Source organism: Silene latifolia, chromosome X (assembly GCF_048544455.1).
Source record: "Silene latifolia isolate original U9 population chromosome X, ASM4854445v1, whole genome shotgun sequence".
In the NCBI taxonomy this organism is placed as follows: domain Eukaryota; kingdom Viridiplantae; phylum Streptophyta; class Magnoliopsida; order Caryophyllales; family Caryophyllaceae; genus Silene; species Silene latifolia.
Genome location: NC_133537.1, coordinates 68,935,533 through 69,007,621, shown reverse-complemented (window position 1 = coordinate 69,007,621; position 72,089 = coordinate 68,935,533). Strand labels below are relative to the sequence as shown.

Sequence of the window (72,089 nt, the reverse complement as noted above, 5' to 3'; positions counted from 1 at the left end):
TTAAACCTCTTCATATTACTAAACACTCATCATTATTAACATTTTCCTATTTAATTCATTGTTTTTAAAAATTTTGTAATAAAATCTGTTAATAAATTAATTAAACCTCTTCATATTACTGAACACCCACCATTATTAACCTTTTCCTATTTAATTTTTGTTTTTAATTAAACATGGTAATAAATTGATTAAAACTTTCCATAATACTTAACACACACCAAATTAATTAAAAGTTTTTCCTATTTAATTAATTTTTGTAATATAGTATGTTAATAATTTTATTAAAACTCCTTATATTACTCAACACCCATAATTTTCATTAACATTTTGTCCTATTAAATTCATCTCTTGAGGTCCTCGGCAATCAATTATCTAATTTAATAATACCACAAAATAAATTAAAAATTAAATTAAAATATGGGAATTTATGGTTGTGAAATGACTATAAAACCTACAATACTTATAATAGTTTCTATTCACTTTATTTATTTAAAATATGCCCATTTGTCATGAGTTTCTAAGTTGTGGATTGTATTTTATGGTTTAATTTATTTATTTGATTATATTGATTATATTGAGTATATTGAGTATTATTGTGGAGTATTGTTGTTGTTGTTGTTGTTGTTGCTGTTGTGTCTAATAAAGTATATTTTAATTTATTATGTTGTTGGTTTTATGAATCGTTTGTTTTATAATTGAATTCATGTTTTCCAGTTGGTTTAATTTAAGTGACTTACATGTGACAATGTTTTGATTCGTTTGTCAAGTTTTTGTCAGGTTGATGTTTTATCTTTTAGTCAATGTATTTTTTATATAACTTTAAAGTACCATAAAACGTATGTGAATGCAGATAAGGCAAATCATCACGTGGGTAATCTGAAGAGGGAAGAAATACAAATGACACGAAACTGAGGTAAAATTAAAGGTAAAAAAATGTAAGGTATAAACTGATAAGTAATGGATGATTGTTGATCTCAAAATAGAAATCTTATAATATTTCTTTTAATTTGTTATTAAACGTATATTGTGGTGTAATTTTACTATTATACTTTCCTGATCAACCTATTTGAATTTGTATTTTTGTATTCACAAGTGTAATCATCTCTAACATATATTTTTCTTTTTTCATTTTATATGAACTATTGTCAAGGCATGTAATAAAAGGAAGCGAAAATGAACATTCGGGTAAATATTGAATAGTATGATTTCTAAATTCTACTTCGTATCGTATGTTTTTAAGTTTATGTGTTTTTTTTGTCAAAACAGGAATAATACATAAAACTTACTCTCATAATTTCCTAAAAAGAACCTACTCTCATAATTAATGGTAAATAAATAAGTACAAATAATTGAATAAAAAATCTTTAAAATTTCAATATTTACTTTTTGAACCATCATGACAATAATTAATCATTTTAATTATGTCATTTCCTCTTCCAATTTAAGTTTTCTCCAACTCCCACCTTTTGATTGTTTTTCTATAAAATTTACTTTACTTTTTTAAGTGGTTTATGCTTTTTTAACCATTATAAGATGATCGTTGATCTCAAAATGGAGATCTTATAATATTTCTTTAAATTTGTTATTAAGCTTATATTGTTGTGTAATTTTACTATTATGCTTTCCCGATCAACCTATTTGAATTTGTATTTTTGTATTCATGAGTATAATCATCTCTAACATATATTTTTCTTCTTCATTTCATATGAACTATTATCAAGGCATGTACTAAAAGGAAGCGTACTAAAAGGAAGTGAAAGTGAACCTTCAGATAAATATTAAATAGTATGGTTTCTAAATTCTAATCCGTATATTTTTAAGTTTATGTGTTTTTGTTTTTTCAAAATCGGAATAGATTATTTTATAGTCTTTAATACTATTTTTATTTTTATATAGGATCGTGGACATAAGTATAACAAGAGATGGATCAAATTCTAGAAATAGTAATAAGGAACTTAAAAGAATTTATGAACCTTTTGGAATTCGAATTTAGGGAATATAGTTTTTTAGATTATTGAGCAATTGAAATGAAAATTTAATTCGTAATACATGGAGTAGATACCGACCATACCGTTGAATCGTATCTAATATTTTTCTATCGATATAATAAATATTTTTCGGATGTAATAATATTTGAAGCATGCACGTGGTGCTAAGACTTCAAAGATATTTCTATGGGAGGGTTAATGGAGAGGTCTGGAAATAATTTGGAGATGACTATACTGAGGTATTGAGTTTACAACCTTACTAGGTTTGGTGCCCGGCTTCGCCCGGGCTACCTCTATTTACCGTTAAATTTTATTTTCAATGAAATAAACTATGTTGGAGTTGTCTAACTCACACGTTTACTATTTGTAATATTTTTTTCTACGACATATCTTGTAATTATGATGAAATGTAAAATTTATTTTCAAATTATGAGACACGTTCACTACCCCGCTATTAATATTATTACTTTCACGACATTCTTTCTTAATATTATTACGTTCACTACTCTCGTGGTTACTATTGTTTCTTTTACTAATTCCTCTATTTTTTTTCTGTTAAATTCATTATTCCCGTTAATTTTTCCGGCCTATATTTAAATAAATAAACTATTTCCTTGAGTCGATTGGTTATTTAATTGTTCATACTTTTTCTCATTGTTACCACTCTTACTTTCACTACATTCGTAGTTATTTTCACTACTCTCACTATCATTATTATAACTCTCACTACTCCCACATTAATACCGCTAATTTTATTAATCTCGTTGTTGCTACTATTACTTTTACTACATTTAATTTAATGTATAATTCTATAATGATACTAATTAATTCCATAAGTGGGGCATGTTAATTTTAAGGAAAATCACTATATTTTTGTGTTCTCTAAATTTAATTACTTTAATTTAATGTAATTTCCATAAATATTCTTTATCAAGACATCTTTATATTATACTTTAAACCAAAACTATATAATATTTAAATTAAGGTCACTTTATCAGGTCCATCACACGGCGCTATCGATTTAAACTATATAGTATAATTAATTTGTATAGATTTCTTTAATTACATTGAAGTCCCTTGATTTCTGGAATTAATATATAGTATTGATAAGGCGTCATTGAAGATTTTTCCATACAAAATTTATTATATACGGATGGTTTCAACTTTTAATATTTAAAAAAACTCACTTTATACTGCGGAGTAAAACACACGTATATATAATGAGTCGTCTTTGTCATTGCTACGTTGTCAAGTTTCTCAAAATTAGTAGCTACCACATTGTGACTTGCAGAATTTGATTTAAAAAAATAAACCAAAGTTGTCAAAGAAATAAGGTATTAATTAACTAATTTCTATGTATTTCAAGATTGTATATTTTTAAATTGATCAACAACTAATTGCTCGAAAAAATATTAACAATACGATAAAAATATCAAAACTAAAACAGATAAACCCGTGAATTTCACGGGTCACAAACCTAGTTTAAGTTAATATTGCAACTATAGAAGTCCGAGGATATAATTATCTATAAGATCATTAATTTATAATTTGCAATTAGTTATCACTCAATTATATTTACAATATTTTTGTATAAGACTTGTACAAGTATTTAAGTTATTATTATGACTACAAGAAATGAATACCCCTTTAATAGTCCATTCCAGGGCCGGCCCATAGGGGGAGCAATTCGGTTCCTTAAACCAGGGCCCAAAGAGGAAAGGGGGTTTGATATATATATATATATATATATATATATATATATATATATATATATATATATATATATATTCAAGACTAAATTGTAACAATAAGATATAGTGTCTGTGTTCGAATCTTCTAGCAGGCATTTTTTTGGCTTTGAATGTAGGCATTTTAGTGGGGTTGCTTCTTTCTATACTAAATTCTAAAAAGTAACTCTAGCTAGGGGTCGATCCTTGCACCAAGGAGTAACCAAGAGTTTATTGAACCCTTCAAAGACCACTAGACCAATAGATATTTGTTGCACATGTTGTAAAGAAATGTTTATTTGATATAAATTAGTCTATTAGTATTTTATACATATTAATCATTATTTTAAACCCTTTTGGAGAACCTAGATTTAAATTTTTCATAAATAAAAGTTAGGATTAAGATAATATATGACAATTCTTTAAATTGTAAAAGCAAAAATATAATAAAATCAATATGGTAAAAATAAATAACAAGTTAAACTAATATTTTTTTTTCCGCAATCATATTATTTGGGGCCTCTAAATAAAATTAAGAACAGGGCCTTCAAATCATTGGTCACCCCTGGTCCATTCTTAGTACTAAAATTATTATTATTAACATTTAGCATTTTAGTATAAATTTCGTTGTTGCTATCTCAAAAATGCAACCGTACAAGATTTGCTGAAGTACAACAAGCGTGTTTGAATATGCTACTAATTACGGAGTACTTCTATACGTACGTAGTACGATACGTACGTACAACAATGATGTTTGAATATGCCAAGGGAAAATGTAATCAACATGAGATACATAAGCAATCAAAAGGTCAAAATTGCCTCTAAGTTCAACTCCCAAATATGTGTGTATTTAAGTAGTTCTTTTTGTAGAGGCATGCTGACTTGAAACAACTTAAGACAAAAAAGAAATCTTAAATTCTTGTGCAGTTTCTTAAAGTATTGTGCACTACAACTGTACAAGAGTCCCCAAAAGAACCAACAACTAGTGGGGAAGCACCTGCATAACACAAAAGCAATAATACCAAATAGATCAACCTAGGGATAATGAATTAATGATAGAGTTGATAAAAACAAATACATCATCATTGTCTAACATAGGTACCCATACTTTTTATTTAAGAACACAATTAATTCTACGTGTTACGGTAACTTACAAAATATGTGTTTAAACATAACAAAGCGTGTTATTATTAGATGGGGATATCCGTTTATAGCTATAGACGGACCAAATATACATCCACTTTAAGCAAAACGGGCCAAATGTCACCACCTTAACTCCAAATGTCAGCAGTACCATTTCCATGTGTTAAGTAACTGTTGTAGATTAGAAAATGACACTGGTGACATTTGGAGTTAAGGTGGTGACATTTAGGCCATTTTACTTAAAGTGGATGGATATTTGGTCAGTCTATAGCAATAGACATATATGCGCCGTCTAATAATGAGAATTCGTGTAAACATAAATACGAAGTACATGTTATACAATTAGAGTGACATAGTTAAACCAATTAAGTAACAGATAAATTTCAATACACTTTCACCATAAATTACCTCTTCAACCATATTTACTTCTCTTTAAATTCTGTTAACGACTCTTCAACCATAATACTTACTTCTTTTTAAGTAGTTTCAACACTCTCTCTTCATCTTCATCTTCAACACAAAACAATACTGTCAAAAAAATGGCGGAAAGTTCACCATTTTTAATTTTCTTCTGTTTTGCGAATTTTCTTAGCTTTTCCTTATCCCTTGCTAATATATCAAAGCCGGGATGTCCATACAAGTGTGGAAACTTGACTATTCCATATCCGTTTGGACTCAACGAAAAGTGCGCCTACCGTCGTGATTTCATAGTACCTTGTTATGCTAATGCAACCTTCATTCCTTATCTCCAAGATGATATATTTTTAAATATAAGTTCAACCCAAGTGATACTAGCGGCGGGTAACTCGCAACTTATTTCGAAATGTGGAACTGATACAGCTAGCGGTTCAACTTCCATCATTGGAGGCCCCTTATCTTTATCGCGAACCGACAATCGATTTACAATCATCGGCTGTAATCAATACGGATTTATCCAAGCGATTGATTTTTTGGAACCTCGTCAAACTCGTGGATGCTTGAGTATATGCACGATAAAAAGTAACCTGTATGACGGAACATGCGCAGGAAATGGTTGTTGTCAAACTCCTTTGCCGAGAGGTTTAAGAAGCTCAGTAACTACCTTAAGGGATGCACCATATACACAAGCAATATCCTCGGGTAATTGTAGTTATGCATTTATTGTGCAAAAATCAAGCTTCAAGTTTGGGGGAGCCGTTGAGTTACAGCGTGATCATTACATAGACCGACTTTATTCTTTACCAGTTGTATATGACTGGTTCATTACAGCCAATTCGTGTACATCCGCGCGTCGGGACTCGATCTCTTATGCGTGTAAACAAAATTCAAAGTGCATATATCTTCTTAAGCCATTGAAGATAAAAGGATATCGATGTGCTTGTCTCCCGGGTTACGAGGGAAATCCGTATCTCGGTTGTTCAGGTTTGTGTTCTAACTTGCAATGATGTTGTTTTAGTATTTAGTAAGATATACTCGTATTTTAATAACATATATAAAACAATTCAAGCGAGTGCTACAAAGGATTTTGAGTACAGAATAGAATTAAGAGACGTTTATTAAGTTTATCTTTGTGTAACCAGTGTATGTAGTCCGTATTAGCTAACTCTATTTACAATTATTAATAATTTACGACAGAAGTAATTAAGTTATAGGTTTGGATCAACTTTTTTTGTTCAGATGTCAATGAATGTGCGGCCAATAATTCCTGCGTCCATCGCTGTGCCAACTCTCCTGGAGGATATCATTGTAGTTGCCGAAGCGGGTATCGCGGCGACGGAAGAAGAGATGGCTCAGGATGCATTGCAACGAACTTAAAATTGCTATCATTCTAGGTACGTAATTTCAGAGTTTAATATGCTTTCTTTGCAAAAGTATGGCTTCAATTATGGGTGTAAGACTTTAGGTGTTCATGCCATGTTTTTTGTTCTGCAAATATGCAGTGTTGGTAGTTTTTTTACTTTATCTTTGAGAGTTATACATATCTTGGCTTTTTTCATGAATTTAATGAGAAGGTCAAGATATATAAATGGTACATGCTGATGAATACTTGAGTTATGTGAGTAGTCAAGATATATAAATGGTACACGCACAATGCAATCTTAGAGCTACAATCAGTCCAAATGTTTTGTTTGGGCAATAGACTATTGAATTTTGTATGTCTATCTGTGAAAGGAGACAATATCCGCAAATCAAAACGCAATATCAAACCTATTTAAAATTTATCTTCAATAAAAGAGTTTTCAAAAGCCCAAATGATAAACGTGACGGAGTATAACCTAATTACATACAGATATTAATACTTATGGTATTTTATTTATTTTCTAAGCTTAGTCATTTAGTGAAGCCAAATTATATTATTGAGATAGGTGTTCTATTTACATGATAAGATTGATAAGTATTACTCTGACTGATAATTGAGTATTTTGGTACAATCCAGAATTGCGGAATAAAAATAAATGTATATGCAAAAAATGAAAGTAACAACAAATCAATTGAAATTAACTTAACTACTTTTTGGAGAATAATATGTTATTGTATTGTGAATTTACAAACTTATTTTCCGTCAAACAAAGGCTACAAGTCAAATTTGCACGTTTTATAATGAGACAAATATCTTCATATTATGTGCTAAATTTTTTTGCCTATTATACTCGCGGAAAATAGCGGTCAAAGTTGACTTTGAAAGTTAAAGAGTAAATGTAAACAAGGTTGAGGGGTACACTGATTCAGCTAGCTATTTTCTGAACCTAAACTAAACGAAATATGAGACGTAGTGCCTTGTGAATCTCAAAAGCCAGGGAACCTGGGGAAACTATCTCCATGTAGGTAGCTGTGCCAACCATGAGTGCTGCGGTGGCGCCTTAGACCACCACCCGATCTCTTAATCAGCTTCTATCCCAGCTTTGAGTCATCTTACCTCAAGCTTATTAATCCCGCTGCTAGAACTCCAGCAGTTCACCATTTCAATAAGTTGCGTGGAGGATATAATGTTAGCAGTGTCATTTAACTGTCTTACTTAAGCTGAATTATGTTATTACGATTACTATATAGTCCTCCATTGAAGCTATATATAATAATGAAGAAAAGAGGAAGTGCAGAGAAGATTTACTTACCTCGCATCATGACTGAGTTAAGGCCATATCCAACCAAGAACTGAACTTTGCTGCTTCATCAAGCAAGAACTTGTGTTATCCACCAAAAGATCAAGAAGCCACATAAATTTCTTATACAATAAACCTATTTGTATGAGCTAAATTTGAATAAATATGTGCAGATTTGCTTGCTAGAAAGAACAGTGTAATGAATTCCTCCTTCCAACCTTAGTGGGTACTGTTATTATTCTATCCTAATACAACTTCAGCAAAAAAATAGTTGTTTAGGAGACAAATTTGAGATGGAGGTAGAGGTTAAGTAACTAATAATCATCGGAAGTAAATAGTTTGTGGCCAGAAAAGCACCATTAGGGTTTGATGCATTGGACTGTCTACCAGTATCCAGGTTTGCATTTGCATCATTCTCAAATCTCAATGTCAGGACCTGAAAAGTTAAACACTCATTTGCACTAATTTACTGTCTATGATGCACTACACAACAAAATATGAATGACAAACTCAGCTTAACTCTACCTGTTTCTTCTCGAGTAACAAAATTCTCTTTCAAGCCCTCCTTCTAATGTCTGAATCATAGACAATAATTTATTGAGTAGAAGCCCAAAACGCAGCACTTGGATATGATATCACTGTAACAGTAACTTTACTAAGGTAGAATAGGAAGAGCATTGTTTTTTTGGTTGATTTCTTGGCTTTTGTTTTGTTAAATTGAGATATTATTAGAGGAGTCATTGGGTTTTATTTTGTTAAATTGATCTCTAATAAAGTTCACACACTATTCACAGGAACTAGTATTGGCTTGGGCTCCATACTCCTTTTCATTGTGGGCTATTGGGGTTATCTTACTGCTATTAGATGGAAATTAAATCAGCAGAAAGCCAGTAACTTCAAAAGAAATGGAGGCTTATTATTAAAGAAGCGTAACTCTTCTGAACATGGCATGACAGAGAACAACCTCCTCTTCACGGCGGATGAATTAGATAAAGCGACCGACCATTTCAACGAAAACAGAATTCTTGGTCGGGGCGGTCAAGGCACCGTCTTTAAGGGCATGATGACTGATGGGAGCTTGGTTGCAATAAAAATGCATAAACTAGGTGACCAAACCCAATTAGAAGAATTCATAAACGAGATTGCTATTCTTTCCGGTATTAATCATAGGAACATAGTCCGTCTCTTGGGATGTTGTCTAGAAACGGATGTTCCTCTTCTCATTTATGAATTCATCGTCAATGGTGCCCTATCAAAATACCTCCACCACCCACAAAATGACTACCCAATTACCTGGCATATGCGATTGCAAATTGCCTTGGACGTGGCAAGTGCAATCTATCATCTCCATTCTACCTCCTCATCCCCAATATTTCACAAAGACATCAAGACTGATAACATCTTATTGGATGAAAAATATAGAGCCAAATTGTCGGATTTTGGGACTTCAAGGTCCATATCTATCGACAAATCTCACCTAACCACCCAAGTGAAGGGTACCTTTGGATATTTAGACCTTGAGTATCACCGAACCGGACAGTACAATGAGAAGAGTGATGTGTTCAGTTTCGGGGTAGTCATTATTGAGCTTTTGACGGGAAAGAAAGCGGTTTATCAAACCGAATCCGGAGGTAGGGAGAACTTAGTATTATCTTTTCAAGAAGCAACGGAAAACTCTGCTTTCCAAGACATGTTGGCGCCCGAGGTTGTGAATGAGGCGTCGGTAGAGACAATTGCTGCCATAACAAATCTGGCATCACAGTGCTTAGACCCGGATAGGACTCTAATAATATCTCAATTTAACTCACACGTTTACTATTTGTAATATATTTTTCTACGACATATCTTGTAATTATGATGAAATGTAAAATTTATTTTCAAATTATGAGACACGTTCACTACCCCGCTATTAATATTATTACTTTCACGCCGTTCTTTCTTAATATTATTACGTTCACTACTCCCGTGGTTACTATTGTTTCTTTTACTAATTCCTCTATTTTTTTTCTGTTAAATTCATTATTCCCGTTAATTTTTCCGGCCTATATTTAAATAAATAAACTATTTCCTTGAGTCGATTGGTTATTTAATTGTTCATACTTTTTCTCATTGTTACCACTCTTACTTTCACTACATTCGTAATCTTTTTTCTAAAATAGGGTTTAAAACCAAAGAAATTAACAAAATAAGGCTTTGTTGAAACTTATTACCCAAAATGGGTCCACGTCACACCCGAAGCTAGGCTCGTATTCAAGTCGCTTTCCCGCTAAGCGACTATATCTCGCATGACATGAAAATATAGTTGTTTGAAATTTCAGCCCAAGTCGCTTGGGGGGTCAGCGTGTTGAGCCCAAGTCGCTCAGTGGGCCAGCGATTTAAGCCCAACTACGGTATTTTAACCAAAAAAAAAAATTACCTTGGCAAGAATCGAACCTTGAGCAATGAGATTGTTAGTAATACTCTTAACCACTATGCCAAGCGATACAATACAATTTAATTAAACAGAAATTTAAATCTTATTTATATCCGAAGAGCTGAATTAGCATTTAGAATACTTAAATTTCCGTGCCCATTTAAAATCAAAACACTGCATTTCGTACAGTGGTTTCCAGAGGAAGTATGAAACTGCGCCACCAGGGTTCAAATCCTACAACATACATATTTGTTGGTTTTTTTTCTACAAAAAGTACGCAGTCGCTGGCCCAGTGAGCGACTTGGGCTCAACTCGCTGACCGCCAGAGCGACTTGGGCTGAAATTTCAAACAAGTATATTTCCATGTCACATGAGATATAGTCGCTTAGCGGGAAAGCGATTTGAATACGAGCCTAGCTTCGGGTGTGACGTGGACCCATTTTGGGTAATAAGTTTCAACAAAGGCCTATTTTTTTAATTTCTTTGATTTTAAACCCTATTTTAGAAAAAAATTCGTTATTTTCACTACTCTCACTATCATTATTATAACTCTCACTACTCCCACATTAATACCGCTAATTTTATTAATCTCGTTGTTGCTACTATTACTTTTACTACATTTAATTTAATGTATAATTCTATAATGATACTAATTAATTCCATAAGTGGGGCATGTTAATTTTAAGGAAAATCACTATATTTTTGTGTTCTCTAAATTTAATTACTTTAATTTAATGTAATTTCCATAAATATTCTTTATCAAGACATCTTTATATTATACTTTAAACCAAAACTATATAATATTTAAATTAAGGTCACTTTATCAGGTCCATCACACGGCGCTATCGATTTAAACTATATAGTATAATTAATTTGTATAGATTTCTTTAATTACATTGAAGTCCCTTGATTTCTGGAATTAATATATAGTATTGATAAGGCGTCATTGAAGATTTTTCCATACAAAATTTATTATATACGGATGGTTTCAACTTTTAATATTTAAAAAACTCACTTTATACTGCGGAGTAAAACACACGTATATATAATGAGTCGTCTTTGTCATTGCTACGTTGTCAAGTTTCTCAAAATTAGTAGCTACCACATTGTGACTTGCAGAATTTGATTTAAAAAAATAAACCAAAGTTGTCAAAGAAATAAGGTATTAATTAACTAATTTCTATGTATTTCAAGATTGTATATTTTTAAATTGATCAACAACTAATTGCTCGAAAAAATATTAACAATACGATAAAAATATCAAAACTAAAACAGATAAACCCGTGAATTTCACGGGTCACAAACCTAGTTTAAGTTAATATTGCAACTATAGAAGTCCGAGGATATAATTATCTATAAGATCATTAATTTATAATTTGCAATTAGTTATCACTCAATTATATTTACAATATTTTTGTATAAGACTTGTACAAGTATTTAAGTTATTATTATGACTACAAGAAATGAATACCCCTTTAATAGTCCATTCCAGGGCCGGCCCATAGGGGGAGCAATTCGGTTCCTTAAACCAGGGCCCAAAGAGGAAAGGGGCTGATATATATATATATATATATATATATATATATATATATATATATATATATATATATATATATATATATATATATATATATATTCAAGACTAAATTGTAACAATAAGATATAGTGTCTCGTGTTCGAATCTTCTAGCAGGCATTTTTTTGGCTTTGAATGTAGGCATTTTAGTGGGGTTGCTTCTTTCTATACTAAATTCTAAAAAGTAACTCTAGCTAGGGGTCGATCCTTGCACCAAGGAGTAACCAAGAGTTTATTGAACCCTTCAAAGACCACTAGACCAATAGATATTTGTTGCACATGTTGTAAAGAAATGTTTATTTGATATAAATTAGTCTATTAGTATTTTATACATATTAATCATTATTTTAAACCCTTTTGGAGAACCTAGATTTACATTTTTCATAAATAAAAGTTAGGATGAAGATAATATATGACAATTCTTTAAATTGTAAAAGCAAAAATATAATAAAATCAATATGGTAAAAATAAATAACAAGTTAAACTAATATTTTTTTTCCGCAATCATATTATTTGGGGCCTCTAAATAAAATTAAGAACAGGGCCTTCAAATCATTGGTCACCCCTGGTCCATTCTTAGTACTAAAATTATTATTATTAACATTTAGCATTTTAGTATAAATTTCGTTGTTGCTATCTCAAAAATGCAACCGCACAAGATTTGCTGAAGTACAACAAGCGTGTTTGAATATGCTACTAATTACGGAGTACTTCTATACGTACGTAGTACGATACGTACGTACAACAATGATGTTTGAATATGCCAAGGGAAAATGTAATCAACATGAGATACATAAGCAATCAAAAGGTCAAAATTGCCTCTAAGTTCAACTCCCAAATATGTGTGTATTTAAGTAGTTCTTTTTGTAGAGGCATGCTGACTTGAAACAACTTAAGACAAAAAAGAAATCTTAAATTCTTGTGCAGTTTCTTAAAGTATTGTGCACTACAACTGTACAAGAGTCCCCAAAAGAACCAACAACTAGTGGGGAAGCACCTGCATAACACAAAAGCAATAATACCAAATAGATCAACCTAGGGATAATGAATTAATGATAGAGTTGATAAAAACAAATACATCATCATTGTCTAACATAGGTACCCATACTTTTTATTTAAGAACACAATTAATTCTACGTGTTACGGTAACTTACAAAATATGTGTTTAAACATAACAAAGCGTGTTATTGTTAGATGGGGATATCCGTTTATAGCTATAGACGGACCAAATATACATCCACTTTAAGCAAAACGGGCCAAATGTCACCACCTTAACTCCAAATGTCAGCAGTACCATTTCCATGTGTTAAGTAACTGTTGTAGATTAGAAAATGACACTGGTGACATTTGGAGTTAAGGTGGTGACATTTAGGCCATTTTACTTAAAGTGGATGGATATTTGGCCAGTCTATAGCTATAGACAGATATGCGCCGTCTAATAATGAGAATTCGTGTAACACTACGGATTTCCTTTGGAGCCTACTCGACCGAGTAGAGCCTACTCGGCCGAGTAGTGCTCTTTGTGTGAGTTATTTCGGTTCTGCCGAGGAACACTCGGCCGAGTATAGTGAATACTCGACCGAGTGTAGGCCACTCGGCCGAGTGTCGTCACACTCGACCGAGTGTTCGGTTTGGCGAAGTTATATTTCGACGGTTTGATTAAGGAATGATTAGGGTATTTTATAATTCCGCGTCAGTTTCTAATATCACTTTTCACAGCGTTAACATTTCTACGTACCCTAATCCTACCCAAATCATTCCCTAATCATCCCTTTGAGCATTTCGTAGCATCTTTGTGGCGATAATTTGCGGTGATTCTTGCGTAAAGGTTCTTGTTGCACTGTTGGTAAGTACATCTTTGTAATTATTGCATCGTTTCGGGTTGCTATACATTTATATGGAAGGGGATGTTGGGAATTGTTCAAAGTGTAATTGTGTTGTATGATCTTTGTATAGGAGAAGACTTCGTAGAAGAGCCTTTTGATTGTCCGTGTTGCTTCTCTGTGATTGCTAAGGTAGGGTTTCCTACTCGATTCTTTGCTTTACATGACATATTGTTGTATTTATCGTTGTCTATTGATCATCGTAATATGGAGATTGTTATGACAGTGTTGGTGTGAGGGGATTGAGATGACAGTGATGTCATGTGATTGTGATTGTGGTGGAGTCACTTGCGGGAGTGGCTTCACACCCTAGTTCGCCCTCCGTGGAACCCGCCACGGGAGGGGATGTGCACATTAAGGGACAGGGATTATTGTCGCTCGTTGAGGAGCTGGACTAGGTGGGATCGGCTGCGGTCACCCACTGGCGGCGAGGATTACCTGTTGCGATGGGTAATCTGGCAGGGCTACACACTTTAGTGTGTAGTCAGTTACTATGTGAGACAGGGTGATTGGGAGTTGACGATGATCAGACGAGTATTGCATTTGTTTGTCTTGTGTGTTGCATAATACTGACCCCGTTGTTGTTTGTGGAATCTGCGGTGATCCATTCGGGGATGGTGAGCAGGCTTGACAGGTTTTGCTAGTGAGAGCTTGGGGATTATCTTGGGAGATTTGCCACCACGAGTCATAGCATCACTGTCTAAGTCTTAGCGAGTTTTCTTTTATTATTAAGACTTTGAAGTTGTATTTCTTTAGACAGGATTTGGTTTTGGATATTGTAAACTTTGCATTTTACATTACTTTAATAAATGTGCTCAGTTCAGACGCTTTTGATATGTACTAACCTCGGGTAACCGAGATGGTAACGCACTTTCATGGTAGGGTGGTCCTGGTAAGGCACCTTGGTATGAGGGGGTGTTACAAAGTGGTATCAGAGCCGAAGATTCCGGCACCTAAACAAATGAATTTAATGAACCTAGGGAGTCTAACCAAAATGAACCCGGGGAGAGTAGTTTGGAGCTACCGCAAAGACTCGGGAGACGTCCCGGAGTCGCATAATGGCCCTTACTAACTCGAGCCGGTAACTTGGGGAAAGTGTGATGAGGACTAGGCCTTGTATGTGCCCGTATGTGAAGATGCATGTTAGTAAAAGTCGATAATTGTATATATGTGTGATGAAATTCTTAACTGTTGTGATGGGAGAAGTAATTGATGAAACGGTTGTGATTTCAACGTTGGATTTAGCATATGTGCAAATTGGATGTTGATATGTTTACAATATGGTGTTAAAGTTTTAATATATGTATCGCATGCTGAGGTGTTTATAACATGGCTTTTGAGTTCTTACGTAATTGTTATGAGAATACTGAACATGTTAGAGGAATCGTAAACTGTTAACCTGTAAATAGTGTTACTCGGCCGAGCATGATAGGCACTCGACCGAGTATTGAGTACTCGGCCGAGCATACAGGAACTCGACCGAGTGTTGTTTGAAGGAAAGTAGCAATCGCTACTGTTTATGGTAACTCGATCGAGCATGGCGGTACACTCGACCGAGTATGGTCCACTCGGCCGAGTGTTGCTATACTCGACCGAGTGCTTCTTTTTGTGCTTTGACGTTTGTCTCTGGAGTCGATACTCGACCGAGTATTTGAGAGTTCACTCGACCGAGTGATCTTTACTCGACCGAGTATTATTTATACTCGGCCGAGTGTTCTTATGGCGGAGGGATGTCAAATTTTGAGCATTTGTTTACGTTTCTTTCTTTCTTATCAGCTCAAAATGCCGCCCAAAAGAACTCCCGCGCAGATCCAAGCTTCGGAGATGTCTGTTGATGAGGTTGCTCGCATGATTGAGCAACAAGAGGCTCTCCTTGAAGCTCTCAAAAATGTGGGAAAAGGAAACGAGAGAAATGTGGATGCAACCCAGCTTAGCATCAACATCGCTCGTTTCCACCCTCCCACATATGACGGGGTAGGCGAACCAAAGCTGCTCGAGAAGTGGCACCGTGAGATTGAAGCTCTCATGGAAATGGTTAAGTGCCCCGAGGATATGATTGTTGAACAGGTTGTATACTACCTAAGAGGAGAAGCTGCAGTTTGGTGGCAGAACGTCAAGGATGATGCTAGAGCTTACTACCAGGAGGAAGGGGCCATTCCATGGTCTGGGTTGAAGAGTGCTATGAGGGAACAGTTTATGCCGGAGCATATCCGACACAAGATGAGATCTGACTTTGAATCTTTCACTATGTCTGAGGAGATGACGGTCACTGATTACTATCATCGGTTTATGGAGCTATCTCGTTATGTGGAAGATTTGCAGCTCGGACAGAGAGGTTTGGCTCTCCGATTTGAGAGGGGTTTGTCTGCTAAGATCGTGAGTCGTATGCTGGCTGGGGTTGCTACGACCTCAAGGAAGTGTATCCGAGAGCGGGTCAAGCGAGTGAATGGTGGATCTCTCGAGGAGATTGAGGAGAGGATCACTACCGAAAAGAGGAAGGCTGATAGTGGGAACAACAATCAACCAACCAACAAGAAAGGGAATTTCAATCATGCCAAGGCTTTCTCTAGTGGAGCTGGTTTCTCGGGAGGTTCTCGTGGTTGGGGGAAAGAACGGAGGTCGGGCCGTGAGTGACAACACCAACCTTACGTGTTTCAACTTGTGGTGGTATAGGCCACAAAGGCGGGAATGCACGAGCTACAAGCCCGGAATGGTTCAGAGCTCGATCGGAAATTTCTCTCGGGGCCGACTCGAGCTTTGCTAGTAACCGACCGGGAGGTTCATGGGGCAACAGAGGTGGACGGGGTAACCAGGGCGGTTACAACCGCGGTGGTGGTGGATCTTATCGGCGTCGGAATAACAAAGGTGTCACCCGAGATTCGGCAGCTAAGCCTAGTACCTCCAATGCTTCATTCGGGGTGGAGGACGGAAGAATAGTGGAAAGCTCTTCATGATGGATAAGCAGGAAGCACATGATGATGCTCATGTAGTTACCGGTACCTTTCTTGTTAATAATGTACCGTCTTTTGTTTTGTTTGATTAAGGGCTACACATTCTTTTGTGTCTAAGAGTCATGCTGTGTCTATGGGTTTGGGCAAGTTTGAGGTTGTAAAAGATGATGTGTTCATACCTTCCGGGGAGTCTGTGTCGTGTCTCAAGTTATATAAGGGTATACCTATGGTGATTGGAGGGGTAGATTTACCAAGAAACTTGTTAGAGTTTCCTAAGGATGGGTTTGAGGTGATCGTTGGGATGGACTGGCTAGGTAGGTATGATGCCAGGATAGATTGTAGACAGAAGAGAGTGTCTTTAAAGAGTCCCAAGGGTGTTAAAGTGTCCTATAGAGGGTTTGTGGTAAAGCCTAAGTGTAGGTTTATAGCGATTATGACTTTAAAGTCATGTTTAAGGAAGAAGTGTCCCTTAATCCTTTGTCATGTGAGAGATCATCGAGTAGAGCCGCCGACAACTTCTGAGATTTCCGTGGTGAAGGAATTTGAAGATGTATTTCCTGAGGAGATACCGAGTTTGCCTCCCAAGAGGGATGTCGATTTCAGCGTGGAGCTTAAGCCGGGAACGGGTCCTATATCTAAAGCACCTTATCGTATGGCACCTAAAGAGTTGGCTGAGTTGAAGAAGCAGTTACATGAGTTGTTAGACAAGGGTTATATCAGGCCTAGCGTGTCACCGTGGGGAGCTCCAGTTCTTTTTGTAAAGAAGAAAGATGGGAGTATGAGATTGTGCATTGACTACGAGAGAGCTCAATCGGGTTACAAAGAAGAACAAGTATCCGTTGCGAGGATTGATGATTTGTTCGATCGGCTTAGTGGAGCCGGTGTGTTCTCTAAGATTGATCCGAGGTCGGGGTATCATCACCGAGGATAGCAGACGAAGATATTCCTAAAACAGCGTTCCGATCTCGCTATGGTCACTACGAGTATGTAGTGATGCCTTTTGGGTTGACCAATGCGCCAGCAGCTTTTATGGATTTGATGAACCGGATCTTCACACCGTTTTTGGATAAGTTTGTGGTTGTTTTCATCGACGATATCCTAGTATATTCCAAGACTAAAGAAGAGCACGAAGAGCACTTGAGAATAGTTTTGCAGACTTTGAGAGAAAATCAGCTCTATGCCAAGTTATCCAAGTGTGAGTTCTGGTTAGAGGAAGTGGCTTTTCTAGGCCATGTAATATCCAAGAAGGGGGTATCTGTGGATCCTAGTAAGATTGAGGCCGTTACCAAGTGGGAATCGCCAAGAATGTTGCTTGAGATTCGGAGTTTCTTAGGTCTTGCACGGCTACTACGGAGATTTGTGAAGGATTTCTCTACCATAGCACGGCCTATGACATCCTTGATGAGGAAAGAAGTCGATTTGTTTGGGATGAGAGTTGTGAAACGGCGTTTCGGACCTTAAAAGAACGCTTGACCACGCTCCCTATCCTAGCCTTGCCTGAGGGTTGTGAGAACTTTGAGGTTTATACCGACGCTTCAAAGAACGGTTTGGGTTGTGTCTTGATGCGGGGAGGAAGAGTGATAGCCTATGCTTCGAGGCAACAAGCAATATGAGGAAAACTACCCTACTCATGATTTGGAGTCTGGTGCGATTGTTTTCGCACTTAAGATTTGGAGGCACTACCTTTATGGCGCAACTTTTAAGGTGTTCTCCGATCATAAGAGTCTAAAGTATATCTACACTCAGAAGGAGCTTAACATGCGACAGAGGCGGTGGATGGAGCTGATTGGAGATTATGATATGGAGATCATCTATCACGAGGGTAAAGCTAATGTTGTCGCAGATGCTTTGAGTAGGAAGAGCGTTCATTCGCTATGCACAGCTATGTCCTTGCTGAAGTTGAGAGATGAGATGTCTAGATTGGGGATCTTTATGATTCGAGAGGGGAATACCATAGGGGATTTGACGATCGAGCCAGAGTTGTATGAAAACATCAAAGGTAAGCAAGAACTTGATCCTAAAATCCAGGAGTGGAAGTCAACGGTAGAGAGCGGAGCAAAGATCTAGGTTCTCTATACATCCAGATGGGAGTGTTCGTTTTGATGGGAGATGGTGTGTTCCCCGACGATGCGAGTTAAGGAGAATGATCTTGTCTGAGGCTCATTGCACTCCTTATTCAGTTCACCCGGGTGGTGACAAGCTTTACAGAGACCTTAAGAAGACTTTTTGGTGGCCGAACATGAAGAGGGGGGTAGCTGAGTTTGTGGCTAGATGTTTGACTTGCCAAAGGGTCAAAGGTGAACAAAGGAGACCTCAAGGTAAGATTCAGTCCCTGACAGTGCCCGAGTGGAAATGGGAGTCGATCTCTATGGACTTCATTGTGGGGTTACCTAGGTCACAACAAGGTAACAACATGATTTGGGTGATTGTTGACCGGCTAACCAAGTCAGCCCATTTTGTTCCAATGAAAGATACTTGGTCTAAGATGCAGCTGGCGTTGGGTTACAGAAAGCATGTGGTTCGGTTACATGGAATTCCGAAAGATATTGTTTCCGATCGTGATGCGAGGTTCATATCAAAGTTTTGGCAAGAACTGCAAGAGTTGATGGGCACAACGCTGAAGATGAGTACAGCTTTTCATCCGCAAACCGATGGTCGAGACAGAACGGACCATCAAGACCTTAGAAGACATGCTAAGGGCATGTGTTATGGACTTTGGAGGCGATTGGGAAGACAGACTTGATTTGATCGAGTTTTCATACAATAATAGCTATCATACAAGCATTGGGATGGCACCTTTTGAAGCTTTGTATGGCCGGAAATGCCAAGTCCGGTTTGTTGGGATGATGATTCCGAGGCGGTGGTTTTAGGGCCACAATTGGTTCAAGATATGGTTGAGCGAGATCCGTTGATTCGCCAAAAGATGAGAGCAGCTCAAGATCGCCAGAAGAGCTACGCCGACCTACACCGCAGTGACATTGAGTTCGCGGTAGGGGACAAAGTACTTTTGAAAGTGTCACCTATGCGAGGTGTTATGAGGTTTGGGAAAAAGGGTAAGCTAAGCCAGAAGTTTATAGGCCCTTATGAGATTCTGGACCGTATTGGCGAGGTAGCCTACAGGTTAGCTTTACCACCAGCTTTGGATAGAGTGCACAATGTTTTTCATGTGTCTCAACTCCGGAAATATGTGAGTGACCCGTCACACATTCTCGAAATGGAGAACATCGAACTTGATGAATCCTTGTCATATGCCGAAATTCCAAAAGAGATTCTTGATCGCAAGGTTCGTAAGACCCGGACGGGTGAGACGGTCTTACTCAAAGTTCTGTGGTCTAATCATAATGTGGAGGAAGCCACATGGGAACCCGAGGAAGCTATGCGAGACCGCTTTCCTAACCTTTTTGATCAGGTATGTTTGGTTACGGGGACGTAACCGTTGTCTTTTAAGGGGGTAGGAGATGGTCGCGATAGTGTTTTGTGTTTTCTTTGCTTCGTGTCGGGAGATGTGTTTGGGGTAACTTGTTGTGATGCTTGTGTAGTTCCTTGGAGTTGTCTCATGTGTTTGTTAGAGTCTTGTGTCGTGGTGTTGTGTTTGTGTGTAGTTGAGTGTGAACTTCGGGACGAAGTTCTTTTTAGGGGGAAAGATTGTAACACTACGGATTTCCTTTGGAGCCTACTCGACCGAGTAGAGCCTACTCGGCCGAGTAGTGCTCTTTGTGTGAGTTATTTCGGTTCTGCCGAGGAACACTCGGCCGAGTATAGTGAATACTCGACCGAGTGTAGGCCACTCGGCCGAGTGTCGTCACACTCGACCGAGTGTCCGGTTTGGCGAAGTTATATTTCGACGGTTTGATTAAGGAATGATTAGGGTATTTTATAATTCCGCGTCAGTTTCTAATATCACTTTTCACAGCGTTAACATTTCTACGTACCCTAATCCTACCCAAATCATTCCCTAATCATCCCTTTGAGCATTTCGTAGCATCTTTGTGGCGATAATGTGCGGTGATTCTTGCGTAAAGGTTCTTGTTGCACTGTTGGTAAGTACATCTTTGTAATTATTGCATCGTTTCGGGTTGCTATACATTTATATGGAAGGGGATGTTGGGAATTGTTCAAAGTGTAATTGTGTTGTATGATCTTTGTATAGGAGAAGACTTCGTAGAGGAGCCTTTTTGATTGTCCGTGTTGCTTACTGCTGTGATTGCTAAGGTAGGGTTTCCCTACTCAGTTGATGTGCTTTACATGACATATTGTTGTATTTATCGTTGTCTATTGATCATCGTAATATGGAGATTGTTATGACAGTGTTGGTGTGAGGGGATTGAGATGACAGTGATGTCATGTGATTGTGATTGTGGTGGAGTCACTTGCGGGAGTGGCTTCACACCCTAGTTCGCCCTCCGTGGAACCCGCCACGGGAGGGGATGTGCACATTAAGGGACAGGGATTATTGTCGCTCGTTGAGGAGCCGGACTAGGTGGGATCGGCCGCGTCACACCCATCGGCGGCGAGGATTACCTGTTGCGATGGGTAATCTGGCGGGGCTACACACTTTAGTGTGTAGTCGATTCTTATGTGAGACAGGGTGATTGGGAGTTGACGATGATCAGACGAGTATTGCATTTGTTTGTCTTGTGTGTTGCATAATACTGACCCCGTTGTTGTTTGTGGAATCTGCGGTGATCCATTCGGGGATGGTGAGCAGGCTTGACAGGTTTTGCTAGTGAGAGCTTGGGGATTATCTTGGGAGATTTGCCACCACGAGTCATAGCATCACTGTCTAAGTCTTAGCGAGTTTTCTTTTATTATTAAGACTTTGAAGTTGTATTTCTTTAGACAGGATTTGGTTTTGGATATTGTAAACTTTGCATTTTACATTACTTTAATAAATGTGCTCAGTTCAGACGCTTTTGATATGTACTAACCTCGGGTAACCGAGATGGTAACGCACTTTCATGGTAGGGTGGTCCTGGTAAGGCACCTTGGTATGAGGGGGTGTTACAATTCGTGTAAACATAAATACGAAGTACATGTTATACAATTAGAGTGACATAGTTAAACCAATAAAGTAACAGATAAATTTCAATATACTTTCACCATAAATTACCTCTTCAACCATATTTACTTCTCTTTAAATTCTGTTAACGACTCTTCAACCATAATACTTACTTCTTTTTAAGTAGTTTCAACACTCTCTCTTCATCTTCATCTTCAACACACAACAATACTGTCAAAAAAATGGCGGAAAGTTCACCATTTTTAATTTTCTTCTGTTTTGCGAATTTTCTTAGCTTTTCCTTATCCCTTGCTAATATATCAAAGCCGGGATGTCCATACAAGTGTGGAAACTTGACTATTCCATATCCGTTTGGACTCAACGAAAAGTGCGCCTACCGTCGTGATTTCATAGTACCTTGTTATGCTAATGCAACCTTCATTCCTTATCTCCAAGATGATATATTTTTAAATATAAGTTCAACCCAAGTGATACTAGCGGCAGGTAACTCGCAACTTATTTCGAAATGTGGAACTGATACAGCTAGCGGTTCAACTTCCATCATTGGAGGCCCCTTATCTTTATCGCGAACCGACAATCGATTTACAGTCATCGGCTGTAATCAATACGGATTTATCCAAGCGATTGATTTTTTGGGACCTCGTCAAACTCGTGGATGCTTGAGTATATGCACGGTAAAAAGTAACCTGTATGACGGAACATGCACAGGAAATGGTTGTTGTCAAACTCCTTTGCCGTGAGGTTTAAGAAGCTCAGTAACTACCTTAAGGGATGCACCATATACACAAGCAATATTCTTTACCAGTTGTATATGACTGGTTCATTACAGCCAATTCGTGTACATCCGCGCGTCGGGACTCGATCTCTTATGCGTGTAAACAAAATTCAAAGTGCATATATCTTCTTAAGCCATTGAAGATAAGAGGATATTGATGTGCTTGTCTCCCGGGTTACGAGGGAAATCCGTATCTCGGTTGTTCAGGTTTGTGTTCTAACTTGCAATGATGTTGTTTTAGTATTTAGTAAGATATACTCGTATTTTAATAACATATATAAAACAATTCAAGCGAGTGTTCTACAAAGGATTTTGAGTACAGAATAGAATTAAGAGACGTTTATTAAGTTTATCTTTGTGTAACCAGTGTATGTAGTCCGTATTAGCTAGCTCTATTTACAATTATTAATAATTTGCGACAGAAGTAATTAAGTTATAGGTTTGGATCAACTTTTTTTGTTCAGATGTCAATGAATGTGCGGCCAATAATCCCTGCGTCCATCGTTGTGCCAACTCTCCTGGAGGATATCATTGTAGTTGCCGAAGCGGGTATCGCGGCGACGGAAGAAGAGATGGCTCAGGATGCATTGCAACGAACTTAAAAATTGTTATCATTCTAGGTACGTAATTTCAGAGTTTAATATGCTTTCTTTGCAAAAGTATGGCTTCAATTATGGGTGTAAGACTTTAGGTGTTCATGCCATGTTTTTTGTTCTGCAAATATGCAGTGTTGGTAGTTTTTTTACTTTATCTTTGAGAGTTATACATATCTTGGCTTTTTTCATGAATTTAATGAGAAGGTCAAGATATATAAATGGTACATGCTGATGAATACTTGAGTTATGTGAGTAGTCAAGATATATAAATGGTACACGCACAATGCAATCTTAGAGCTACAATCAGTCCAAATGTTTTGTTTGGGCAATAGACTATTGAATTTTGTATGACTATCTGTGAAAGGAGACAATATCCGCAAATCAAAACGCAATATCAAACCTATTTAAAATTTATCTTCAATAAAAGAGTTTTCAAAAGCCCAAATGATAAACGTGACGGAGTATAACCTAATTACATACAGATATTAATACTTATGGTATTTTATTTATTTTCTAAGCTTAGTCATTTAGTGAAGCCAAATTACATTATTGAGATAGGTGTTCTATTTACATGATAAGATTGATAAGTATTACTCTGACTGATAATTGAGTATTTTGGTACAATCCAGAATTGCGGAATAAAAATAAATGTATATGCAAAAAATGAAAGTAACAACAAATCAATTGAAATTAACTTAACTACTTTTTGGAGAATAATATGTTATTGTATTGTGAATTTACAAACTTATTTTCCGTCAAACAAAGGCTACAAGTCAAATTTGCACGTTTTATAATGAGACAAATATCTTCATATTATGTGCTAAATTTTTTTGCCTATTATACTCGCGGAAAATAGCGGTCAAAGTTGACTTTGAAAGTTAAAGAGTAAATGTAAACAAGGTTGAGGGGTACACTGATTCAGCTAGCTATTTTCTGAACCTAAACTAAACGAAATATGAGACGTAGTGCCTTGTGAATCTCAAAAGCCAGGGAACCTGGGGAAACTATCTCCATGTAGGTAGCTGTGCCAACCATGAGTGCTGCGGTGGCGCCTTAGACCACCACCCGATCTCTTAATCAGCTTCTATCCCAGCTTTGAGTCACCTTACCTCAAGCTTATTAATCCCGCTGCTAGAACTCCAGCAGTTCACCATTTCAATAAGTTGCGTGGAGGATATAATGTTAGCAGTGTCATTTAACTGTCTTACTTAAGCTGCATTATGTTATTACGATTACTATATAGTCCGCCATTGAAGCTATATATAATAATGAAGAAAAGAGGAAGTGCAGAGAAGATTTACTTACCTCGCATCATGACTGAGTTAAGGCCATATCCAACCAAGAACTGAACTTTGCTGCTTCATCAAGCAAGAACTTGTGTTATCCACCAAAAGATCAAGAAGCCACATAAATTTCTTATACAATAAACCTATTTGTATGAGCTAAATTTGAATAAATATGTGCAGATTTGCTTGCTAGAAAGAACAGTGTAATGAATTCCTCCTTCCAACCTTAGTGGGTACTGTTATTATTCTATCCTAATACAACTTCAGCAAAAAAATAGTTGTTTAGGAGACAAATTTGAGATGGAGGTAGAGGTTAAGTAACTAATAATCATCGGAAGTAAATAGTTTGTGGCCAGAAAAGCACCATTAGGGTTTGATGCATTGGACTGTCTACCAGTATCCAGGTTTGCATTTGCATCATTCTCAAATCTCAATGTCAGGACCTGAAAAGTTAAACACTCATTTGCACTAATTTACTGTCTATGATGCACTACACAACAAAATATGAATGACAAACTCAGCTTAACTCTACTGTTTCTTCTCGAGTAACAAAATTCTCTTTCAAGCCCTCCTTCTAATGTCCGAATCATAGACAAGTAATTTATTGAGTAGAAGCCCAAAACGCAAAGCACTTGGATATGATATCACTGTAACAGTAACTTTACTAAGGTAGAATAGGAAGAGCATTGTTTTTTTGGTTGATTTCTTGGCTTTTGTTTTGTTAAATTGAGATATTATTAGAGGAGTTATTGGGTTTTATTTTGTTAAATTGATCTCTAATAAAGTTCACACACTATTCACAAGAACTAGTATTGGCTTGGGCTCCATACTCCTTTTCATTGTGGGCTATTGGGGTTATCTTACTGCTATTAGATGGAAATTAAATCAGCAGAAAGCCAGTAACTTCAAAAGAAATGGAGGCTTATTATTAAAGAAGCGTAACTCTTCTGAACATGGCATGACAGAGAACAACCTCCTCTTCACGGCGGATGAATTAGATAAAGCGACCGACCATTTCAACGAAAACAGAATTCTTGGTCGGGGCGGTCAAGGCACCGTCTTTAAAGGCATGATGACTGATGGGAGCTTGGTTGCAATAAAAATGCATAAACTAGGTGACCAAACCCAATTAGAAGAATTCATAAACGAGATTGCTATTCTTTCCGGTATTAATCATAGGAACATAGTCCGTCTCTTGGGATGTTGTCTAGAGACGGATGTTCCTCTTCTCGTTTATGAATTCATCGTCAATGGTGCCCTATCAAAATACCTCCACCACCCACAAAATGACTACCCAATTACCTGGCATATGCGATTGCAAATTGCCTTGGACGTGGCAAGTGCAATCTATCATCTCCGTTCTACCTCCTCATCCCCAATATTTCACAAAGACATCAAGACTGATAACATCTTATTGGATGAAAAATATAGAGCCAAATTGTCGGATTTTGGGACTTCAAGGTCCATATCTATCGACAAATCTCACCTAACCACCCAAGTGAAGGGTACCTTTGGGTATTTAGACCTTGAGTATCACCGAACCGGACAGTACAATGAGAAGAGTGATGTGTTCAGTTTCGGGGTAGTCATCATTGAGCTTTTGACGGGAAAGAAAGCGGTTTATCAAACCGAATCCGGAGGTAGGGAGAACTTAGTATTATCTTTTCAAGAAGCAACGGAAAACTCTGCTTTCCAAGACATGTTGGCGCCCGAGGTTGTGAATGAGGCGTCGGTAGAGACAATTGCTGCCACAGTGCTTAGACCCGGATAGGACTCGAAGGCCGACAATGAGGGAGGTACACCTCGAATTAGAAGCCATCAGTCGTCATCAGGGCACTGCTGTGTCCTTTCTCAGAGCCTTGCCAGCGATCGCCGAGGGAACATCATCGGAGAATGATGATGTGCCATTCCCCAGAACCTTGCCAGCGATCGCCGAGGGAACATCATCATCGTGGGAGAGTGCTGATGCAACCGATGATGATAATTCTGATGAGATCCGCCCTTGCACCTGATTAGTTGCCTGCAGAAAAAGAGCTGAAGTGAAAACTTGTAATGCAGTAGTAGGTTATGCGTTCCTTAAGTATGCAGTTGAATATCTTAGTAATGTGAACATCATCAGTAGTATTAAGTTGGTTATTTCGGAAGTATTTATTGGTAGATTTCAGTCCATTAGTATTCTAATTTCGGAAGTATTTATCGGTAGATTTCTGACCATTAGTATCCTAATTGTAGTTCTTCATTCAGACCATCTTGTACACTGCTGAATGCTGATGATCGATGAACGAGAAGTAATAGAGTATTATCTAATCGTTTGTTTGTTAATCTCTTTCTTTCAGCATTTGATTTGATGTTTCTTTTGTTTACATTGTAAACTTTAGCTGTTGTTCCAACTTGTGTGTTTCTGCTAAAGGATGAAAAGGGGAAATATTCAGCCTGAGTAGGTGATATACTACTTGGGGTTGGTAAGAAAACCCGATATCTAAGCCGTGGCAAGCTAAGTACTTTGTCAGGCAGTCAGTATGTTCTTATCTTTACAGCTATTGTTAGGGTTATATGTTACAGGAAGTTACTGAAATGTTATCATAGAAAATGGGTACATCTGTCTTTCTTAAACTTCAGGATGTTATTTGCCAATATAATAAATTGGCCTGGGGTTTTCTCATACTTAGGCGCGACGAAGAGATGGGATGCCGGAAAATATTTTAGGTAAGATGGTGAGCCCAGAAGGTGTTTGTTGATATGCCTCTGTGAAAATGAACTATCAGTACTGTGCATGTGAAAAAACCGGAAGATAAATATGGGAAATGCTCTGCATCGGTCAGGGACGATTCTGACCAATTTTATGTGAATGAACAAACATTTAATCATGAAACAGTTGAGAATTTGAATTGAACTTCTGATATTGCAAGAATGCTTTGATGGGATCGTACTAATGATAGTCGAATATGAATCGTTAAGTATCTACTGAACAATGATTTGTTAGGTAATCTTAGCACCATATAACCATAATCATAATTATTACTACAGAAAAAGATGGTTTGTGTAACTTTTAAGGTAAGTAAAAGCCATAATGATCATTATATATGAAATTTTTAAGTAGCTTTCAAGAGAAGTAAAATTAGAGGAAAAATGAAGATGTAGGCCACCCATGATTACTCTTGTTTGATAGGTACCATCATACTCCACAACAGCTGACTAATTTAAGTAGACATGGGCCGTTGTGCTTTTAATGCACCAGTTCATCTTGGCTGCCTAATTCATAGCCATAGGCTGTTGCTTCACTTTCTTTTCTATTTTCTGTTTCTGTTTCTTTTTTTGACGGACAAGTAATGGCGGCAACGCTTCGAGAGTTGTTGCTGTGCCTGGTGTGCTTTGCAGGATTGGAGCTGATTTCGTCGCTCACTGATCCACGAGATGGTATGCTATCAAAGCCTTCTTGCATTTTTTTCATTAGCATAATAACTACATTACTGTTTCTAATGGAATGGAGTTTGCTAAACGAATTAACAATTTTGGGAAAGTTTGGTAAAACACCAACACACATCCCTGTCATTTACTTTATCTCCATTTGGGTTTATTAGTCAATTGATCTCGACTTTGACCAGTATTTTCTCATATATACAACTTTTGGACTTTTTAAAAGTACGGAAATAAAAATAATTGTTTGGTTGATCAAAACCTGATAAATTTTACCTTGGATGTCTAAATAATTTTGGGTGATTAATGGTCAAAGTTGATCTCAGTGACCATTATAGTCAAATTGGGAAGATACATTTGAGATAGATATAGTATCTAAAAAGGGCGGAGCAGTTCAGTTTCATACTACTAAACAGCAGCGTAAATGACATTGTTGAAGTTGTTCTCTTCCACGTCTCCTCTAGCGGATATGGACATGAATCCTTGTCTATGACAGATTTAGCATTCAATGTATCAGTCATTAATTTCACATAATTCGTATGGATGGTGCAGCTGCAGTGCTTCAATCACTAAAAGCTCAGTGGCGGAACACACCGCCTAGCTGGAGGAAGTCAGATGATCCCTGTGGAGCTTCATGGGAAGGCGTAACATGCAACAATTCAAGAGTGACTGCATTGTGAGCAAATTTTGTTTCACAGCAGGCACATTTTGTTTGTATAAAGACAGAACTTATATACGGGTTTTAATTCAGCTAATTCATGCTATCAGGGGGCTATCTACAATGGGACTTGAAGGGAAACTGAGCGGTGATATCGGCGGCCTAACAGAACTGAGATCACTGTGAGTATCTTTAAGATTTTTATATTAAATGGGTGTGGCTTGCAGGTTCTGTTCCATATTTGGGTGGTAGGACAATCAGAGTACAACCTAAGAAAACGTGATATGATTTGGTGACTACTAACAATATATGAATATACCGTATGATTGAGCTGAACTTTTCGAAAAACAAAAAGCTATTTTGAAATTGTAACTGGAGCTGAGTGAGGCTTAATTTATAGTGTGTTTCAACTTTCACATACTTAACAAGGCTTTGCGATTCAAAATTATGATTGAAACCTGGATATCCTACAGTTCTTGTGGAGGAAACTACAGACACTTATCTTTTGTGTTGCGTTTTTTCTTTTCTTTTTAATCGTCATCTTTCATGCTGTTTTTGTAGCAAACTAATAAAGTAGTAAAAGATGACAGAAATGAATAGACATGTCTGTAAATGTGTTGTGCAAATGAAGTTCGTTAGGATTTGGGACCTATTTTAATGGTTATTTTTTTATTTTACTCTTAGTCAACTTAACGAGCAGTCAATCCACTGAGACAGGTCGTGTCTCATGAATATTCTCTTAACTCGCATACTTCATCGATACTTGTTCGGTTGTGCGGTTTGCTTCAAATGCTTTCATTAGCCAAATACTTACAGAGAAGAACATAACTCAATGACCTTTTGTAGACAGACTTGAGTCAGCATGCTAAATCTTTGTAGCTCAAGAAACTGTAATGATTTATGGTGTCATTTGTGGATATCATGATATGCATGTTTGTTATCCCTGGGGGGCTTAATGTTTCTTATGCTTGATCTGTATAATATTATAATATATTTTGTTAATGTCTATTGTCAACTGTCTGCTGCAGCGATCTTTCTTTCAATCGCGGTCTAACTGGTTCTCTATCTCCGAGTTTGGGAGATCTGCCAAAACTAGTGATTTTGTAAGATTTAATATACTACTACGTATATCTGCTCTTAAAGTTGAGGAAACGTTAGAATAGCAATATGACAACAATGTTAAAGCATTCTAATAGTTTCATGCTGTTTGCAGGATCTTGGCAGGCTGTGGTTTCAGTGGGGCAATTCCAGCTGAATTAGGCAACCTTCCGGAACTATCATTCTTGTATGAAAAATAAAAAATGTTAAATGCTAATTACTAATGTCATAATTTTGAATATCGACTTGGATAAATATTCACAACGGAAACCAACGATTTGGTGGGTTTCCCACCAGTATTAAGGCCGAATTAGCTGTTTTTATAACACAGTGATCTAGATCTGGCTTCAGTGATCTCAAACTGAGATTTTCTCTGTTCACAGGGCCTTGAATTCCAACAACTTTACTGGTGAAATACCAAACTCTTTGGGTAATCTTTCCAGACTATACTGGCTGGACCTTGCAGACAACCAGTTATCGGGATCTATACCTGTCTCAACTCCTAGCAGTCCAGGGTTGGATCGCTTGTTGAAGGCAAAACATTTGTGAGTGTTTGCACATCCTTTATTTTTCCGAATAGATAAACAAGAGAACAAGTCTTTTCTCACTCATGCTGTTAAGTCTAAAAGTCTATAAATTATCATATCTTATTTTGCAGCCACTTCAACAAAAACAAGCTTTCAGGGAAAATCCCACCTCAGCTTTTCAGTTCTGATATGATACTTATCCACGTGTAAGGTTTCTATATATGTGTGTGCCGCCGGTAAATGTAACGTTCAGGTTTCAAAAAATGATCTCAATGAATAATATCCATTCTACAGATTATTTGATAGCAATCAATTGACTGGAACCATTCCATCCACTCTGGGACTTGTTCAGTCTCTCGAAGTTCTGTGAGTATATGTTTTTCTCCCGAGATGAATTCATCTTCAGGTTCTTGTTCATAATTTGATGAACAAGTTGTTAGGAATGGCACCTTAAATTTGGATTTTGCTTTTTTTTTTTTTTTTTTTTTTTTTTTTGTCTCTACAGACGGCTTGATCGCAACTCTTTGTCGGGGGAAGTGCCATCCAATCTCAATAATCTTACCAGTATTGTTGAACTGTAGGTAGATTCTTATGTTGAACAATGATGTCTTTTTCCGTTTCCTTCCTCTGCATCACCTCCCCTTCCCTTGCCTCCTAAATCTCTATCCCAACACACCTTACATTTCTGCACATGGCTATTAAACTCTAACACCATTTTCCTTCATGAATAATTCAGGAATTTGGGGCACAACAGATTTACAGGTCCATTTCCAAATTTAGCAGGGATGGATTCACTCAGCTACGTGTAAGAGGGATCTGGGAAGATCATAGCAATTTGCAAAGATTTCATACATATGCATTTATAAGTAGTTACTTGACAAATTTTTAAACTTCCGTTTGTGGATCTCATCATCAGGGACTTGAGCAGCAACATGTTCGATGAGTCAGAAGCTCCAAAGTGGTTCTCTTCCTTGTCGTCCCTTACTACCCTGTAAGTCTTTATTAGTGATTGGTTAACATGGTATATGATTGTGAGGCACATTATCATCTCCATTGCACCTTCACGTATGTCTTGGCAGTTACTGAGTTTTAACATTATCCTAATGCTTTAAGGGCTTCTGCAAATGCTGGGGTGAGTGGGCCATATTAAGTATCCTTCCTTTGTGTTAACAAAACAAACTCTGATGAAAATTGCATCAAGAATAACATTAAATGACAGCTACTTCAGGATGAAAAGAACCATCTCCAATTTAGTGATCCATCCTGCAAGTTTTTTAGTGCATTCTGAATGCAAGTTTTATGTCCTCTCAATTCTGGTTGTCCTTTTATGCGTCTGTTATATAGTAGTACATTAGGTGTGACACTGTCCAGCATTCAAACACTTCTGCAGCAATGCAGTGATTGGAGTGATTACTCATAATTTTCAGTTCCATGTATTTGTTTCTAGTAATGAATCTTTATGCATATCTTCATCTCTTACCTTATTTGACCCTTTGACATATCTTTCCAATACATTGTCTGATGAACTGGTTGAACTTGAGAACTAAAGAAGTACGAAGTAACTTGTTAATTTTGTCAATGCTTCATAAATTATAGGATGGCGGAGTTTGGTTCGCTTCAAGGGGCTGTGCCTCAAAAGTTATTCAGTGCCCCACAGATTCAACAAGTGTAAGCCTAGCAAACTGTAAGTTCTGGTGTAGTGACTATTTCTCGGCACACACATATTTTAAAATATGTTCACTGTAACAGGAAATTGAGAAATAACTCATTCAATGGAACGTTGGATTTGGGGGATAGCATTAGCCAACAGTTGGAACTTGTAGATTTTGAGAACAACCAAATTTCCGCTGTGACACTTGGCTCCAAGTACACGAATACATTAACGTGAGAGTCTTGTTTTACTCTATCAAACTCAATACTTACTCTTGTCCATGAATAAACTTTCTAAGATGTTTTGAGCAAAAGTTAAGAACATAATAGCATGTGATTGAAATGCAAGCTGATGAAAAATTGTGGCATCACAAACCAAAACGACCATAAATAACATACAAAAACAAAAAAAGAGATTTTGTTGCAGAGGGAGTTTATTCGTGGACAATCTAAAAGGATATTAGAAAATTAATTTATGAACAGATGAATACTTTTTCTGTTAGAATTTAATGGAAGTTTGATAAATGGGTGGATGATATTGCAGATTGATAGGAAACCCGGTTTGCTCTACTCCACTCTCTAGTACAGATTACTGCCAGTTGCAGCAGCGAACAAGAAAACCTTACTCTACAAGTGTTGCTAATTGTGGCAGCAAAGTATGTCCGCAAGATCAGAAGCTCAGTCCTCAGAGTTGCGAGTGTTCCTATCCTTACGAAGGAACCATGTATTTTCGGGGACCTTCTTTCAGAGAATTGACCAATGCTAACGCCTTCCATAGTTTGGAAATGAGCTTATGGGTGAAACTTGGCTTGACGCCTGGCTCTGTTTCTCTTCAGAACCCTTTTTTCAACACTGACGACTATCTTCAAGTGCACGTAGATCTTTTCCCTACAGTGGATAAGTACTTTAATAGATCTGTAGTACAAAAAATCGGTTTTGATCTAAGTAATCAGACTTTTAAGCCACCCAAAGAGTTTGGACCCTACTATTTTATTGCATCACCTTATGTTTTCCCAGGTAATGTGTTGACATCTTCAGTTTTCCTCCGTTGTTGTTGTCCCCATTTGACATTGATGGGCAACTGACATCAACTATGTTTGTTTGACAACTATTTTTAGCATTATTATTTTTAAAACGCTGCACTTTCTGTATATTTGTGATAATTTTATAGTATTATGTCATCTACCGCCTCTTATTTTATCAGTTAATATGTTTGCTAGCTGGAAGCGGAAGACCTTCTGTGGGCTTAATTGCGGGTGTAGCTGCTGGTTGTGCGTTTCTCATATTTGTAGTCGTGGGGGTCGGTATATATGCTGTATATCAAAAAAGGCGTGCTGAGAGGGCCATTGGTTTGAGTAGACCATTTGGTAAGTATGTATATTATTTCGGGAATTAGTCATCATGATTTCGAAATTCGAGTTTACCATCTTTAATGTTTGTTGGCTTTGTTTCAGTTTCTTGGGGTTCAAGTGGAAAAGATAGTGGAGTTACTCCTCAGTTGAAGGGAGCAAGATGGTTTGCGTATGACGAACTAAAGAAGTGCAGCAATAATTTCTCAGAGCGTAATGAGATAGGCTCGGGAGGGTATGGCAAGGTTGGAATGATATTATCCATTAAGTATACTATTTGTTTTGTGTCAAAGAATAATGGTGTTTGGGAGGTTGATTAATCAATCAATCATACAAATGATTATCAGGTATATAAAGGAGTGGTAGCTAATGGGCAGCAAGTGGCAGTAAAACGAGCTCAACAAGGGTCTATGCAGGGTGGGATGGAATTCAAGACCGAGATTGAGATGCTTTCACGAGTTCACCACAAAAACTTGGTTGGTTTGTTGGGTTTCTGTTTTGAGCAAGGCGAACAAATGTTGGTTTATGAATTTATGCCTAATGGATCCCTTAGAGATAGCTTGTCTGGTGAGTCCTGTGTTATATCTATGATTTTTTGTGCAAAATTGTTTGTCCTTGTATCCTCAAGTCGTTACTTTCATTAAAATCCAAAGACTACAAGCCATAATGTTGTTTTTGTATGTATGTATGTATTCCGTGGAGCAGGAAAATCTGGCATTCTTCTTGATTGGAAAAGAAGACTGCGTGCTGCCTTGGGTGCCGCAAGGGGATTAGCGTATCTTCATGATCATGCAAATCCTCCCATAATCCACAGAGATGTTAAGTCCACCAATATACTGCTGGATGAAAACATGACAGCAAAGGTCTCGGATTTCGGCTTGTGTAAGTTGGTTTCTGATGGTGCCAAAGGTCATGTCTCTACCCAAGTCAAAGGAACCATGGTATGTTTATGTTTGTTTGGGCCCTTCATATAAAATATGTTGCGTCTTATTTTAGTATGCTGACACTATAAATCGGATATAATTGCAGGGTTATCTTGATCCAGAGTACTACATGACACAACAGTTGACTGAGAAGAGTGACGTTTACAGTTTTGGTGTACTTATGCTTGAACTACTCACAGCTAAACAACCTATTGTGAAGGGGAAGTACATTGTTCGAGAGGTTAAAATCAAGATGGACGAGAATAACGATGAATTATGCGGTCTAAAGGACATGATTGATCCAGTCCTTAAGAGTATCCCACATTTGGTTGGTTTCAAAAGGTTTGTTGAGTTAGCAATGCAATGTGTGGAAGAAAACGCTTCAGACCGTCCTACAATGAACGAGGTGGTTAAGGAGTTAGAAATTATCTTGCAGAGTGACGACGGCATTAGTTCAAGCTCAACATCAGTATCTTCCTCAATAACAGATTTTGGAGCCGGAAAAGGAGTCCCCAAGCATCCCTATGATACCTTGATAAAGCGGGAGACCACTGATAATGACGCCTTTGACTACAGCGGCGGATATACTCTTCCTGCCAAAGTAGAGCCTAAGTAGGCTAGGCTATTTTTGAGATGTCCAGTCCAAGATGTTGAAATTTTATTTGTTCTATAGTGTGTTTATAGCTATGATAGGGGGGCAACTTGTTTGAAATTGGAAACAAATTATTATTGTGCAGAATGGAAAGGTCCTACCTAAAACCTAAGTTGATTATAACAAAATTAAAGTAACATTGGAAACCCTAATTGAATCGAGCCTATTGTCAAAAAAATCGAGATTTGACTATTGTCCAATTCAGTGACTTCATCTGTTTTTCTTTTAATAGAAAAAAAGAAAAATATAAAACTAGGACATGACCTGCCAACTAATTTGGATTTTCCCTAAACAAAAAACACTATGAAATACTTCCTCCATCTCATTTATATTGTCCTACTTTCTATTTTGGGTGGATTTAAGAAAAGCTAATAAAATGGGAATTGAAAATGCAATAACAGCAACGCAACGTGAATGTTGACAGGAAAGACAAACATTGCAGATTTAAGTTCCAGAAAACAAAACTCGAAAATCCAATACAAATTATCAAACCCCATTCACTCTATTGGCAATACTGTCAACAAAAAAACTGAAAGAGCAGCAACAGTTTTACAGTTCCAATGAACACACAGGATGTATAAATTCCAGAAGAATGGCAATATATCATGCTTCAGTACACATCAAGTCTACATACACTTTCTCACGAACTCGTCCACACGCCACAAAAAAGAAACCAAAAAAAAAAAAAAGAGCAAAACTCCATCATTGAATGTCAAAATAAAATCAAAGATACCCGTTTATGTTGAGCTAACAGGCATTAATTTATAGGTATGGAGGCCATCTACGAAAATCTGCATAAAAATAAAAAATACCAAGGGAGTCAAATGTCCAACTCTTCATCACATAGATCAACATAAAGTGCAATGTTTTCAATGACATAAGATCAGCCACAAGAACTAGCAATCAAGACTAATTCTTTGAAACAGTCATCATCTAACACAAGAATACACGTCAATAAGTTTCAGGCATTCAGAATAAACGTCACAGTTCATTTAATCCAAATAATTACTCCGATCTCCATACTATATATACCATACGGACTACTTCACAATTCATAACCTACTTCAAATGGCTGCCATATACCTAATGAAAGATTTTGCGAAAGATATACTATTTATGATGGAAGAATTCAAAAAACTCAATTTCAAATCGTAAAAGTCAGGAGTTAGTCTACAAAGCAGTGAATTTTATGAAGATGTTCAAATCTACATTCAAAGAACCAGAAGGAAATCATGTGAAGTCCAGTTTAAGACAGCTGCAAGCCGACGACTATTCCATTCATTTAGGGATCTGATCCTACACCGCCGCTCAATACCTTAGTGGATTGACTCTATTACATAACTAAATTCCTCGGTTATATGTATCTGATGTCGGCATAAATAAGCATTTCTTTTGAAAACATGGAGCCTTAGGAATGAATGAACAAAAAACCCTGAAGTAGCGTAACCTCCGCTTGAAGGGTTTTATTAGAGGCACGGAAAGTGCAGGCACAGGTAGAGGGAACACCATTGTTTTGTTTATCCTTTCCCTTTTCTGAAAAAACGCATAACAAAGACAAAGAACTGAACTGGTGGAAAGCCACTCTTTCATGGCTGTGTGTTTATTGTCGATTTATTATTTTCATTTTTTTACAAAGAAAAATGGCAATGAGGTATACACTAGTGACAGTACAGTACAGACATGACAGCAGAACCAGGTATTATCTCACTTTGAATAGGCATGGGTAAAAAGGAAAAATAGCAATTGAGATGCACAATCTTTGTTCACTCAATTGGCCATATGCCCGGGGTCCGTCGGACCCAACAGTTCACTTACAAGACCGGACACGACACAGCACTTAAAATACTTTTCTTAAGGCTTACAGCTTGAAAATCAAAAATTCTAACACAAAAGTCACGTTGACACTCTGACAAGCACTGAGTCCGACAATTGAAGAGAGTCTGAGTAACATTCGAACATACTTCAGTAACCTCACACATAGCTTTTGTAGCATATTTCGACAAAAATGAAGCATAGCTGAGATAAAGATCACAAGGATGTTGAAAGAAAATTGGTTTTTCCGAATCTTAAGCATGACAAGTTTGCTGTGAGAAGACACATGCTCTCCACACAGCATAAGTTATCATCCCAAGGGTTTTATTAGAGGCACAGAAAGGGTTTTATTAAAGGGTTTATTATCTCAAGTTAAACAGTCAGTTTTGCAAGTATAGAAACTGCAGCTATCAAAAAATTTCAAATACATTTTTTATCAGCCCCATAGAGACACAAAACATAACAGACATAAGCAAAAGAAATCAAACCAAGAAGCTGGAAATACTCAATTACAGATCTTTATTTTTAAAAAAACCAAAAGATCTTTTATGACACCCTAAAATGCAGTGCTTAGAAGGTATAAATATCAGTACAGCATTGTTACATTGCATCAAATCTCAAGTGAGCAAAACAAACCTGGCAAAGAAAATTCTGGCATTACATACATTGAAGCAGTGTCCATTCTCTCAATCTTCCACACGCGTCGTAAAAAAAATCTTCACAATGTACGAATTTTAAAGAACAGAGCCAAATCACTGCTACTTTGCCAATCCTAGAAAATGCAGGCTTTGCATTTTGAAGGTGAGCAGACTAACACTCTGGGACTATTGTCCAGAGACGGACACAACCATCCTCTCCGGAACTAAGAATGCTGCACTCATCAGAGAAATCCACATCATATACTCCACCTAAGTGAGCAGACTTAATGGTTCTCCTAGCGGAAGCAGGCTTTCCAAGTTCATAGATTATGACGCATGTATCAAGGGAGCCAGTTGCAACCAAAGTGCTGTCAGGGGACCATGCCAAGCAGTTTATACGGGCAGTATGGTACAGCATGTTGTTAAGTTTTACCTGATAAAATAAGCAATTATTGAAGTTAATTCTGACATACAGCTCAATAGCTCATAATATTCTACCCACCACATACAGCTGACAAGAAAGATAAGCAGAGAGTTCCACAGTGTTTCATGGTTGGGTGTTCGATTAAGTTTAGAACGTGTTCAAATTTGTAGAATGCTTCTGGGTTCGAATTTGAAGAACTCCGGCAATCTAGTTTGCAAACAAACTCCGTTCTAGTACATACAATTCAGTTCAAGGATTGAATAACCGAACACTGAACCACACAACTGTGGAATTCCAATGGAAGACGGCTCACCACTCCAAAAGCACTGCATAAAACTAGGATTGCGCATCTAATTGTTCCTTCAGCAGATATAAGCCTAACATATTATTATGCCTAGGTTTAACCTGTCCCTTTCCCCATGACCCCACCCCACCACATAACCACTCCCCAATAAAAGGAGCACAAAGTATTATGAGAGACAACCATCAGTTTTGCACTTTGCATCAACATACCTCTCTGGTGGAACGATCCCAAACAACAGCCTCACGGTTGGCATCACCTGACGCAAACATAGAGACATCTGGAGAATAACGTATTACAGTTATTGCACCACGATGCTTCTCAAGAACTGCCTCTTCTGACAAAGTATCGCCGGAAATAGAAAATATGCGCAATTTACCATCTTGCCCACCCAATATTGCTTCCGACCCATCAGGAGAAATAGCAGATGCTGTCACAGCAAATCCAAGGTTAATGCTTGACAAAATTTTCAAACCACTAAGCATTACAGCTCCAGTGTCAGTAGCAACTAAGACAATTTGAGGGTTGTGAAGAGCAACACTCAAGTCCTTTGGTTGATATCCAACATCCACATGTTCCGCGGCTGCACATTCACCAGCATGAAAAGGAGCTCTCCAAACCTGATAAATGAAATTTATTTTAATTGTCAAGGACTCCTAACATAACTTTCTGATAATGATTAGATTCCACTACTTTCTGATAATGATTAGGAGAGACATTTGGCTACTAAACAAAAGAATGCTAAAAGGAATCTCATATCGAGATTTTCTGATCAGATTTAAAACAGATTGTCATATCTAGACCTTGCAAAACTGACCTGACCAGAAAACCGCACCTGAACGGAGAACCCAAGTTTGACCCTGTAACCCAAATTGACCCGATCCTATCCGACCCGACCAGAATGTTTATTGTCGCGTACTGACCATTAATTCTAAATAACTTTATTAGAGAATATTAGGAATATTCTTCCTAATCTGATAAAATCCCTAATAACAACTTACCAGAAAATGACCCGACCCGGCTCAATCCGACCCAAATCCTTGCAAACCCAAAATGACCGGACCCAATTGACCCATTTGCCAGGTAATGACAGTAAAAATTCACTGAAACATAGGAGTGGATATACGGCACTATAGCTTACATATAAGAAGAGTAAAAGACAACACGGATGCACTCTCCCAGTTCATTATAACTGCAAGGGTAGGATATAATAACAATATTTCACTCTCAAAATACTGATATACTCAGTTAGCAATGTGCATTTATTAGTGCTAGAAATATGCACTTGCCTGCAACTTCTGGAGCCCAGAGAAACGCAGTTCAAACTAAAAGAATGTACAGGATTTATAAAGCTAAAGCCAGATAAACAGGCAATGGAACAAATTTCTGATTATGTAGCTAATTTTTACTAATAACCTCCCTATTGTTGTCAATTAAGGTCTTAGAAGTATGGCAAGAAGTATCGAAACTTAGATTCAGATATGTCAACGGCATCAAGGCATGGATTATGGCATAGAATGCTGATAAATAGATTATCCTTAAGAGAATCTGTTTTTACCCTTGGTAGTCACTGAAGTAAGTCCTAAAGAAGTGTAATATATTGCGGTGAAATATGTACCGAAAGAATATCAGTGACTCATACCTTATTATCAAACCCAGATAAGATGATCTCGCCTTCCACGGCAGCAAAACATTTTATTGGTGCATGATGCTTCATATTAATTTTGCCAGAATATCCAACACCGCGAATCCATTTAGCAATTACACCATCATAGCTGCAGGATAGCACCGTGTTTTCATCATTCTTCAGCACACTCAAGGAAGAGACATTCTTAATATGTCCAGAGAGCGTAACAGGGTCCTTCTCCAAGTCACTTGCAGAAAATATGTTTATGGAACCGCCAAGTGAAACAGTAACTAAGCTGTCATTCTGCCAAAGACATCCAACCAACATGTCGTCTATACCACCAGATTCAGAGCAGGTTAGTGTTTTTATGATCGTCCCATGGCCTTCTTGTAAAATTTCCCACACTTTAGCAGATTTATCAGCAGATACAGTAAGGACCTAAAATGGAATGCTCATTACAACATTCTTAACACAAGAGAAATTAATGAAAAAGAAAAACATGGGCAAACATGCAAAAGAAAGTAAAGTAAACACTAAACTGACATGCCAAAAAAACTGCACGTGAGAAATTTATGATACAATAGAATTTAGCGGTACAGTACTACAGTCATTTCAGTTTCAGGTGGCGGATCTTTAACATTTTTTAAACGTGGGCCAGTTCAAATAGGAAATAACTACTACAAAGTACTCCCTCTGTCCCGGTCATTTGTTTACCTTTGGTTTTGGCACAACTATTAAGGAAATGGGAGGGGACCACTTGTGGTTAGTGTTATTGAATGACAAGTGGATCATTATGGGCATGGATGATCAAAATACTCATAAAAAACACCCCAATATAGGTAGGTAAGCAAATGAATGAGACACCCTAAAATGGAAATGGTAAATAAATGACCGGGACGGAGGGAGTACTATTTTTCCAAAATGATAACTTTATCTTTATGACTTTATTTAGTACTGTCTCGATTTCATACTTTGTTCAAAATACTACGTTAGATAAAAAAACTGGAATATCTTATGTGAGGGATACAATTTAATTTCATAACCATATGACATATAAAATATAATTTTATTCAGTTTATTTCCCGTTGTTAAAAATCATAATCGACGGTTTTGCAAATTTTATAACTAATCACAATGAGCTAGAATCTTAAAGTACGAAAAAAGACAAATTATTAAAGCGAAATGAGAAAGGAAGATGACTCGCATGTGTAAACAAATTAAATAGATGGCCTATGGCAAACTTATACACAAACTCTCATTCACGACGGATATAAAGACTGGTCGAGTAGTTAGAATAAGACAAAAACAGATTGCATAGGGAAAAGCAATAGATTTGCCTTCTATGCAGAAGTGGAATGATACTTGACCTGTTTTAATGTTATGCCGGACTTAAGGGAGACTAATCGAAGCTTATCAGCCATCTATTGTCATCTAAATGCTAATATGGAATCTATGATGTCCCACACCAAGCTCGCAGTGTTATCTGTGCGGTCCACAGGACTCCACACACCTGCTATAATTAAATATTTAAGACTTTCTAGAATCAAAAATCTGATGAAAACTAATTTAGGCCAATATCATGCTCTGATGTGTTGTGCAAAACCACAAGGTGAATCCAGATTTCAAAGATGACTACTAATAACATCCAAGATGATCTCCCTACAAAAACGCACAGAAAATTTGGATGTTATTCCAAAATTACGCACATCCAAGATGATCTCCCTACAACCACAATTACGCACAAGGTGAAGTATTCCTCTGTAGTTCTAATTTCTTTCAACTCCTTCCTTAGTCTATCAACACAATAGCATCTGCAAACATCATACACCAAGGAATGCCGTCTGACATACAAAATATCATGTACAACATCACACATTTCATGGTACTGTAGAAGTACAAAATAAGCTGCACGCCTTACTCTAGGTCCCAAAGTATCGTATGTGATGAGTTTGGTCTATGGGTGTTTGCTACTTTGCTAGATAGGAAGGCTTTATTCTATGTGTGTTTGCTACTTTGCTAGACAGGAAGGCTAACCACGCTGGCATACAGTGATATGTGGCTGGTTTCTTGTTTACAGGCACTCCTTTTTTCTATGCTTGCATTATACAACTGCCTACCAACAAAAGTGAGCTACAGCATTTAGTGTTACAGGTTTGGCAGAACTTGGTTGCATTCAACCTAATGTGTCGTTCATAAAGCAGCCAGTGACTGAGTTGGCCAAAATAGGCATTATGTACTGTCGTACTTGTGCATTCAATCAAACTACCTTAGTTCTTTCTTTTTCTTCTACTTTCAGAGGACAGTAATTTTCTCTCAGCTAAATTCACTTCTTTCTTAAATAACGCCTCTATTCATTTTCATCATGGGTAAGACATGACAACTGACGTACACACTAAAACACTCCCACATGAGTGTCTGCCCAATTGCCCATTCTTCTCTCAAACATTGTTCATCTCCAACGACTTTGGTCCAAAAGCCAACGGTAGCGAACAAAAGTGACTAGAGTATACAAGATGAGGAGAAACAAGTTACTAACATGCCGCTCAACCGACTCAACATTGTATATTAGATTCATACGTAAACAAGATTGTAAATTGGTATAGCTCATGTAAGAAGCCACCAAAATAATATATAGCACACAACCAGGTAAGACTCAAAGAAGAACTGTACTGCCCACCTTTTTACTATCTGGGCTCCAGCTCACAGCGTAAACACTTCCTTGATGACCATCCTCTGAGGACAGCTCTCCCATTTTGTCTCCTGTTTTTCCTTCATAAACTATACCTTTTTTATCTGAACTAACGGTGATGAACTTGCTTCCATCTGGTGAGAACCTCACACAGTTGACAAAGTTTGAGTGCTCCCTATACATTACACGATTTTGAGATTAGAGAGCAAATAAAAATTATACAGTGATGTGCAAACACTTTTGTTGCTCTCTAGTCCAGCATATAACTAATGACAACTCTTAAAAAATTAAAAAATAAAAAACAATTTCAACTTTCAAGTCCTTAACCCTTCAGCTGAATATATATAGTTTACAAAAGAAGTGCATTAAAAGTGGACTGGTTTAAGCAGGCAAGAAAAAATAAACTGTTCCATTACTCGACTACTCTGCTAAGAAATATCTCAAGCAAACTACTTGAATACAAAACAGTACGCATATTCGCATGTTGTGCATTTAAAGACACTTCATGAATCGTCACTCTGACAAGTTTGGGACTGAGATCACCAGAATAGCAATTAACGACACTGCGTACATCAGCTCAACAGCGTCGCAATGCTCTTTGACTTATTACAACTCCTTTTTCACTAATGTGTTGCTGCCTTTCCTGTGATGACATATTTTCCTTAAGAAAAAGGACATCTAACTATCCACACAACCATGACTTGAGTCTCGAGAAGCCTGCCACTGTATGACCAGCTAACTCATGGTAAAGTTAGACAGCACATAAAAAAGCTGAAACAAACCACAAGACTTATGGATGAGCGTGTAGTGCAATGTCTGACAGGCTGAATTCCCTTGTAAAAGAAAATTTGAGCCTACCCTGGCTATTAGTAATAAACAAAATCTATAGAGAAAATATCATTTTCCACATCAGTTGTGATGCAATAACTCGAATAAATGGCCCTGATTAACTCCAAATAATATTTGTTAATCAGAATAGTGATTTACTGTCCTTCTGGCTAATGTAGGTGGTCATGTGGATTAACCGCTAAAGGGGTTAGAGTATTTCCATGATTGCCATCTAATAAAAGAAAAAACACGAAATAAAACATTCCAAAATGTTGTGATTATAGCATAGGGAAATACAACTGCTAATCACCTTATGGAATGCTTAAACTTGAAGGGTGGGCCTTCATAAAAATTGATCAAAAAGTCCTCGCCACAAGTAACAATACGGTATGGTCTTGTTGGTTTGAATGCACAACTCAAAACCCGTTTTGAGTGACCATCAAAGTCTCCAACAGTAGAACCAGAATCCCACCTACAAATTTGTTATCGTGTCAAAAAGGCAGAAAATATAAATAAACGCAATCATGTGTTTGGACCTCAATTCTTAATGACAAGCATGTAAAATGAAGATTAGGCCACCTTGATAAGTTATTGATACCCCCTTCAAAGCTACAGGCCAGGCTAAAAAAATTATACAGGCAAGATTATTGGTTTACCATCATCTTAGAATCCTTAGATCACACAAACAAACTCGAAGTTAATGAGTATCATGTTCCATTCCGTTGGAAACCTACAGTTATGTTTAGTTATGACTATACCAGCTTTTTACTGAGATTGAGGCATTGCAATTACAAGGCCTGAGGTGAAATGTTTACACTTAATTCATATGAATATGGTACAAACTTAAAAGAATGAAGATTAATGATTCATATAAGATGAGTTAACGGGAAATGTTTACAAAAATCCAAATGCATAACTAATAATTCCCTCCCTTATAGATCAAAATCAAAAGAAAACACACATACATACATACATACATACATACATACATACATACATACATACATACATACATAAAAGCTCTGACAAAAGATTTGCCCTTGCCATCACCAGAAGCAACAATGCGAAGCATATCAGGGGACCACTGAAGATCATCAATCCGACCAGAAAGAACCTTAAACTCATTCTTAAGAACAAACCCATTGTGGGTCCCCCAGATCCGGACAGTCCCGGACACATCAGCGGATGCGATCCATTCCCCATTCGGCGAATACCGAGCAACCGACACCGGGTAGGCGTGCTCACCGTACACCTCCACTTTCTGCGGATTGTCCAGGCTCCGGATGATGACGGAACGCCCGTTGCAGTATAAGATGTTATTCGATTTGGGGTCGCCCGAGATGAGGATCCCACGCCCCCGTTCCGTTGACGGAACGCAGGCGTAGGTTTCCGATAGGGAGCCCATATGAATGAAATGTAGTTTTTTGAGGTGAGAGAGGGAGAAGGGGGTAAAATGGAAATGCCAACAAGTGGAGTTGTGGGGTCAATTTTATTTTATTTTTTTTGACAAATCAATTTTATTTTATTTGAGATGTTAAAAATGTGAAAATGAAAGAGGGGTTTTGGTAGATGCAAACTCGCGGGAACATCAACCACTTTTTTTTTTACACGACAAAATAGGGTGATCATATGCTATACTTGTCACATTCTTTAATCAAATCGGTTAATCTAACACGTTGCACAAATTAAATTGATTACGTTCTTAATTAATTATCACTAATTTTGTATAAATTGTATTTGGAATGGTGGTATTACTGGTATAAATACTATTTGTGGTACGTATTTAATTTAATTCAACGAATATTGAAATAGTAGTTTGACAAATTATAACCAAAAAATCAATAGAAAATGCATAAACGAACATTTACAAAGGACGATTTAGAACATTTTGGGTATTTTAAGGACTTTTCATTAAGGTCATGTTTGGTAAGCAATGGATTAATTTCAGCATAAGTAGATTGTAAAAGCATATTACAAATAACAGATTTTATCAGAAGGTTTGACTAGCGTATTATAATTAGCAGAATTAATTTGAGTGTGTGATAATTTGCAGATTACGATTAGTAAATTGTTAATTTTCTTTATGAAGTGGAATAAAATTTCCTATTTTATAATATGCTAACCAATATGTTGGGGTAAACAGCATATTGTAAAACATCATATTGGCCTCAAATATGTTGTTTTAATATGTTGTTTACCAGACACTAAAATTAGCATATTGATTGGTCAAACATGCTAAAACCCTTGAATATGCTAAAAATTGGTCAATATACCGTTTACCAAACACCCCTTAAGTCTATGGGTACCAAATACCAATAATGTTTTCAAAAAATGAGAGATTAAGGGGTATCATGTAGAATACGAAAAAATACGAGGGTCTCACGTAGAAAAACCCAAATTATTAACACACAACTGACAACACTATACAGAGTATATCAATATGCACATCATCATTATGCGGAGTATGTAGGGGTATATGAGTAATAGAATCGAAAAGTTATACGAAGTATCCCCTTAAACTAAAAGAATAAGAGATTCTCAAGTTTTCCCGCCTAAATGAGTTGCTCTATATTGGGCTTTGGACTTCATTGTATCATATCTTTGACTAGGCCATACTGATTTATTTCATACAATAAATAATTCTATGACATTTAAAAAGGGGATAATATTTTTTCAACTTTCATCCCCTTTTTTTTTTACTACTAAGAGAATAAAATATTTCAATAGTTTTCCCACCAAAAAGAAGTTGGCTAAATAAGGAAACAAAACTCTATTTTTATTAAATTGTTATCTTTTAGTTAAGATATAATCTTTCATCATTATAAATTTTTTTAATTAAATTATAATTTTTTAATTTAAAAATAAAACAAAACTGGTATAAATCTAAAATTCGTATATGAAAAACAGAAAAATTTGATATTATTAGTTTCACATAATTTTTTTACCAAGTACAAGTATTTAGTTCGTATAAAAAAATTATGAACTCATATTATTAATTTCTTGACAAAAAAAACTTTAAAATTATTTGAGATAATTTATAAATCCCCCTTAAACTAAAAGAATAAGAGATTCTCAAGTTTCCCCACCTAAATGAGTTGCTCTATATTGGGCTTTGAGCTTCATTATATCCTATCTTTGACTAGGTCATACTGATTTACTAGTTTAGATGTCCGTGCGTTGCAACGGGATAATTAACTTAGTAAACAAAAATTGGTTATAAGGTCTTAATATTTACATCTTATGTCTTATCATTTATATCGATAGATCAAAGGTTAAAACATCTTATTTAAGAGACGCAAAAGATGTTAAGTTGATAACTAAGTTCTAAGGATGCCTCATATTTATAATCATAAGACCACTACATCTTATGTTAATCTTTCAATGTGGGACAATTCTATTATTTTTATATAATCCTACATTATTTTTCAATGTAGGACATAATACATACTAAGAAATACACAATTTTATATGTATACAAATTATATGAAATTTATACGCTAATGATATCATTTTTACCACGAATCAAATTATGTTATTTTCATAATTTTCTTAACGATATTTTTTTGCCAAATGAAATGTAAAATTTTTTATATAAAAATTAGAAACATCACTTGAATATAATATAGGAAATATATATTATAATAATTAAAAGATTCTCTACTTTATTTTTTACATCAAAAAATATTATTTATGATACTTTCCTAAATTAATTTTTAAGATCACCTCACCTTATGATAATTTTCTGATGTGGGACAATTTAAAAATTTATATGTAGTATATTTACCACACCTGCATTATTTTTCAATGTGGGACAAATAACACACAAAAAAGTACACCATTTTTTTTGCACCTATTTCGATATCCAACCCAATTTAATAATGAGAAAATACTATACTATTTATTTATATTCGTACGTTCTTTTCCATTTTTTGTCACAATTAAAATATGTACAAATGACATGATTTAAATTACATTTTTTTCCTAACACGACTTTTAAGATTAATTGAGGGAGCAATAAAATGTATAAACAAATGCAAAATATTTTTTTTCCTGGTGCGATTTTTATTAATGGTTAAAAATTATGATGTGTTATAGCTACTCAAATGTAATGAGGCATAATATTACCTATATTTGAAAGTTAAAAAGATTTAATTATACTATTTATCAAAGTAAAAAAGCTCATTATTGATTTATTTGTGGATTCAAGATCTTTTTATGCAGCACTTGATTGTATTATAATTCTTAAATTTTCTATTTTAGTGTAGAGATTATCATTATATGACACATTAATAACCAATTTATGTATATTTAGCACCCATTTTATTTATTTTTATTATGATTTTATCTTAAATAAAGTTATTATATTATCGATTGTCTTAAAATAAACATTATAATATCACAAATATAGTTGAGAACTCTCTAAGATAATTTTTAAGCGATTCAAAAGATTTTGGGTTGATAGTTTGATACCCCTAAGTTTCAAATATGACTCATATTTATAATCATGTGATACCTCACCTCATGATAATCTTCTAATGTGGGACAATTCAACTATTTATATGTAGTATATTTACCACATCTACATTATTTTTCAATGTGGGACAAAAAATATGTGCAAATAATATGATACTATATTCTAATGCTAGCATTTATTTACCACGAATTTAATTATATAATTTTTCAAAAAAAATAAAATTATGTTACTTTTTTGCTAAATGAGATGTATAAGTTTTTATACAAAAATTATAAACATCACTTTGACATAATATAAAACATATATATCATATCGTGGAGTTAATGATATAAACTCTTAAGAGCTCTCCAAGACAATGCTTAAGAGACTCGGAAGGTTTTGGGTTGGTATTTAGGTTCAAAGGATGCCTTCGATTTATAATCATATGATCACCCACCTTATGCTAAACTTTCGATGTGGGACAATTTTATTATTTATACGTAATATATTCACCACACCAACATATTTTTTAATGTGGGACAAATAACATACTTAGAAATACACCATCTGTTTCGCACATAATTCAACATCTAACCCGGGTTAATAATAATGAGCAAATACTATACTCCCTCAATTCAAGACCAAATACAACATTCCTTTTTTACACTATTCATGAACGAATAGAATCTTTACGATTTTTTGCAATGTGTAAGACAAAATATGGTCATGTGAGATCTTATTTAATTCACCTATAAAATACAATGAGAATATCAAATTTTTAAATTTTTTATAATATAAACTTAAAGATATTTATGTAATTTTATTTACGTTGTAATTTGTGTCTTGGCAAATGTGTAAATGAAAATGTTGTATTTGGTCTTGGATGGAAGGAGTACTATTTATTAATATTCGTACATTTTTTTTATAATACTTTTTATAGAAAGAATATGTATATATCATACTGTGAAGATAATGATATAAACTCTTAAGAGCTCTCCAAAACAATACTTAAGAGACCCTTAAGAGACTCAAAAGGTTTTTGGTTGATATATAGGTTCCATTGGTGACTCCTATTTATAATCATAGGATCACCCACCTTATGTTAATCTTTCGATGTGGGACAATTTTATAATTTATACTTATTATAATCACCACACTAACATTGTTTTTCGATGTGGGACATACAACATATTAAAAGAAGTACACCATCTTTAATACTCGTATGTGCAAATCATATTAAATCTATACTCTAATAAAAGCATTTTTTACCGCGAATCTAATTACATTATCTTCATAATTTTTATAACAATATTTTTTTGCCAAATGAAATGTCAAAGTTTTTATATAAAAATTAGAAACTTCTCATGAATATAAAATAGGAAATATAGATATTATAATAATTAAAAGATTCTCCACTTTATTTTTTATGTGGAAAATATTATTTATGAAACTTTCCTAAATTAATTTTTAATGATGTGGACGCTCTAGAATCGCTCGAAAAAACTCTCTTTTATATAGATACTAGATTTAATGCCCGTGCGATGCACGGGCCTATTTATAATGCTCTATCGTGTATAATATAGTAACTGAAAAATGTTTGTATGATCGAAACTATGTGCTACATTAATTTCAACTCATGATGAGATTAATATTAATGCCCTGCTCAACTAATTTAAAATTGATCAAATTTAGGGATTCTCATTTTAGTTTTTAAGTTCGTTAAATATTATGCTCATATAAATATTTTACTATTTTTATATTCCAAAGTACACAGCGATACTCATGAATAAATACATGTGAACAATAACTTTTCATCAATTTAAGAAGTTGCTCTATACATACATTTTATAAGTGAAGCATTTGTTTGTTTTTCACAAAAATAATGATAAAGGTTCCAAAATACCAATTAAAGTAGAACTTATTAGAGCATCCACAATGGTAAGCTAGTTGGTAGTAGCTTACCTTTGCCACATCATTTTTTTGAGCTACAACCATTTCAAGCTACAACTTACTCCAATGGTGGAGTCGATTTCCTACTAACTTTATGTGACCCACTTAACACACTCTCCTATTATTTTATTCAATTTTTAATTTCTAAATATAAAATTAAAATATTATAAATGAGACCACTATTTTCCTATTGGTTATGTTTTTTTTGTGGGTCCATTTAAGCAAGTAGCCTCATGGAGCTACTAGCTCAATTTTTTTTAAGCAAAGCTAATCTATTTGGACTACTCCAATGGTTAAGCTACTAGCTTGCAATTTCTTAAAATTGCAAGCTAGTCCTTTTTCTCAACCATTGGAGATGCTCTTAGACTCTTTTATCAGTAATCACATATCACAACAAATTCTTTGGTAGAATAACCATATTCATCATGATAAGTTTTGAGGTAAAGCATGGTACTATTTTATACGTGTGTCAGTGTGATAGGAGTAAAAGAATTGGTTGAGTTTGGTGATAGAAGAGAGGGATATATAAAATAAGAGTAAAACTTTCCAAAATAAGAAAGTGGGTGTTCACAACCTCACATGTTTTCAATGAGAATTTGTGTATGAAGATATATGCTCTGATTATATTTAATAGGAATATTTATAATAGTTGGGCCTCAACCATCAGTGATGGTTGAGGCTCAACTATTATAAATATTTCTATTAATATTCATAACCAACAGAAATATGATGATATTTGCGTTATACTCCGTATAACTTATGATAGTACAAACATTTGTTTATCAAAAAAAAAAAAAAAAATCGAATATGTTTTTTTTTTGGTGAGGTAAAAATCGAATATGTTATTTCAAATTCTAAGCTATCTCAATAGTTGTTAGTTTGTTACTATAGCGCATAAATTTTGTTAATTTGAAATTGTTGTAGAAGATTCTCAATGCAACAAAAATTTTCATTAACATATGCATGGTGTTTGAGTTCGGTACTTTCTCTATCTCTATTACTCCATTTGTTTAGATTTAAGGGTTTTTCTAATAAGTGTTCTAAGGAGGGAACAATATTTAAGTTCAGAAAATCTTGTATTTTAGATGACAAATAGCATGCCGATATTCATATTAATAACATTTGGCTGTTTTGAGGAAAATAACATTTGGCTTTTGAATAATTGCTTATAGGATAAGGTATGTGCTAACTGTAGAACATAGAACAATAAATAAAACAGGTGAATATGTATCATGTATGCATGCATGATGCATGAAGAACCCCATCTATCCATATATGTGGAGTAAATTTGGGTTTTTGTATACTTATTATATACGTATATATACAAAATACTAATACTGATAGTATTATACTTTCTAGTTTAGAGAATTAGAGGTATTACTCCAAACTTCAAAGGAAGATAATAATCCTACGTGCAAATGATCTCCATGTCTACAATCTTCAGTTTCAATAAACCGTACATCGTTTTTCTTTTTAACAATATCTTTTACAGAGAAGTATATTTTATTTCATATATTCAAATTGAATATTTGAAAATAAAATTATAATAGTAGTTCATAAAAGTTTGATTCTAATATTGTTCGAAAGTGTTTCATGAATCTTGAACTCTAAAATAACAGGCTTAGAAATAATGCTGTTTCAAAGTAGATCACAAAATTTAGCCTCTCCGTTATGGTTTTGTTTGCTATAAACGTACTAATGTAGTTAGCTTTAATATTACTTGAAAAGTAAGGAGAAAATATTTGTGATGGGAGAAATAGATTTACATAGAGGATATAGAGCAAACTATAAAATTAGATTATATCTAGTAATCTAAATCTAATTATATTACGGAGTAGTATATACGTTAAACAAAGGAAAATTTGAAAAATATACCTTCATTGACATTGTGAATGCAAGAAACTCATCACTGAAATATGAAAAAAATATTAGATTATTTACAAACTAAAATAATATTCAATAAAAACCTGCTACATGAATGACTCATATGTAGAAATAAAAATACAATGAAAGATATAATGCAAAAGGGTAAAGCCAAGAGTTCAAAATCACTTGCACGGTATTGAATATATGTGGCAATTTTTGTTTTCGGGCTTGAAATCTCTTGCGTATTGTCAAGACAAGTGACAATCTTTCATAATATTGCACATTATACCCTGAACCAAATTATGAAAAATCACCAATTAGTACATAATATCTCAAAATACGATAATAATAACAATTAACAATAAGGCAATAAGCTAAGCAAAACGAAAAAAGTTGTCATAGCAGCAAAACAAAGACATCAATGTCAAATATGATGAGCAACTTAAAAAATTACGTGGAACATGACGATCAAGCTAGGGCATTGAATATATATAGTTTTGGAGGCAATATATTAGAGTTGTATTAGACTTCTTGAACATATAAATCCTAATCATTGTTAATTTTCAGTTTTTTATTGCTCATAATCTCTATCTTTTTATTATTTTATTTGTATTACGTAGTTTACAAAAGTTGGAGACTCTATAATCGTTCGAAAAAAGCTTCCTTTAATAATATAGATAGATATAGATATATAGATTTCATACAATAAATAATTCTATGACATTTAACAAAAAGGGGATAATATTTTTTCAACTTACATTCCCCTTTTTATTTACTACTAAGAGAATAAAATATTTCAATAGTTTATAAATTGAAATCATTAGTTTTGTGATAAAAAATTAAAATATACATTTCATGAATTTACTTAATACTTTTAATTAATTTTCCATTTCAATTTTTTATCTTTTTATCCTCATATTAAAATATGAAAAATTAATAATACGTCAATTTTAAATCTTAAATAATACATTATAAAGTAAGTAAAAGATCTATAAATACCGTGCATGTATGCGCGGGATCCATACTAGTTTATTTTTAAAAGGAATTTCATGATTCGGTAATTGAGTAAATCTTTTGTTTGATTTTTTCCCCTGAAATTATTAGAGAATTATTAGATAGAGTAGAATATTAGGAAAATATATTATTCATAGATAATAAGTTAGGTAAGTTATTATCTTTGGGAATATTTTTTAGAGTATTCTTGTAGATACCCGTATCTGTAGATACTGACATTTATAAAATTCCCGCCAAACTACCCAATGATGCTAGGACACATGTATATTCAAGGACGTTGCTCGTGAAATGGATACGTCATAAGGATGTAAAGCAAGGTTACGTCGACGGTTTTAGTTATTTAAGTTAATGTTTTGAAACTAGTGTAGATCCCGCGCAAATGCGCGGTAAATATAGGCCTTTAAATTTTAAGTGTATTAGTTATAAATTTTAGATTTATATCTCGCGAATAAAAAATAACTAATATTAAAATTAATCACAAAAATTGAATAATTCCATTGTGTTTTTTATGAAAATATTTTAACTATATCAATTTTTTTTAAAATATCTTTTTTCGTCACGAAGTTAATAATAGGAGATACAGTTTTTATGTATAGATTATTTTAAATGAAAATTAGTTTAATAAATGAAAATCTAATTTGTTTCCATATATAAGTTTGAGCACTTTGGAGAAAAATTTTAGAGAAGTTGTATTCTATTACTCCGTAGTATATAAAAGGATTTATACTTTTAAAATTTACACTTCATTAATATTTATCAGTTCACTCCATTGTATTTTGATATGAAACAAAAAAAAATGAAATAGAAAACTAATAAAAAAATTTATTTAAGTTGTGAATTTTTTTAGTGAATGTTTTTTGTCACAAAGCTAACAGTAAGCATGTGTCGAGTTATTCTCTACCGTAATAATTATTACATTACTGAAAAATTTAGCAACTTATACTTTATAATTTAATATCAATTTTATTTTATTTTAATGAAAAAATCATAAGTATGAATTTATTTAAAAAATTGGAGTTTATTTATAAGAACTTATTCATTAAAAAAATAATAATGTAATAAAAGAAAAATTTATTTATTACCTTATTTAGCTAGATGCTTTTTGGAGGGAAAACTAAGAGAATTTTTATTCTCTTAGTAGTAGGGGGATGTTTTGAAATAAACTAGTGTGTAACCCGTGCATAAATGCACGGATATAATATGAGTTTATGTATAACCATTTATTTATGTAGGTGAAATATTCATCATGAATATTTTATAAAGATATGTACATGTGTAAATAAGTAAATAAATATATGTATAATAAACATAAATAACATTACAAAAATTTAAAATTACAAACACATAGTTACATATTATTAAAACAGATTATAGTATATGCTTATTACAAATACTTAAATATTTTTTGGTAAACAACATTTGAAGTTACATGCATTACATGTTGCGGTTTCATTGTTCCAAATAAGATTAAATCTTTTTTATTGGTCTTGGAAGATAAAGATCAAGATGGGATAATGATTGTCCTTACAATTGCAAAGTGTGAATCAAGCTATATATACTCTCTCGTTTTTATTACTAAAAAAACCCGCTTTGCTAATCATACGAAAACCTAGGCTAGTGCCTAGTTACCATCTGTCGCATGCAATTTAGAAATCCATGTGACTCATCAATGATTTTCAGAAGGATCATTACACCAGCTATCTTCAACCTTTATTTTGAGTTCAGAACCAAATATTTGGTTAAGTTAAGGAATTCAAGCATGGTTCATGCGTCCATGAATAGCCTTCATCTTTACTAACTTCATCTCAATTATTACACCTTTTTCGTGTCAAAAAATTTCATTATAATTCTAACTTATACTATAATTGAACCTCTAGCAACATATTCCATAACATTTCTTTGTTTGCTTAAGCATTAGCTAGTTAGTTGATGTGACTCATATTTGCACATATTTAATCCCCGAACTAGTCTCGTTCCTATACTTTCTTGCATGCATTAGGGTCGTTTCTTATCTTTAGCTTCCTACTTTGTATATTCTTTGAGGTTTTGTGTCCTTGGTAGGAGAGGAATGCTAACCTTGCATATATGGAGCAAAATGGAGCTAAATGGATCGCATCTAACGACCAAGCAACAAAGAGGAGACCAATACTAAAGGCCTAGGTCAATAAAACAAGTATTTGGGCAATGATGAAGGACCCCTAAGGCTCCTCAACGATCCCCACAAACCATGAGGCAGCAAACTGAAGAAGAAGCCACACTGGCCTATGGGACGGGCGTCCCAAGCTCAGCCCGAGCGTCCTGAAGAACAAGACGGGCGTCCCAAGACTCTGCCCGAGCGTCCCACAAGCAGGACGGGCGTATTTCCTTACAGCATGGCCGTCCAACAGGGACAGGTCGAGCGTCTCCTTAAGAGACTTGCAAGGCGTTAATCTTCATGTTAGGGACTTAATCGTCATTTAAGCCCTTAGTTACCCTAATACTTATACTTAGTATAAATACCCCATTGTATTAGGAGATTAATTACCAAGTTTTTACCAAGCTTTAATCAAGTTGTATTACACAATTCAATCTTAATCATATCTTAATCTTTCCTTAATCATTGAAGTGTTCTTAGATTTAGTTGAGTAATTTGAAGACTAATTGAGTTTATTGGAGAATTGACAACTCTTCATCATTCATCAAGCCTAGCTAACAAAAAATCAAAATAGAGGCATATGAAATTTCTAATTAAACAAATTTAACCGTACCATTTAGCAAACATTTGGGTATAATCCACCCAAGCCCAACAATACTCGTTAGAGAGTCTAGGAGCATAACCAAAACCGTGAGAGTATAACTCCAAAAGTTCAAAACAATGAGAACAGGCGACGTAAATCGAAGAAAAGGAGCAAACCTCCCATTAATTAGCATATGACATTAGATGAAACACAGGGAGGCAAGAAGATCATTTACCAAGATTCTTCCTCAAAATAGCTTGCTCTAACATAAGCCTACTACATAAAAATACTCCTTCCTTTACGAAAGTTCAAGAAAATCCCCAAATCAGGATACAAAAAGTCCAAGAAGAGTAGGGGCAAAATAACCAAAACCTTCAGAAAAGGTTGTTCTAAAGAAAGCAATAAAAACGAACAACTGCAAAAAAAATATGGACTATCATAATTAAAATTTGATAAAGGAAAGGATATAGAGACTAGAGGCATCAAGCCCTTGGGCGCTTGGATGCAGTTGAAACAGAATCAACTTCATCCCCATCATCCACCTTTCTTTTCGACAACCCCGAATCCTTGGACAACGATTTGCAATTACCATTCTTCACTTCCAAATAACCAATTTTCTTTATAAAAGAGTTAGCTGAGCTCAAGGAATTGAAAGAGTTCTCAGCCAAGTCATCATCATCCATGAGCAAATCATCATCGTCATAAATGAAATCTGTCAAAATACCTTTTGATGCAACATCATCAGTGTCCAACCCCTCTCCAAGTAAAGAGAAAGGGTTGGAAACAATAATATCATTAGAGAAAGAGGCATTCAAAGTTGCTGGAACAAATGATAAAGAAGTAGAAATAGCTATTTTCGGACATACAACAATTTCATTTTCTTTGACAAGATCGGTCTCGGACTGACCATGACCCATCTCTGGATTTTTTAGCCTGAACTAAGCCCAGATCAGCCTGAATAACAGCCTAACTAACATAGGAATCATTTGTTTCAAAGACCATTTTTTCTTTACCTTTTCCTGTAATCCATTGCTCAGTTTCATTAGCTTTATTAGGGACCTCAGACGGTTCCCTAGTAACAATTCCTTTGGACACAACTCTGTTTATCTCCATTTCTCTGCTGTCCATTTCAAGGCCTTGTTTGGATACCAAATTAAGCGGGAAAGGAAGAAGAGGGGGAAAGAGGGAAAAGAAAGGTAGGAAGGGGAGGGGGAATAATGGTCGTGTGAGTGTTTTGATACAATTTCCTCCACATCTTTCCTATTATAAAAGGATTTGATTTGCCTTGAAGGTGGAGGGAAAATGTATCCTCTCCCAATCCCTCCACTCTTACTTGCTATTCAAACAAGAGATTTTTACTCCATTCCTTTAATTTTCATCCAAACCTCTTAATCCAAACAAGCTCTTAAGAGAGTATTATATTGAGTAAGGGTGTTTATTCGCGGTTCGGTTCACCGAATGTAACACCCCGTATTTTATAATAATATTTTATTATAAAAGTATTTTATTAAATTAATTATTTCTAGATTTAATAATGTATTTTAAATATTTATATTTATCGTCTTCGTTCTCTATTTTATTATTTCACGTTTTGGACTACATTTGATTGAGTTAAAATGTCCGTGCACAATTTTATTATTTTAATTTAATAACTACTTTTCTCTTATAAGGTCTCCTTGCATTTTAATATGGTCAAATCTGATTTGTAATCAGATAATCCATGGTATAAGCTAATGGACCCAAAACCCATTAGTTAATCCCTTATAAATAGAAATTAACCTAGCAAGCAACTAGGTCAATCCTTTTTCTTTCTCGCGTGAAACATAACCTAGCAAGCAAGCTGCTCATACAAAACCTACGTACTCCCTGTCGCACGCCTCCCTCCTTTTCTCTCTTCTGTTCTTCTTTTCTCCCTTTGATTCCATTGTTGAATATCTTTCTTTCTTCCAAACTCATACACCAATTATATTTTCATAATCCTTGCTCTTATCTTTACAACATATTCATCTCCAAATAATTTTATGGGGATTATTTGTATGGACCTTTTGACCTACCTTTAAGGTCTCTTATTTTTAATGGGTAAAGAAGAAGGAAGAGTATTTTTATGGTGCTTTCATGGATTTGGATTCGGGTATACTATAATGTCGGTTTTTGAGGACGTTTGCACGTGTTGGAGACAAGGATTTGATGGTCGTGTCTTTCTTGGAGGTTTTCATTAATTTGCACTATTAATTGCTAAAAAGGTAACTAGGTGTTTTCTTTTAATTGTGTTTATGCCAATTGATGTAATTAATATGATTTAATGATTGGTTTGTGTGATTGGTACATGTTTGATTGTTTATTGTCATGGTTAATTATGTTTTCGTATGTTTGTATATGATTTAATGCTTTAAATATGTCGCCTATACTGTTTACATGTTTATTATGGGTGTCATGAGCGTAATTAGGGTTTCCGAATCAAACCCTAGTGGCGGCATGATAGGCGGCCAAGGGTGCTCTCCAAAGTTATAGCTAAAGCTAGTATAACCTTGATGATGATTCATGTGTTATGGCTAAAGTTAATACAACTTTGGGTAGTTACTCTAGTTATGGTTGGACCTACTATAACATTGAGGTGCAAGTCAAGGTTATAGCTGTAACTAATGTAACCCCGAGATTATGGCTCAAGGTTATGGTTATTGCTAGTATAAGCTTTGAGTTTCGTGTCAAGGTTATGGTTGAGGTAGTATAACTTCCGAGTTATATTTACTGAAGTTATAGTAGAGGTTACTATAACCTCGCATCCAGTGTTCATGTTATGGATAAGGTTACTATAACGTTGAATGGTTGATACTTGCTCACATGTTGTGTTGTGTTCTGTTACTATATGACATTGTGTTTGTATATCTTTGGTTACTCTTGTTCATATGATAAGTAGGATGGTCAGTTATACTATCCTATGAGTTGAGTCGTGATGTTGTTCACGCATGTTAGTATAGTTGGTTATACTGTGCATTTGTTTGTTGGCTAGTTTGAATAGATTACGGTAGTTACGGTTATGTGCTATCGGAATGAACCAAAGCCACCCGTTGATGCGGGATTTATTTGGTCTATGTTCGGGATTGGGCAGAGGCAGTGGTTATACGCTCTGTTCCCCGAGTGTCGTTCGGTTTCTGAGAGTCCGCCAGTCTTAGACATATAGACAGTGGTTATACGCTATACATAGTACCGTGGAGGCAGTGGTTATACGCTCCACACCGATGGAGGCGGTGGTTATACGCTCCGTCAGCTAGAGGCAGTGGTTATACGCTCTGGCAAGTTAGAGGCAGTGGTTATACGCTCTAACGGGCGTTCGCTCTATTCGCTATGCTTGATTGCTAGCTTTGTGCCTTAGGTTGTTGTGGGTCGTTTGTTGCTACTGGTCTTGTAAGTGTTCATGGTCTAGTGGTTGCATATGGTCTAGGTTTGCATGTTTGCATCCGTTTAAGATTGATTAAGTCATGGTAAGCTATGTTGGGTTTTCATGAGTATAGATGATCTCACATGTTTACTGGTTTTACATTTCATTTGTTAATGATTGTTAATTATATTCAATTGTTGTAAACATGACTGGGAGAGCATCTAGTTACTCCCGACTGATTGTCGACCCCCTTCTCAGGTTGTTCAGATTGTTGCTGTTTTGGATGATATCTTGATGGGAAGTTCTGTGCGGCGAGATGAATAATAAATTAGGACTTTACTTTGTGTTTTAAGAACCTTTGAATAATGTATTAGTTGTTCTGGATTTAGTAGCGAACCGGATTGGTCAGGTGTTTCCGCCACCTTGACCCTTTTATCAGTATCGTACTCTGATATTCATTTTATATAAGTTTTTCTTTTGTTTTATAATCCGGGTTGTTACACCGAACCTCTAATTTAATTCGGTTCGCATACGGTTCGGTTCGGCAAAACTCCGAACCTAAACCGCACCGTTTCTAACAGTTATAAACGGTTCGGTTAACCACTTTAAACGGTTATTAGCGGTTAGGTTACCGGCTAACCGATAATCGTTCTAATATAATTTTTTTTTTTGAGTTTCGTTAATTTTTTTAATATTTTGATTAAATTTTCATTATATATTATACCCAACAATAAAGTTAATTAGCTAAACTTTAGCCTTAATCAATTTAAGAAATTTTAATTTGGATATATTAAGAAAATTAAACGAAAGAACAGTTTTTTATATAATATTTTAATTTTTTGCTTACTTTTTTATGAAACGGGTTGGTTCAGTTAACCGGTTTTCTAAAATTGCGAACCTTAACCAAACTGTTTCCATAATAAAGTCAACGGTTCGGTTCTGCAAACCACTTTGTTAAAACGGTTCCGTTAACCGAACCTTAAAAATGCACGGTTTTTCGGTTCGGTTTATTCTTTTTTTTTTTTTGAAACATCAGTTCGATTTATTCTGAACACCCCTAATACTGAGTATCTCATTTAGCTTTTTCTACTCATGTGTATTTACAACCATCCGAATCTATCTAGAATTAGATCTGGACCATAAAATATGTGGTCCTGCACCTATTTTAATTGTTTGATTGCACTTATTCAGTGTGCTGAGATGGTGTTACTGAAGCTGCATACATTTTTGGGTTAAAGTACACTTTTGCGTTTCTCTAGTTGAGATATCTCTTCTGGCTGACGATGGTAGAGCTACTAGCTTCTAGGCTCTAGGCCTCTAGCGATGCGGTTGGTTGTGCCAGAAGGGAAGAAAAACCATGGAATAATGCCATTGAAGCACTCCGTATTACGCAACATTTTTTCGGGATAACTTCCGGCACAAAATCTCACTTAAGATGGCACTATCCGTCTTAAGGTTAAGACGAGACAAGTAGCATACTATTTGCATAGATAAGACAAACATAATGTTTATATATTACTGTATTAGCAAAAGACTTGTCTTATCTATATAAGTGATATGAAGTATTTTATTTAATCCGTTTTAATCTTAAGACGAATATGAATGTCTTAGAAGAGATATTGAACTTCTCTTGAGGCAATAAGCCAAGGGACCACCATGACCATGAAATAGCACCCGGGAAAAAGGGGCTACAATCAAGGACACGAAAATAAAAACAATCTAGCATTAAGCAAACAAGATCATGTTTCATGATACAAGGAACTATGGGAGTATTTACATTTCATTTCTCTAGACTCGTAATGTACATCAGATGTATCTTTCTTTTTGTTTATGTTATATTCTACATATTCCTACCTGATTCATAAACTAGGGAGTATATATATATATCATTTTCTTGAGAAAAATAGTAAAAGAAAAGTTCTCCTAAAGCCATCAATCACCTCAACCTGAACAGGTGGGAGCAACACTTTGTTTTCAGCTTAAGACCACAAGGTTTTGAGCAGTAATCCTTTCATGGGATAGAATCGGATGTTATACAATGAAATAAGACAGTCTTGATGCTTTTATGTGATTTGAATGACATGAGAAGGCTGCTGTTCATCCAACGGCTCGGTCTCTTCGTCAGATGACATAGCTGATATACTAGCAACAACATCCTGAACAACCTGATGATCATATAAATATAGATAGAAATTATGTTAACTAGGCCTGTCAAAATCTGACCATTTTTAAGGCAATGAACCGGACCAACAGGTAAATGAGTAGTAAATAAAGTACACTTAGAGTATGACAGTACCAAACATACATCTTGGTTTCTTTGTCGTCTTAGTCCGGTAACTGCCATCATGGTAACATAAACAAGCAGCAAAATCCCCACAATTCGAAGTGCTGCCAGCTGAAACACAAGTTAATTAGATTCAGAAATGATGAGATTTCATTCAACAAGGGATCCAAATTTAGTGAATCTCATCTCAACTTACGATGAAAAGCGGTAGAACGAATTCAGAACCCCCAACCATGATTGGCAGAGTATGCCTCAAAATCAACAGGCCAATGAACTGTATAATTAAGAAGAGTCAATTTCGGAAAGAAGGAAAATGACATGACAAAAGGGTCAAAGATAGGATTCTCATACAATTGCTGCAACTGCAAATCTGAAAACCAGACTTCTCGAACAAGGTTCCTCAAAGTCAGAAATTATCAGAGAATGTTCACTGGAAACTGTTTGTGGCAATTGTGCCAAGGCTAACTCTCTTCTATTTATCTGCCAACTTCTCCTGCAAAAAGGCATCCATCCTTTCATGTTGATGCATTTTGGATACGGAATTTTTCGAAAACGTGTGTAGAATTCATGAACCCTGCGTGCTACTATGTCATAGAAGAGAAATTCACCTGAAATTAACTGGGATGCGCCCATACTTCAATAACGGTGGGGGTGCCCGATAACCTGGTTCAAATTTCTGGATTTGATGGAGAAGAAAAACTGAGCTAGTTATAGCTAGGAAAGATAACTCTTGTAGATTCAGTCTTACGTCCACAAAATAGCAAATACGAGTATTTTACAAGGCTACCGTGTATCAATGCAATTTGTATTTCTCACAGAGCCAGTGGTTCAGAATAAATTGAGTTCGGATCGGAGTATGATTGAAGCAACTAAATAGCTCATTAAATCGACTGTGTATATGACAAATTGTTGACTCAATTTTTCTGATTACAGGTAATCGAGAAATAGTCTCCTTTCTCGCGACCTTGTCAATTTGTCATAGATTGAAGCCTTGATGCATTGAAATAACGTCTGTTTGACTGTTAAATTTTAAGACATGAACCACGCAAAGCAACAATATAATATAATGCATACAAACCTGATGGCAAATCTCACAAACAGTATCACCTTTCTCGTTACACCATCTTTGCACACATCTTCGATGAGCATACTGCAGGCATTACAAAACTACTTCAGCATGCAACTACATACTACACACTTTGGCATTAAATCAATCTTCCATACGAATTACTGATGAGTTATTCATTCATCCAACTACTGATTAGTTCGTGTTAACTAAACAAAATCATTACAGTTTTGCAATATTTTTTTTTTTTTTTTTTTTTTTTCAGTTTCCATGCATGCTAACCATGTTTCCCTTTATTGCTATATAAGGCTAGCTTCGTACATGCGACCGGCTGCACCATCATTTGTGTGAGGCACAGGGCACCGTTGTAGTGTTGCTATCATAATCATATGCTATGTTTTTGTGTCAAAAGCAAAGTTAAACAAATGAATAGGAGCGAGTGAGTATTAATTATTAACCAGGAGTAATAATCACTAGTTCGATAAATAGAATAACGTAAACGGATGCTTTTATTTAATTCCTTACAAGTACCATAAATGCAAATCATTTAACAACCTTCGAGTAATAGCTTCAATAATTTACTTTTAGCATCATTATTAATTGGAAAATGAAAGGGCGCCACCGGGTGACACCCAATTTGGGCGCCACCCTCTCACATGGGGTGAGTGGGGACCCCTTCAATAAACAATTGTTGTGAGAGGGTGACACCCAATTTGGGCGTCACCCGGTGGCGCCCTATCACTATCCTTATTAATTATTACTCCATGCAAAAGAAGTCAGTTTAATCATTGAATCTAAGAAAAAGAGAAACACAAACCTTCAAGCTACCACAGCAAGAACAAGGAGTCTCCATATTAGAATCCAAGTCTTCATCTTGGCATATCCTACACTCAACCATTTTCCTCGGATACGAGACATTTTTTATGTCTATCTTCGGTACCAAGTATTCATCATCGTCCTCGTACTCCACCTCTTTCGCCTGATTATTTCTACTCTCAATCGCGGCATGTAACGTTGACTCTGTAAGTAGCCGGTTCACGAGTAATGCTAAATGATCACCCATCTTCAGATAACAGCCTCTTGTTTCGAAACGAGCTTTGTACAAACCAAATGAACGTACAATTACCCTTTAATACAACTTCTTCAACTCTTTTCGGAACTGAAAGTTATGAAAATAACGTCATTAATCTATCACTAGTTTAGAACAAGAGTTGATGAACCAATATATTTGCGAATAAATAATCAAACTATTTAATATAAGGGCTTAAGGGAGTTGATGAACCAAAATATTTGTGATCAAATTTTGGTTAATCTAGTAAGTTGAACAACCCTAACTACATGTTGTATGCTGTGCAGTTAATTAAAAAATAATATACTTTAGAATTTTTTTAATAAAAATATAATATTATTATCACAACAACCAACAAATTCTATAAGAACATAACAGCAGTTTACTGCCCCACGACGTATAACTGGTACCCATGACCAACTAACGTCTAAACTAAAAACAAACGTGATATCATTTGTTAATTACCTTTCTTATTCTTTGTGAATCGCATTATAAGTAAAGGTAAACAAATGGACGATTGAGACGGAGAGAGTATAAAAAACGATTAAAAACGCACCTAACCTTTGATAAAGGTTAATAATTTCCAACAATTTGGGAAAATAGGCAGATACCCAATTGAAAAAAAGATGTGAAATGATTGAAAAGTTTGAGACAGGGGAATTCAGAAAAAGGGTATGAATCATAGAAAAGCAAGACTTTTTCAAGAAACTAATTAAAAAAAAAACAAGAGAATAATTATAAGGAAAGGAGACTTACAAAGGAGGGAAATGAATCGAATAACTTGAAGGAGGATTAAAATTGTTGTGTGTTGATGATTATGGAAGTCTGGAGAAAAATTGAAGCAAGAGATTGAGTGAAGAAAAGAAGGTATATAATAATAACAATTATAATATGTAAAAAAAGAAGGTATGGTTAAAATCGGTAATGGTATGAATGTTGTGTAATAACGTTAAGCAGTTATAGATGAGACTTAAAAATGGGCAATTCGTGACATAACATATCCTAACTTGAAAGCATTCAAATTTGATGTTGAGGTTATATAGAGGTAAGCTTTGTATTCTGTTGTGTAAAGGGAGATTCTAACGGTGAACCAACCACGCATTTGGAGAGTGTGCCACGACTCTCTTTCTCGTTGACCAATCTCTTGCATTTTCCGGGGTCATTTAGGCCAGAAAAGACTAATCTCATCAATTGGATAGGATTGCAATTAGCTAGACTACTACTCCCTCCATTCAACAATTATTACCCCATTTCTCTAATAAATAGGAGGAGTATTATATTGAAGTGGGGTGATAAAAGTTGAATGGAGGGAGTAGCATATTTTTATGCAGGGGATTAGTGGCGCGCTTTTAGGGGCTAGTGGGGATGCATGTCCTCGACTTCCTGTTAGTCAACCAAAAGTTTTAACAATTGGTCTCCCTTGTGACATGTTACCATTTGTGCCGGATATTTTGTGAGTTAAAATGGTTACAAAATGGGTTAGTGGAGAAAGGGAACCACATGAATAGTGTTGCAGAGAGAGAAAAAGTGGGTACTTTGTGAGGTAAAATGGTATCCGTCACTCAAGAGTGATGGATATGTGCCGTCACAAACAAGAATTTGTGAAGTTTTAAAGTTTTAGTTAAATTTTTCAAATTTTTTTTCCATATTTATGTTATGTCCGATTTTTCGCCTCCCTAACGGTAGATCCTCACTAGTATTACATCCTTCTTACGAGTAAAACTGAAAGACTTTAAAATGGCCGATAGTCAAATTTATGAGTGAAATAAATTGATGTATGTAATGTCTTAATAAGTTTAGTCTTTTTAATGTTTATATTGTAATAACTACGAAGGAAACTGAGAAAATAATTAATAGAGTACAAAATTGACATTTAGAGAGGAAGAATACCAAATATTTATTAAGATGGTATGGCTTGCATTAGAATAAAGAGAGTATTTTCTTTAATAGCAAGTCTCGCTTCGTCACAAGGAGCAAGTGAGAGGATAAGTGAAAAAGGGACTCTGATTTTGTAAGAGGTCACAAATTTGTGACGAAAGATGACCGTCACAAATGAAAATTTGCTTTCTTTAATAAGATAAAAAAAAAAAAGGCCGGTAACCTAGACGTGAAATCCAATGATAAATAAATAGAGTCTTAAGTGCATGGTTATGGTCAATTGGTGAGATTGTGGTAAATAACCTTGTTTTGAACGACTTAAGACGAAGTTGTATACATGTCATCTGGTTAGTGGAAGAAGTATTCTCCTCAAGTATTATGTCATGTTCCCGCCAAGACGTTGAGAATTAGGTAATGGGTATGTTGCCAACTCCACTGCCCTCCCTTCATCAAATATATTTCAGTCGTCGTCTTTTGTTGATTTTGGAAGGTCAGGCCCCACTTTGAATACCCTTTTGAGATGCATGATCATCAACCTTAAAGATCTTTCGTTTTGCACAAATTCTTATTTCAGAGAGACGGATCCGTCTGAAACTATAAGACGGGTTAAGTTCAACTCATTTTACATACCAATAACCCATTTAAATAAAATCAAATTCTATCTATATTATTAAAGGAAGCTTTTTTCGAGCGATTATAGAGAGTCCAATTTCCATGGAATACTATTGACCAATAATATTATGAGCTACTAAACATTAATAATTAATAAACTTAACAATCATAAATCCATTTAATTAATTTACTTTGTACACACGTTACTTAGTCATTGAAGGAGAGGTTCATGTGTTTCAATTAGGATACTAGAAACAAATCAACGACTAAGATAGAATTGTAACCCAACTATAAGTCTTCAATTATGATTGTAAATTGTAATAGTCTAATAATATATTTGTTCCCAAATTCTAAGCAAATTTAATTACTACCTTTTGCTTAGTATAAATATATTCTTTCTAATCTCCCTCCCTACGCTCATAAATTTTGATATTCATAATTTTGTTTTGTAGTTGTTTTATGTTTACTATTCAGTTAAGCGGATTATTATGTATGCATGTCGATTTCATAGTTATGTGATCAGATTGAGTGTCTATGTATTTGTTATGTGTTTGGGCGTGTATATTTACTTTCCCAGAGATTGCTTACAATGTGTAAAGTGTGAATTATACTAATTAATTTCTCCTTATTGTGGACAGATTGTTGTGCGGGCTGCAAAAGGTGATGCATGGATAGAGTAACATATTAATAGAACAAGTTGCTATATATTTTAGGACTATATAAAATCAATAATTATCCGAGGAACAAAGTTTATGACTGGTATATGTATTTTTGAGTGTTTTAATAGATATAACAACATTTATTTAAACGTTATTAAAAAATTAAATTATTTATGAACATCCACTTATACAATTATTCAGATTATGAAATTGAAAATAAAAGAAATCTAAAATCTTTCCTCGATTTTCAGCGCCTTCCTTCGATATTATCCCTTAAAATAACTTAGGCATGAGGTATGGTGAGATTTAAATGTATGCTAAGTGTGTAAAATTAGTATTTCAAAGTTGATTTCTATAGTTTATCTCATATTATAATGTGATAGTGTGTAGATTACTAGATTTAACAAAAAAAAAAAAATACGTTTCAATCTTCCTGGCATGTTTGTTCGGCATGTTTGTTCAATGTTGTGCTAAGAGACAAGTCATTCATGAGTAATTAATAATTAATAGGCAAGTGCTACAACAATTTTATATCTATTCAAACTTATGTTAACATAAGTTCAAGAACTTAAGTTATCTCCACATTTATCTAAAGCAAAATAAAGCTTTTGACACCCTCCAAGTTAGTGGGTACTTATTAATAAGTTAGTAGTACCTACCAAAACGTACGCGATAATGGGAAAGTTTATCTTCGTAAATTTTCACATCATCCTCAAACTTAGGAGTCGTTTGGTTACATACGGGAACTTACAATGCCTAGGAAGTGTCATATCACATGAATTTAGAATTCATGTGAATTAGAAAATATTGTTTAGTTACATGTAGGCATTCCCGCTTACCTAGGGGGATCTAGGTAAGCAACTTCCTCCATTATGGAGGAATTGGAATTTATGGGAAGTTCCAATTTATGTGAATTAGGGTAACCAAACAACCTACCCATTTTGCAATTCATATGAATTAAAGTTCCTGTGTAATTTAGTGGGCAACCAAACGACTCCTTACAATATGTGGAGATTACAAGGGAGTTGTACAATCAAACTAACTCGGTAGTCCTCAGAGTAAGGTTATTACAAGGGAGTTGTTATATTGGAAAAAAAGTCGTTCATAGAGTAAAAAAATAATACTAAAAGACTCTACCAAACGGAGCGGTCTTCATGTTCTCAATGTGTACGATATACCCACAAGTGTGTAGATACCCAGTATCTGCTGAGACTCCAACAAACACCCGAAGATTATCGGACTACAACATGTTTTGGAATCGCGGCGTTTGATCGACAGTTTGTGTACAACTTTACGTCGGAAAACTTAAAACGATTTCGAAAATAAAACATTTCAAAACATTTCAAAAATACCTGGAGTGTTTAATGCACGACGACGGGGTCGCAATGACACTAACTAGAGTCAAAACCGACACCGGACCAAAAACCGACTCAAAAATTCAAATCCCGACTCCAACAACGAGTCAAACCGAGTCAACCACAAAAAACCAAACTTTCCAAACCTTCTACCTTAAGTTTTCCCGGATTCATGTTGGTCAAGTACCAAACATGTGACTACAAAACCTAGGATAGAACAAATCATGATTGCGTTTGTTGTGAAAGTGACAACACAACTCGAAGAACCGCGACGTGGCTCGCGCCTCTTTGAGCAGCCCAAGTGGCCACGTCGCTCAAAACTCACACAACCACTCATTCTCCTATAAAAACCCCTCAAATGCCACCCATTTGAGAGTTACGCGAGTGTCCGCCCCCTCTTTTCTCCCTTAAAATTCTCGACTCGACTTCTTAAGTCACAATCCGACGCGTATTTACGACCTACCGATCGTAAACACGAGCCTTGCACATTGTTTGGTACCGTCATTGTGCATTAAATCACTTGACCGACCATTTCGACCACTACACCATCACTAAACTTTTAAAACACTCTTTTTACTTACCAAAACGGTTTTAAACCGAGTTTTTTCCGATCAAACGAGTTGTTACACTTACGTCGGTCACTCGCCATAACCAAACATGTAAGTATGAGGGTGTAAAAATCCTCTTTTATTATGTTTTCATTTGTTTCATGACTCTAACATGCTAAAACATGCATAACATGAACCAAAACATGGAATAAACGAGCCAAAACTGATTTTTGGTCTGAGGCAGAAGCCCCTTAGGTCGCCAACTAGCCCGCGCCTAAATGGGGTATTCAGACCAGAGATCAACAGTGTTTGTTCTCGTCATTTCCCTTAATCCATTTCTCATATTTGTAATCGGTTTTCACCATTTCAAGTATTTTCGATCCATTGTTATTTTATTTCACATGTTTTAACCATAAAGCATTTTTCACCCTTGGTTCCTCATACCATGACGGTTAAATCCGTGTTTCGGTGATAATATTTGGTTAATGACATTTAGAAGGTATTTTAAAGCCTTCTATTTCATTTCTTTACATTTTCAAACAAACATATTAGTCACTAACACAAAGTCATCCTTGGTTCTACATACCATGCCGGATTTTAACCCGGGTACGATGACGAGTATCGACTAATAACATTCAAATGGACTTAAAATAATTAATCCATAATCATTTTCAAAACTATTCATGTTAAGTTTGTCAAATCGAACCCGGCACCGAATATTATCAAAATAATGATGATTATTCGAGTCGAGTTCTTCAAATCAACAAATGCAGTCTAAACGACCCCTTCAAATCAAACCGGGTTCAAATACCCATTTTCAACACGTTTCATAACGTTTTCTAAAAGGTCAGAACACGGCACATAAACCGTGGGCTAACCCGCGCTTAAACAGGCTCCCCATTTCTCATTTTCAAAACCAGAGGGAGGCCCCTTACACCGCCGGTTGGCTCGCGCCTCATATAGCCGTCAGGTACAGGGCCAGTTCCCTTCCAGCATTAGTCTAGGACGATCCCGACTCCGGTTAGCCCGGATATAGGACGGATCAGATGACTATTCAAAACCACACTTGCAAAATGCCTTACTAAGACAAATGGATCATGTTATGCACCCTAAACCTAATACGGTAAATGGATGTTTAATTTCCGTCTTGCATGCAAATCAACCATTAATTCAACTCGACATCTTATACTTGATACTTGGATTAAATCAACCGACTTAGAAAGCTCTCACATGTTAAGTTTAAATCATTGGATGCGCATTCATGCATTTAAACCGTTTTATCAACTTTTGCATTCAACCAACCAAGATCGATCAGTAGAGGCCGCTAAACGCGGGCGGGATTGGGTGTCTGATTAAAGGGCTTCCCAATACGTACCTTCACCTCTTACTCAGAAACTTTGGATTGTGGACGACCTTATCCAGGGCGTACGGGAGTCATTCTAGAGATAGGATGCTAAAGAGGGACGATTTCCTTATCTTTAGTACCTATGTCAAACGCTGCTTTGTGCTTCGATTTTGCCGAGGTATAAAGTGGATTTCGAACGGGTTCCAGGCATCCCACAAGTGCTTGGTGGCGACTCCGAACATCTTTAATCGTTTCGAGACCCTAACCGAGACGAAACCGTTCGATCTAAAAACGATCCGGTCGAAAGCATCTTTACGCCGTCGAGCGTGGCTTTCAAAAAGACTGCTGTATGTCCACAGATCGAAGTGGGCTTGCAGGTGGGCCATGTCCACAGATTGGCGACTCCGCTGGGGAAAACTAGGACACTTATCCCTAGATGGTGAGACTCGAACGAGGTCTTGGTTGGAATGCATTAATTGATATTACGGTCACGGTCGGGTTCCTTGTCCGGGCCCACAACCTAACCCTTTTTGACCAATTAGCTCGTCTCGTCGGCATGAGTTTTCTCATCCCCGCGTTTCGAATCCCGATGGATTCAAGCATACCGTTGACGTTACACATTTCTGTTTCGTCAAAGAGCTTTCATCACTTTCGAGCACGAGGCTAGGGCACCCTCCTTACACATTTTGTTTGGATTGGTATCCCTCTCGCAAATCGGGGTTTGATTGCTTGGTGTGTAACCCACCTTTTTAAGCCAAAACCCGTGTCAGCATAATGCATAATATAATGAACTGTGAGTGCTTATGTGCTACTTGATCATAAGTCCTTCCGTGTCATTTTCAAACTTCCAAAATCACCTTTTCGCGCTGTTATAATGGTCATTTCAAACCTCGGTCTTCCACCGACCGTTGCACGCCTTTCTAGGCCGTCGTAATGACGATTTTCAAACCCGGTTTTGTATAACCATTTCAACACGCCTTTCTAGGCCGTCGTAATGACGATTTTCAAACCCGGTTTTTATAACCATTTCAACACGCCTCTCTAGGCCGTCGTAATGACGATTTTTAAACCCGGTTTTTTATAACCATTTCAACACGCCTTTCTAGGCCGTCGTAATGACGATTTTCAAACCCGGTTTTGTATAACTATTTCAAATCACCTTTTTACGCCGTTATAATCGCCGCGTCTAGACACAAATTTTAACCCGTTTCGCATCGACAATGGCTCTTTCAAAACCCGAGAAAAGCACACACCCTTTTCTCGAGACACTTTCGAGATCCCGAGGACCATACACCGTCCCCGAGACCTCTTCAAACATTTCAAACTCGATTTTCAAAACGTACAATTTTGAATTTCAAAAACCGTCTTGGGAAACAATGCACTGTTTTCCGAGCCGACTCAAACTCAAGCCATCTTTTGCAAATAAACTTAAGACGACCCTTTCAACTGATCGACTTGCGGAGATTTCTATCTTCAGAAGCCGCCCATTAAAGCGACAAATGAATCTTTTGAAAATTTCTATTTTCGAAAACTTCAGTCCACCATCCTAATTCCGCCTCGTGTCTATCGAGTCAAAGCAAACGTACTTATGGGTCTTTACTTATGGGCCGTCTTACCACAAGACCCGTCCAATGGCGTCGTGCCGTCATGTTGGACTCGTGTCAAAGGTTCGGTCAAACACCGTCACGTCATAAATCGAGTCAGCACCGGGGGACCACACACGGTCGCCCCGTCTTGTTGAGTCTGATCTTTGTCTCGTACTTTGCGTTGTCTGCGTTCAGTCTTTGAACCGTGTCGGATTGAGTTGTAATGTGAGCCGTTTTTTTGCCTCAGAGCCATGGCCCCGTCTTCAGCTTCGTCCAACAACAACAATGATAACAACAGAGATGTCACAACCGATCGATCTAGCCACCTTCTACCGCTCTTAAGGTCACCCTGGATCGCGTCAAGACCCGTATCGACGCCTTGGAGAACAAGGAAACTGGGGAACATAATACCCCACCTCTGACTGAAACTGAGAAGAGACTGAAACTCTTGGAAGAACAGCTCCTAGCCTGGGGTAACAATATCCATCTTGAGAACAACCGAAGGTTCGAACCTGTTGGGGACCAGTTACCTGACAACTTCACCCTGACCGATGTGCCTAAGTTCAAGGGAGTGGAGGACCCACTCAACCATATCCGTGCTTTCAAGGACTACATGGCCATTAAGGGGGTCAAACAAGAACTTTTTACCCGGATATTCCCATCCTCTTTGGAGCCGATTCCTCTCCAATGGTACTACTCCCTTGATCCGAAAAACCTTACTACTTGGGATGAGATCGTAGTTGAGTTTGCCAAACAGTATGCCGACAATGTCGAGATCCAGGCCAACACCCGTACTCTCGAAGTGCTAACCCAAAATGACAAGGAAGGGTTCACTGAGTTCCTAACCCGTTGGAGGAGGGTGAGTACTCAATTGGTCAGTAAGCCGAGTGAATCAACTCTGGTGGAAAAGTTTGTCAACAATCTCCGCTCAGTTTATGCCAACCTACTGAGGTATCAGAATATCAAGACTTTTCAAGATCTGCAGATTCTGGGGACACGTATTGAGTACGACCTCCGAAAGGGTGTCTTAGCCAAGACTACTGGCAGAGGTTACCAGGGATCCACCTCAACCGGATCTCGCCCTTACGGTCAGACGGACAAGATTGATGAGGTCAACCTCGTCGAACCATCTGCTAAGAAAACTGAGCGCTCCCAGAGAGTGTTCACCAACATAGGGTCGACTTATGCAAGTGCCCTGAAAAGGCTCATGGACCAGGGGAAGTTACAACCGATCGGACCCACCCCAGATCCGAGCGATGCCAAGAAGTCCCGGTTTTG

The 72,089-nt window shown here is 36.0% G+C and overlaps 5 protein-coding genes across 11 annotated transcripts; 3 read left to right on the top strand and 2 right to left on the bottom strand.

Annotated features, from left to right (window-relative positions):
* The first annotated feature begins 5,272 nt into the window (after positions 1–5,272).
* Positions 5,273–9,763, top strand: LOC141617565 (wall-associated receptor kinase-like 1). Its single transcript, XM_074434751.1, has 3 exons — positions 5,273–6,259; positions 6,515–6,669; positions 8,733–9,763. Exons 2-3 carry the CDS (start codon positions 6,633–6,635, stop codon positions 9,761–9,763), a joined length of 1,068 nt encoding a protein of 355 aa, XP_074290852.1. The 5' UTR covers positions 5,273–6,259; positions 6,515–6,632.
* A 15,312-nt stretch (positions 9,764–25,075) lies between these two features.
* LOC141617564 (wall-associated receptor kinase-like 1) lies at positions 25,076–26,300 on the top strand. Its single transcript, XM_074434750.1, has 2 exons — positions 25,076–25,086; positions 25,179–26,300. Exons 1-2 carry the CDS (start codon positions 25,076–25,078, stop codon positions 26,206–26,208), a joined length of 1,041 nt encoding a protein of 346 aa, XP_074290851.1. The 3' UTR covers positions 26,209–26,300.
* A 293-nt stretch (positions 26,301–26,593) lies between these two features.
* On the top strand, positions 26,594–34,818 carry LOC141623386 (leucine-rich repeat receptor protein kinase HPCA1). The gene is made up of 19 exons (XM_074439497.1): positions 26,594–27,854; positions 28,407–28,530; positions 28,623–28,694; positions 29,541–29,615; positions 29,726–29,797; positions 29,994–30,155; positions 30,269–30,343; positions 30,432–30,503; positions 30,643–30,714; positions 30,874–30,942; positions 31,054–31,128; positions 31,734–31,805; positions 31,887–32,021; positions 32,332–32,804; positions 33,008–33,154; positions 33,242–33,381; positions 33,484–33,703; positions 33,842–34,077; positions 34,166–34,818. Exons 1-19 carry the CDS (start codon positions 27,767–27,769, stop codon positions 34,673–34,675), a joined length of 2,889 nt encoding a protein of 962 aa, XP_074295598.1. The 5' UTR covers positions 26,594–27,766; the 3' UTR covers positions 34,676–34,818.
* Positions 34,819–35,130: 312 nt separating this feature from the next.
* LOC141623385 (actin-interacting protein 1-1) lies at positions 35,131–44,510 on the bottom strand. 2 transcript variants are annotated; one of them, XR_012533344.1, is made up of 7 exons: positions 44,044–44,504; positions 43,341–43,502; positions 42,191–42,377; positions 39,529–39,951; positions 38,099–38,506; positions 37,160–37,594; positions 35,131–35,502 (listed from the first exon to the last, which is right to left on the bottom strand). XR_012533344.1 is itself a non-coding variant. In XM_074439496.1 (6 exons), the coding sequence occupies exons 1-6, from the start codon at positions 44,433–44,435 to the stop codon at positions 37,334–37,336; spliced, it is 1,833 nt and encodes a 610-aa protein (XP_074295597.1). In that variant the 5' UTR covers positions 44,436–44,510; the 3' UTR covers positions 37,026–37,333. The 2 variants fall into 2 exon arrangements, 1 of the variants encoding a protein (XP_074295597.1); XM_074439496.1 differs by lacking the exon at positions 35,131–35,502 and having other exon boundaries at positions 37,026–37,594; positions 44,044–44,510.
* A 15,601-nt stretch (positions 44,511–60,111) lies between these two features.
* On the bottom strand, positions 60,112–63,880 carry LOC141621435 (uncharacterized). Of its 6 annotated transcripts, none has more exons than XM_074437951.1 (8): positions 63,585–63,880; positions 62,577–62,918; positions 61,772–61,843; positions 61,302–61,369; positions 61,045–61,186; positions 60,890–60,967; positions 60,706–60,804; positions 60,112–60,574 (listed from the first exon to the last, which is right to left on the bottom strand). In XM_074437951.1, the coding sequence occupies exons 2-8, from the start codon at positions 62,820–62,822 to the stop codon at positions 60,473–60,475; spliced, it is 807 nt and encodes a 268-aa protein (XP_074294052.1). In that variant the 5' UTR covers positions 62,823–62,918; positions 63,585–63,880; the 3' UTR covers positions 60,112–60,472. The 6 variants fall into 6 exon arrangements, with proteins under 6 accessions (XP_074294052.1, XP_074294057.1, XP_074294056.1 ...); XM_074437956.1 differs by having other exon boundaries at positions 60,112–60,565; positions 60,715–60,804; XM_074437955.1 differs by having other exon boundaries at positions 60,715–60,804; positions 63,585–63,874.
* Between the last annotated feature and the right edge of the window lie 8,209 nt (positions 63,881–72,089).

Bases quoted from the DNA above. Each gene is read 5' to 3' on its own strand.
- LOC141623385 (XM_074439496.1), bottom strand. From the start codon at position 44,435: ATGGGCTCCCTATCGGAAACCTACGCCTGCGTTCCGTCAACGGAACGG. The intron at 42,378-43,340 runs GTGATTAGCAGT...TGTAATGTATAG, and splicing joins AAGTTTAAGCATTCCATAAG to GGAGCACTCAAACTTTGTCA. The intron at 39,952-42,190 runs GTGGGCAGTACA...ATTCCATTTTAG, and splicing joins GGAGCCCAGATAGTAAAAAG to GTCCTTACTGTATCTGCTGA.
- LOC141621435 (XM_074437951.1), bottom strand. From the start codon at position 62,822: ATGGGTGATCATTTAGCATTACTCGTGAACCGGCTACTTACAGAGTCA. The intron at 61,370-61,771 runs GTTTGTATGCAT...CATCAAATCCAG, and splicing joins TTTGTGAGATTTGCCATCAG to AAATTTGAACCAGGTTATCG. The intron at 61,187-61,301 runs GTGAATTTCTCT...GCCTTTTTGCAG, and splicing joins CGCATCCCAGTTAATTTCAG to GAGAAGTTGGCAGATAAATA.
- LOC141623386 (XM_074439497.1), top strand. From the start codon at position 27,767: ATGGCGGCAACGCTTCGAGAGTTGTTGCTGTGCCTGGTGTGCTTTGCA. The intron at 29,798-29,993 runs GTATGAAAAATA...CTCTGTTCACAG, and splicing joins CTTCCGGAACTATCATTCTT to GGCCTTGAATTCCAACAACT. The intron at 31,129-31,733 runs GTAAGTCTTTAT...CATAAATTATAG, and splicing joins TTGTCGTCCCTTACTACCCT to GATGGCGGAGTTTGGTTCGC.
- LOC141617565 (XM_074434751.1), top strand. From the start codon at position 6,633: ATGCATTGCAACGAACTTAAAATTGCTATCATTCTAG. The intron at 6,670-8,732 runs GTACGTAATTTC...CACTATTCACAG, and splicing joins TAAAATTGCTATCATTCTAG to GAACTAGTATTGGCTTGGGC.